The sequence below is a fragment of the Strigops habroptila genome, chromosome 3, assembly GCF_004027225.2.
Source record: "Strigops habroptila isolate Jane chromosome 3, bStrHab1.2.pri, whole genome shotgun sequence".
In the NCBI taxonomy this organism is placed as follows: Eukaryota; Metazoa; Chordata; class Aves; order Psittaciformes; family Psittacidae; genus Strigops; species Strigops habroptila.
In genome coordinates, this window is record NC_044279.2 from 51,485,857 (window position 1) to 51,557,170 (window position 71,314).

The 71,314-nt window shown below is 40.5% G+C and overlaps 3 protein-coding genes across 11 annotated transcripts; 2 read left to right on the top strand and 1 right to left on the bottom strand.

Moving 5' to 3' along the window:
- Positions 1–434: 434 nt before the first annotated feature.
- RAD51AP1 (RAD51 associated protein 1) lies at positions 435–8,901 on the bottom strand. Of its 6 annotated transcripts, XM_030478946.1 has the most exons (9): positions 8,767–8,901; positions 7,929–7,978; positions 6,412–6,553; positions 5,520–5,626; positions 5,046–5,111; positions 4,241–4,393; positions 2,954–3,112; positions 1,932–2,078; positions 472–1,112 (listed from the first exon to the last, which is right to left on the bottom strand). In XM_030478946.1, exons 1-9 carry the CDS (start codon positions 8,784–8,786, stop codon positions 985–987), a joined length of 972 nt encoding a protein of 323 aa, XP_030334806.1. In that variant the 5' UTR covers positions 8,787–8,901; the 3' UTR covers positions 472–984. The 6 variants fall into 6 exon arrangements, with proteins under 6 accessions (XP_030334810.1, XP_030334806.1, XP_030334808.1 ...); XM_030478950.2 differs by lacking the exon at positions 4,241–4,393 and having other exon boundaries at positions 435–1,112; positions 8,767–8,886; XM_030478948.2 differs by lacking the exon at positions 5,046–5,111 and having other exon boundaries at positions 8,767–8,886.
- Positions 8,902–8,943: 42 nt separating this feature from the next.
- C3H12orf4 (chromosome 3 C12orf4 homolog) lies at positions 8,944–30,126 on the top strand. Of its 4 annotated transcripts, none has more exons than XM_030478941.1 (15): positions 8,944–9,061; positions 9,793–9,847; positions 10,674–10,868; positions 11,141–11,286; positions 12,658–12,839; positions 14,494–14,593; positions 14,691–14,812; positions 15,520–15,626; positions 16,365–16,562; positions 19,675–19,803; positions 20,896–20,964; positions 22,451–22,653; positions 27,574–27,631; positions 28,819–28,886; positions 29,876–30,126. In XM_030478941.1, exons 3-15 carry the CDS (start codon positions 10,691–10,693, stop codon positions 29,966–29,968), a joined length of 1,653 nt encoding a protein of 550 aa, XP_030334801.1. In that variant the 5' UTR covers positions 8,944–9,061; positions 9,793–9,847; positions 10,674–10,690; the 3' UTR covers positions 29,969–30,126. The 4 variants fall into 4 exon arrangements, with proteins under 4 accessions (XP_030334801.1, XP_030334803.1, XP_030334802.1 ...); XM_030478943.1 differs by having other exon boundaries at positions 8,948–9,061; positions 19,675–19,782; XM_030478942.1 differs by lacking the exon at positions 9,793–9,847 and having other exon boundaries at positions 8,959–9,061.
- Positions 30,127–55,813: 25,687 nt separating this feature from the next.
- Positions 55,814–59,502, top strand: FGF6 (fibroblast growth factor 6). The gene is made up of 3 exons (XM_030480339.1): positions 55,814–56,153; positions 57,047–57,150; positions 59,326–59,502. The coding sequence occupies exons 1-3, from the start codon at positions 55,814–55,816 to the stop codon at positions 59,500–59,502; spliced, it is 621 nt and encodes a 206-aa protein (XP_030336199.1).
- Positions 59,503–71,314: the final 11,812 nt, after the last annotated feature.

Consider the following 71,314-nt stretch of genomic DNA (forward strand, 5'->3'; position numbering starts at 1 on the left):
GTCATACCATAATTTTACTTTAGGCAACACCATGCTTTTGTCTGTGGAACTACTCTGAATAGGGCTATATATTCCTTTGTTAATGCAATTCATGGAGTCATGACCTTTAGCAACACAGGGGGAAACGCATCTGCTGTGTCATCTGACACAATCATGCTTAGATGGGAAATCATTTACACTGTGAACTAATGAGTTTGAAAGCTCAGTTTCATTACTCAGTTAACTATCACTTTAAAGCTTTACAAAATCTAACTATGCACAGTATCATGGTCTTCAGTGAAAACCAAGGAGCTCAAAGCAAAAGCCTCACTGTCGGAGCCTGGCTAATGCTGTTGACTTCCAGTAAGAGTATGCATAGCCAAAAATATCTGCCAGACTGCAGCAAAAATTTAGAAGTGATTTTCAAAATCAATAAAGTCAATTAAGATGATTAATTTGGTTATATTAAGAATTTTATTTAAAAATACAACATTCTAAGAAAACACCCATTTATATCTATAATACATTAAAAATAATTAACATCCACATATAAGATATGCAAACATTAACAGATTTTGAGAGTGGTGACAAACTTCCTAAGAAGGGGGTGGAAAGTGGTAACTCTTCCAAGAAATATTTTTTAAACTGTGACTTTCACTGTGTTAAGATATCACATTCTATAACTGACATAGTGCTGTGTAGACTATTTTAATGCCAGGAGTTTAGATATCAGAGAATTAAAATTACCACAAACCCACGTCTCAGAATATAATATATGAAAGAGCTGGTGACCCAGATGTCACCTTGATTAAATAATAATATTATTATTATTATTCAGTAGCACTTAAGGATGCCTAGCATTTTGCAGAATAAAAAAAATCATTATAAGACACATACATAAACAACAGTCCTCCAACATAGATGATGCCATGAAGCTTTTGCTTATTTATAAGCAAAACACTTTCCAAAGTCTTTTCTGTCACATGCCACTTTGTCACTGACCACTTAACTGCTGGCAGCACTGGGATGCAGTGGTTTGACTCTTGCTAGTCTGGAGAGACCGAGTCTAAGACACTGAGTAGGTGACTTAAGAGAAACATATCTCATAGAGTTATTACTGCTTCCTGATGCAGCTGAAAAACAAATAAAACAAAAAGAAAGCTGAAGGGATTTGGGAGGGGGGGATATTATATACTGTTGTCTTCTTACAGTTGTCACAGTAGAACAAAAAAGTATTCTAAAGATACTGCAAAAAGGTCTGGGAATCAATCTATTTGGGAGCCAATGCAGCAGGTATGGTGTACAATTTTAATTAACCAGCAGCACACTGGAGCAACACTGGACAAGCAAATACTGTTTCCAGGGTACTATAGATTTTCAGGTGCTCCACAGAGAATCACACAACGGAACACAATTCCAAGTGGGGAAAAAAAAAGACTTGAGAGAAAGGAGCCAAACAGAAAGAAACATGTACAGGAAAGAAGGGCAAATATGAAGGAAAATCAAAGTAAGAGGCATGAGTCAGCAGAAGCATGCTCAAACACCTTAATAAAGCATTCGCTTTACTACAGCAGTTGAAACACTCCAACGTTTTTGTGGTATTTGTTTAGAATAGATAAGAATGCAGCACATACCGGAGATAAAGAAAGCTCTTATTAAGAGAGAAATGGCCACAAAACAATTCTTGATTAAGATTTGACCCACACTCTGGATAACATTTAATTAACCTCCCCACATAAAGGAGTTAAGAATAATCCTGTAAGAGGAAAAAGCAGCACAGAGATAGCCTTTTTTTCTTTTTCTTTTAAATCTAAGGTCAAAAGAATAACTTTCATTGTAAGAAGTCAGTCATTTTTCTGAAATACTGTTTGTTTGCTTGCTTGCTTTTAGGAGAGATTGCTAAAAACTTAAGTCAACTAACCTATCTGTTTATAGTTACAATCTTTAAGTACCTGGGGGTATCCATTTAGGCTTCTTATCTGTAACAGGACTCGATGTATGTAGAGGCCTTCCAACTGGGCCTGAAGAACTCGACATCATCTTTTGTGTTGGCTCAGATTTTTGTTCCATTTTCCCAAAAGGAGAAACTACAGGTGATACTTAGTTGGAAATAAAAAAAAAAACCTTAGAACAACACTCTTTAGCAGAGAAATCATCACACTGCATAAGACGATTGCTCATTGTGCAGCACAAGCTCTCTGTATTGAGCGAAATAATGTTACTAGATTGTCACATCTTTATCAGTATATATTTATAAATTCAGTCCTGTTATACTCTAGAATTTCAAACCTGGTTTGAAAACAAGCAGTATAACAACTTCTTCTTGAAGACCTGCCAAATATTGGATTTCTAAGAGGGAAGGTTCTTCTGTCAGCTACACAAAACAAACCATTCCTTGTTATAACTAAACCTAATTTTAAACTAAATTACATGTTTTAAATTTAGGCCTGAAACTAAAACACATTACCAAGTCAGACACAAAATTAACACCATGATAAGTATTTTCTTAAGCTATTTAAAATAAATTGCATTAGTGATACAGTGAACAATTAACTCTGAAAGGCATGAGTATCTACTGGTTTTCGCCAAGTGGACAGTACAACTAGCTTTGTTTAGCTATCCTTAAATTAAAAATTCATAAATGCAACTGCAAGAGGAGGATCTGAGATTATAATTGAAAAAAATTATAATCTTCAGATCACTCATTACTTAACCTTTTCTTAAAAGCTAGATATAGTTACATAAATAGAAATGAACTGCCTATTCACTTTTGTCTGCTTTTCTTTGTAAGAAGCGTTAGTTTACTATAGTGTTCTTTCTTTCAGGATTTTTTTCTACTCTCTTCCTTTTACTATGCATATAGTCCTTCATTTTGATCATAACCCTGCACAGTCTATCCATCTATTCCTTCAGTGAAAATAAAAGGGACGTTCATTATAAAAAAGTCTATTTCAAATTCATCGTACAAACTTACCTGTAGTATTAATCTTGGATTTGGGAGTTTTCTTCTCTCTTTCAGCTGGCATCTTTTGTCTGGTTTTCTTTTTATTTCCTCTGGCTTTCTTTTTTTCCATAGCAAAGTCTTCATCATCACCTTCACTATAATCTGAATCCTCTTCTGACTCCTCCTCACCTACAGCAAGGAAAAGGGATGTCATTTCTTTACATGAAATACGATCTACTATTACTCCAGGGCCTTCTAATCACACTCTGGACATAAGAACTCAGGGTACCTTAAAAATACAGTAAATCAAATTTGCACATATGTATATGCTGGACTGAGAAAGAAATAGCCTCCATAAAACATCATGTATTTACAGAATTTTTGGCCTGTACTTTAATAATGGAACACCCTGGTATAAACTGCATACAATAACGATTTAACAGCAGAATTACCAATATTCCATGTGCAAGATGAAAATGTTAAAATTATTTGGCAGGGCTTCTGATTTTTACATATTCTTAGTCATGACTAAAGTGGAAAAACACTATGTCTAATTTCAGCTGCAAGAAAGATTTTATAGATTCATAATTAAAAAAAGATACATTAGCAAATCTTAAAAATAGTTCTTTATCAACAGGAGTATCTGGATGATTTCCCTGATCTTTTATTTCACTGGCAATTCCGGAAATACTCTGCAATAAACCTTGCAGTAAGAAATAAAAGAATGGATAGACACATTAAACATTGGGGAATGAGAGGTGATTAACATACTCTTCAGGTATTCAATACTAGGCTGCTACCAGAAGCCGAGCATGATGCTACCCTGACCTCCAGTCAGATGCAGCATTGTCTTCCAAGAGTTGAGAACTGAAGCAAGGAAAGAAGGAAGGCTACTTACTTCTTTCGATAAGTTTAAACAAAGCAAATACTAGGAGCACTAACACCAGATACTACCCCAGAGTCACCATTCTGATGCAAACCCCGGACAACAACAGGAAAAATGAACACAGGCTCTTTAAAGAGATGAAACCATCCTGGACAAAGATGACAGAAGAAATTTGTTCTGACATACTTCAGTAAATGCAGAGAAGTAGTATAACTTATGCCAGTTTGGCGAATGTGTATGAACAAGCTCCAATGTTTAGATTTAATGCCAAAGTGCAATTGAGATGTCACTGGTATTAAAAGACGATGCTTCAGTTAGGGGTCGAGGGGGAAGATACAATAGAAGCAGCATGCATTTCACTGAAAATGTTAACTACATTTAAGGCACCAAATTCAAAACACATCTAAGGGTTTTTATAGAGGAGACCTTACTGGGTACACACTCTGGCTCAGAGTCAGTAGCGTGCTCTCTGTCATCACTGTCAACGGTCAATAACTTCTTTGGACGTGCAGGAATTTTAGATGCTGCTGTCCTTTGCATACCATCAACCCTAGGTACATCATCATCCATAACTTGATTGAGGCCTAGAAAGCAGAACTTAGTCTAATTAATTCAAATTCACAGGAAAACTATTATTCTTCTCAAAAAGAGGCAGGCATTTGAGCCCCCAGAATTTATTTTTGAGATTTTGAAGTATACTATACAGAAGTGTATCACTGGCACTTGTTTTCATGTGATTTTCATTTTACTCTCTCGACTGACCAAACTGTAAATTCTGGTTGTGAAAGTTATCTGTAATCCAACTACCAAAAGGACAGGCGACCAAAAACAAAACTGAAAAAATTAAAAAGTTTCCAATGGCACAGCAAATGTTTTGGTTATGTTTAGCTGATGCTTAGCTATTATGGACCCATTCAGGAGCTGAGGCAAATGCAGCTTCTTGAAGAAGCAAATAAACTCAGCATCTGAAACCATCAAACGTCTGTTTCTTTTTCCAACAAACTTTTAATGATCTGCAACAATCTCATTCAGCAGTCCACAGGTTTTCCCATTTTAAGATTGGGATCAAATTTTTAATGAAAAAGTTGCTGCATCCTTCAGTCTCTATTTAAGACAAAGACTATTTTTTTCCATGTAAGTGAAAAACAGAAACCAGTGGAAACAAGAAGAGATTAAAATACTTAAATATATCTTGAAATTTTGTATCTGAAAAGACAGAGTATGAGAACAGCTTACCTAAAAGTTCACTGTCTACACTGCAGTTGGAAAAAAGGGGTCTCCTTTCTGATTCAAAATCCTTACCTGTTTTAGGATCCAGAAAACAAACAAAAAAGAATATAAAACATAAGTACACAAAAAACACATTGTAAAAGGTTAAGATATTAAGAAATAAAATAGCTAACATTTTTATCTGTCTCTAATCAAACTATATGTTTGGAAGATCTTACAGAAAAGTTATTTTCACCCAGAAAAAAAAAACCAAAAACCAATAAACAAAACCAAACAAACCCATTAAAAAACCAAAAACCAACTAACCCAAACAAAAAACCAAACCCCAAAACATAAGAAGAGAGACTACCTAGAAATTCTCATTTCCTAATCATGATATCTTGAAATAAAACATGACTTTCAACCTTCTTCACTGTACAAAAAATTGTCATGTTCAAGTTCACTACACATAAATAATGTTGCATTGAACTGTAAAATAACCTTGTTCTGAATTTTGCACCTCAGGGATATTTGCAGACTTTTCTTTGACGGATAAGGCTAAGGCAACTTCCAGATCTCTCTGATAAAGTTTGTCATCCAAAGATATCCTGAAACAAAAAACCAAACCCCCAAACATGCTAAATAATAAAACAATGGCATGAGTGTTATAGATCTATTTCTGATTCACTGAACTTTGTAAAATTCAAATACTTGCAAAGATATTAATATTTCAATATGTACAACATATTATAAATATTACTTCCTTAAATGATTTAGACAAAGTACACACTAATATTTAAAGCACACTATACATAAAGGTATTATGAATTGCAAAACATTGTAAGTGTATATATGTATATATATAAACTAATAACTGGTATTATCAGAGAAAGTTATGTTTGCTTGAAATACCACACCGAAATGTAATATTTATATACAACTTTACCACCAAAATACTCAGATTTCTTTTTTCATTGACACTGACTTACTATTTTGTATCAAGCTTTAAGTACATTCTCTTTTAAAGAGTCATTTTTTAAGTGTCTTTATATTTCTCGGTTTTAGGAGTCCTTAAGTAACTCAGAAATGTTACATGCACTGTAGAGATATCTAAACAAGATCAAGACATGCAAACCTGTTTCTGCACCTACGCAGGCTGCTCACTGGAGCTTTTTAGAGCTGTAACAAAACAGACACAGCTCACTACTGAACTCGGGCAACTTTTCCCAACTCTATGCATAATTACATTATCCCTGATTTGCAACTATGCCAATAAAGCTGAAAATCTTTATTATGCTAATATGCTATTGTGTGTTTTCAGCTGCTTAAAACTTGGGGGGCTGAGAGGGGAGTGGGATGTGATGTGACACCAAACTGTCACAACGTTTCTTACCTTTTACTAGGTGTCTGCTTTGGCGGTGGAGTCAATTCTTTCTGTGGCTTTTTTTGCTTCTCTTTTTTCTCCTTCTTTGGCTCCTTGAGCTGTGTTCTGGATTTTTTACTTGAAGGTGCAGCTATACATGCAAAGTCTTCATCTGTTTGGGAAACAGCAACAAGCTTTAATGAGTTTTCTTATATACTTCTGTATGGCCAGAAGTTGCCCAACTTAATTTCATCACAGACTGAAAATATACTAAAGGTGACCTTTTTGAAATTAATTCTATTTTTAAAGGATACAAGTGTAACTGTAGTACTCTTACTTAAATGAATTTTAAATGAAAATTTAACAAGACCTCTTTGCACAAGCTTGTATTCAAGAGGTAATGATTTCAGTTTTTACTACCAATAAGGCAATAAAGCTTAAATGTCCAATGTGTTACCAGATTGCCAGTAACTAGAAGTTCACCTTTTGATATGCTGAACAGTTATCAATTATAACAGTTATCACTGTCATTAAACAGTTTTGGTTTCTCAGTGTTTTAGGAATTGTTCCCCTTTATGATTCCCATTCTTAAAAAAAACCATAGGCTGCTCCCCTTTTTCTACCATTTTCATATTGCCTCTTTCCAAATCTAATGCATTTCTCCAATTCCAATGAAAATTAGAAGGCATGAAAACATATCACAGTGAAAAATAAGGGAAAAAAATAATAATCTTCAGTATTGTCTAAATGATGGTGAACCTTAGATTAAATCACTGATGTTTCTGACAATTTATACTTTTCTTGAACAAGTTGTCGCTTATAAACTGTCATGCACCAAATAGAAACTAAGAACCCACATTAATTCATATGATTCACATGACATCTTGAACATTATTTCCTTTTGCCCTCCCCTTCTCACCAATTCAAACTGTTCCCCAGATTCTGCAAAAAGGATGGAAAAACCAAACCACCACCAAAACCCCAACCCCAAACCAATCATGAAGACAAACAAATTCTGTGAAAAAAAAAAGTGTAATACCTATTAGGTATTCCATTAGAAGGTATTACATTTACTATTAGGACAGTTTTGAAAACAAATAACCTGCAATCTGTTTTTCTTATCAATGTAACTCAAAATTTGACTGCTATGTCCTTACCCAAAACCCATCAAGACAGAGAGCTGCATCTTAGATCTACATACAGATGATTCATACCTCCTTTATATTTTCATTTAAACCCCTTTGAACAGGTAATCAGGACATGGAGCAACCAACTACCACTGTAAACTGGGTCAGGGAGAGAAACAGACTTTCCTGCAACAAAACACAGTGTATTCACCAGTTTCCTGACATACTGCTGTTATACTCTGGCTTACAGCCATTATATTCTTGTTGAATTATGGTATTTAGCAGTGTGCCCAGATTACTTCCAGTGAAAACAGTAACAGCCTTCTCAATGAACGAATTCATTAAGGGCACTCTGATGATATTCTGGGTGGTTACATTAATGTTTGGCATTTTTGTTACATACAAGAACACGCTACTTACCGTCATCTTCCAAATCCCCAAACTGAGAATAACTAACAATTTTCTTGTTCCTGTGGCAAAAAAACCAAACCATACACTTTTAAACCTTTCACATTGAGTATCTTGACTTGTTAACACTTGATTTTTGGGCAGATCACGTTTTACAAGAAAAAAGCAACACACGTTCAAATGGATGCATAATCATCCAGTGCTAGTATATACAATATGGTTATTGGGAACAGCTTCTAAACAAATCTTAAAATAACAGTGCTTTTCCTTCTTCTTGTTGCGGGAGCATTGCATTCTCCTTTTGCCCACACCATCTCAGAGCTGCTACCGTACAGCGGAAACTACTTATCTCCCGGCTCACTTTTTAGGCATTTGAAATGTGTTCTCCGCGCACCTTCCAGGCCGTTTCCCGTGTGGCCCTGCCGTCGCTACAGTGAGGCACTATCCTCCCCAGCGGGAGGCAAAGGCGGCGCTGCCAAGCCCACCCCTCAGCCCGGGCTCCGCTGCTCTTCGCGGGTCACGGACACTCCCACTGCCCACCCCAGGGAGAAGCCCCGCGCTTCCCTCCATCTGGAAAGGAAAACGGCGCAGGCCTGTCCTCAAGCCCCAGCGCTAGAACGGGCCACGGAGCGGCTCGGTGTGGGGGGTCGATGTGGAGGCTCGATGTGGAGGCGCCGGGCTCCGGCGGGGCTGAGGGGACCCGCTCCGCTCCTCTCCTCTCCCTCAGCGAGAAAAGGCCGCGCGCGCGCCTCACGCTTTCGAGGAAGCGTGAGGAAGCGAAACGCAGCGCCCCGCGCGTCTCCTGGCGGCCGGTCCTCGGAGCCCCCTGCTCCGCCGCCACCGCCCTCACCTCCTCACCGGCCGCGCCATCCCCGCTCCGGCCGGCGCGGAACACCCGCCAGTAACGACGCTGCTGCCCCGGCCCCTCCCTCTCTCCCTCGCCCTCAACGGCGCGGGAGCGGGCGGTCGTTCGGCACATTCGCTACAATGCGGGAGGCGAATGTGCGGCTCCGGACGCGAAGGCTCCATGGGGAGGCGGGAACCGCCCGTCACCGCTTTCGGTAGGGGCGCAACCTCCTAGCTGCGCTCCGCCGCCCCGGTGCCGCTGCGCGCCGCGCTGCCTCACCTGCCCGCCCGGCACCCAGGTGAGCGCACAGGGAGGAGGGCTCGGTCCTGCCCTCGGCGGTGGGGAAGCGGCTGCAGTCCCCGCGGGCGCTGCCCCATCCGAGTTGAGGGGCTGTTTACCCTGGGGTGTTGAGCTTTACCGGCGGGGTAAAGGTGGATGGGGTTCTCCAGGTGTTTTCCTCCCGCCGCCGGCTTTGGTTGTGGCTTTTCAGTGACGGAAGCTGATGTCGCCTCCCTCGGCGTGAGCCGCCGGTCTGGCGCCTCAGAGCCTGTGGTGGGGCTGTGAGGGAACAAGCGCCGGGCTCGGGCCTCTCTGCTGGGGCAGACCGGCTGCTCAGCTGCACTTTTCCTCCCCACTAAACCTTGTTTTGCCGGGGAGTCGCAGAAAGAAGTTCGTCAGTTTTGCATTTTTAAGCGATGCTGTGTAAATCCCTCTCAGTGATGGGCCAGGACACAGTCTTGGGTTACCTTGGGTTGCTCAGAGATTTTTTGTGATATAGTGAAGCGATTTGTAACTCATTTGTTTAAACCCGTTTCCACTATGTAGGTTTGTTCACGCACACGTACACACACACACACACACAAAAACCCCAAACAAGCAAACAAGAAACCCCAACAAACCCAAACACAAAAAATGTGAACTGGTCCTATTAATCTTGTCGTGGGAAATAGACTTTCTTTTGTTTTGTGTTTGGAGCATGGTTTTTAGCACCGTGCGGTTTCAGCTGGAGTGATGTGTCCTGTTTTGCAGATGATGTTCAAGAAAGAGGAATGTAAATGAGTGGAGGGAAGAATTGGTGACACAGGTATGTGATCCCATCCTGTATTTTCATCCCATAGGCAGTTCTCTTGCTTTTCTCCTTGCTTATTTTCGATGGTATTATTTAGAAATAATGTAAAGTAGGTTATGAAATAAGCTTTTTCTAAAAACTATTGCAAACTTCCACAGCCTCTCCCCTGCCGACTCAAGTCTACCAGCTGCAGAAAGGAGGAAATAAAATCCTAATGTACTGTGAAGGATTTCAGATTTTGAGATGTGCATGGCAGCAGTTATAGTGTCTTGGTTAAAGTTTGCTATTTATTCCTTTTGTCCTGGTTCTGCCTTTAAGTCCAGATGCTTATACTGTAATTTGTAAGAATAATTACCCAAATTATAGAATCATAGAACATAGAATGGTTTGGGTTGGAAAGGACCTTGAGATCATCTAGTTCCAACCCCTCTGTCATGTGCAGGGCCACCGCACGCTAGACCATGTTGCCCAAGACTCCATCCAACCTGGCCTTGAACACTGCCAGGGATGTAGTGTTCACCAGTTCTTTGGGCAACCTGTTCCAGTGCCTCACCACCCTCACAGGGAAGAACTTCTTCCTTGTATCTAACTTATATCTTCTTTATATGTAATTCATAAAATGGTACACTCAGTTACAGTTTAGAAGCATTCAATGTTTTGGAAACTGCTATTTATGTTACAGTTCCAACCCATGTATTTGGAAGTCGAGAATGAAAAATTTGGGAGTTTATGTTTTCTTGCCAGAAGCTGTTAATAATTAACAAAGCCATGGTTTTAGTTAGCATTTTTTACTTACATTTTCACAAGAATTTAGCTCATGTTATTTTTGTTTCTAATGCAGGAAATCAACTTAAGAAGATGAAGCCTAATAAAGGAAAGACCTGCACTAGGGAGAGAGACTATGTGTACAAATTCAATGCTGGAAATCAACATTTAGTGCTTACTGTGCCTCTCAAATTCCCTGTGCAAGAGAATATTAGTCATTTGCATGGACGTCTAATGCTTCTGCACAATCTGCCATGCTTTATAGAAGACGGTAAGAATTGATTTCTTAAATTAGTGTCATGTGTCCATGTCCACAAGTGTCTTACAACATGCTTTAAGAAACCCAAAGAAGGGTGTTTGCTAGCACAGTCTTAAAAAATTTGTTTTTAAAACAACAGAACATTAAACTACCGTCAGCAGTAGCAAGTAAGGTGCCCAAGTAAAAGGTTTTCAGAAAAACTTTATTTGTATGTTTCCCAGATAATTACTGATACTTCTGCTGACATGTTTTGTTGATGGAGCATTCTTTTCTTGTTATAATAGACCTGAAGCAATCTCTTAATAAGTTTGTAGAAGAGGAAACTATAAAAGATTATGATAGAGAAGCTGAAATGGCTCTGGAAGCAGTGAAATCAGGAAAAGTAGACATAAACCAGCTGGCAGATACTTGGGCTAAAGCTTATAAAGAGGTAAGATTAAGGCTGAAAAGTTAATATACAGAACTTGCTTTGTGAGACTGTGTGTGTATGTACAGACAATCACATCTGTGAAGATGCGAAGTTACACTGAAATTCACTTTTACTGATCAATTCTCACAACTTTCTTTTTTATCTGAAAGTGATCATTTGGTCTTCATCCTGTAAGTCATCCATTAGTTTTTTCTTGAATTTAGTAGTCAAAAGACAAAAAATTGAGAGGTAAATAGCTAGCGATAATAAAACAAAAATAGACATAATGGCTATAATGCATTAGAATCGAAGCAAGAGATAGTAAATTAGTACTCCTATCCTAGATCTTAGTAATAGCAATGAAGTCTCCAAAGAGGTAGTATATACTTGCGGGAGACTCTTCAGTTCATTGTCTGTGTTCATGTGACTATTTTACATTTTAGCTGGAGTAATGCATCCACTTTTGCATGTGATCTTCAAAACAGAAGAATACAAAAGAACTGGAGGAGTTCTAGCAAAGAGGAAAAAACCCCAAAAGAATGACAAACTGCGGCATTAGGAAAAGTTTATGGGAACTATATTTGCTTATGCAGTGTAGAAGAATGTTGTGAAAAATTCCAAAACATTCTTATGTTATAAAGATATTTGGAAGCAAATCATCTGCCTTACAGGACATCAATATAAGTAAATTAGCTTAACAAAAATTTGTATTGGGTGAGCATGGGAATGTGATAAAACATTGAAAGAGTTTACAGTCTTCTGTGCTAGTGGTCTCTATGAATAGGTTGGCCTGAGTGCAAGGGTTAGGATTAGATCATTTCTTGACATTTCTAATTTACACATCAATGATATAATCTCAATTCATCATCTGAACTGGTGGGAATGATTACAAATGTAAGGAGTGTTCAGTAAAAAGGATCTTGAAAAATGGAATCTTTGGGCCATTCTTTGTTCAATAAAAACCAGCTTTTCGTAAATCAGTGTTGCTAATCAAATTCTAGTGGCATCAGAGGTTAGTCAGCCTTTCTAGCAAAACATTTTTGTTTGCACAGCTGGTATTTTGGACCCTATCTAAAATTCATCAACTGCAAATATTGTTATAGATATTGTTCTTTCTAAGTTGGGGATGGCTGAAAATTGGTAATTCCTTATTGTAGTCAAAAGCTTAATGTTTCCGCTGTTAGTTGCTTTGAAAGAGAAAGACTATAGGAAGTGAAAAAGCACTAGAGCGAAAGCAGAATATAGAAAGCTCAAATTAGGAAAGATAATTTTTGCATGTTTAAGGTTGAGCAACAGTGCGAATGCCCGGTTGGTTTTGCCCTGACATTGTGAGGGCTCCTTATATGTCCTGAAAGGTACCATATGCTTTAAAATGTCTTTTATCATTTTTAGACAACGCTAGAATATGCAAAACCTGAAGAAACCAGCTGGGATGAAGATTTTGCAGATGTCTATCATGATCTGATACATTCTCCAGCTTCTGAAATGCTGTTAAACCTGGAACACAATTATTTCGTTAGCATCTCAGAATTAATAAGTGAAAGAGATGTGGAATTGAAAAAACTTCGGGAAAGGTATTCCTTCTTTTTTTTTTTTTTTTTCTCCTACCTTAGTAAATAGGGGTGCATGCCACTGGGTGTATACAACTTGTGGGACAATGCGTGTCAACTTGTGTTTGTCTGTGTAAGCCCTATTTAGTTTTAGGTTTCCCTCTTAAAAGTCGTATAATACTTAGCCTTATATTGTTAGGGTCCACTATATTACTTTCTCCTCAGACACTGAAAACAATAAAAGTTAAGGCCATCAAAGTAATAGAAAGTTTGATGTCCATTGTTCTATCCATGTTTTAAGTGGTATAGCAACATGAAGTGCTTAGGATACCTAGAAAATCAAGCCCAGGGTGGATCGAGCCTTGGGGACATGGTCTAGCGTGAGGCGGCCCATGGCAGAGTGTTGGAACTAGATGGTCTTGGAGTCCTTCCCAACCTTAACCACTCTATGATTCTGTGAAAATAAGGGCTATGAAAAGATGAGCAAAGACTTGAACCAACTTTAAATCAGAAACTTTTGAATTTGAATTTTAGGAAAGTCCTCTGTAGGATCCCATGTTTCCAAATAAGCTTTCATAAGCTGCAGGTGGTGCTTTGTCCACAAGAGGGAACACGCACAATACTGTAGATACTAAATACTGTAGATGCTTGCGAAGTGCCAGAGTATTCTAAGTAGGTCTGTCTTAGCATTCAAAGTGGCAGTATTCCTCTTAAATTGTGTGTATTTAAGCTCACATTATACAATGTATATCTGTTTATATAATTTCTTATAGACCGAATTGTACATATTTCTAATTTGGGTATAAATGCTGCCAATAACATGCTAGCAAACTATTTTGACTCTTCTCAAGTAGTATATAGAAGAAAGAGCACTTAATCCTAAAAGCAGTAATGTTGTAGAGCTCTGGCATGATATAGCTGTGCATTGACTGGTGGAATTTGTCCTATCTATTTGTCATAAAGAAGGAACTCATATGTTGGTGGCAGCTGAGACTACCCCAGATAAGCGTGGGTGTGTTGTTGACACAGGAGCTGACTTGGAATCCCTGACCCTCAACTCAAATTTATTTTGGGGTTATTCATTACTAAATTAGTGCTAGCGTAATTCAATTCCTTGCTGAAGAAAGAGCTGAATGTGAAAGACAAAGTGAAGCCAGGGATTAAGAAGACTAAGGAGGGATGAGGTATTGGATGAATCGATGATAGCAGGGCAGCCCTTTAACTCCAGATCCTCATGTTGAATGTAGTTTGAGCTGGAAGCTCATCTGACTATTACAAATGGTTATGTTTAGCCTACTTCCTGGTGTTTGCCTGTCTGCATCAACTGTGCTGTGGTTGGGCAGGAGGAAAGCAAGGGACTGAGTAGGTCCATTTCAAAACCTCTTCTAATGATAAGGATGGTGAATTAGATGCTGTATTAGAGTATCAGGAGATACTGTTATACCCTCTTTAGAATATCTATGAGGGCAGACTTTAAATATATGAATTCCAAAATGAGCAGATGGACAAAGTACTGCATGACATAGCTTTCAGCTGTGTAGTTGGTTGTATCTCTGCTTGTGATGAGCATTGACCAGCTGACTGATACAACTGATCATTGCATTAGTGATTTTACAAGAGGTGTTGTTTTGCCATTTTTTTGTTTTTAGTTGCAAATCTATGTTTGCCTCTCTTTCAGACAAGGAGCTGAAATGGATAAAGTGATGCAGGAGCTAGGGAAATCACTAACAGACCAAGATGTAAATTCATTAGCGGCTCAGCATTTTGAATCTCAGCAGGTAAACTAAGTTCAGTGAACTAGAATATGCATGTCAAGCAAATATTTGTTTAAAAAGAAAACACAAAACACTCAAATTATCGCTGTTGTCTTGTTAGGATTTGGAGAACAAGTGGACCAATGAATTAAAACAGTCTACTGCCATCCAGAAGCAGGAATATCAGGAATGGGTCATAAAGCTTCATCAGGACCTAAAGAATCCCAACAACAGCTCAGTCAGGTATTTAACTTCTCTGTGATGCTTACTTCCATCTGTAATAGCTCAAAGGACTTGTTTTTATATAATCTTTATTTCAGGTTAGCCATTTAAATAGGACAGTTGAAGCAAAAGGACTGCTAAAGGTCCAGGACCTCTAAGAGAGAGTGAGGATGTTTTGGTGTCATAATCTTGGATGCTTATAATAGATGTGAAGTGATAGTGTTTTAATCATTGTACCTGGTGTCTATTTCCAGCTAGTTTGAACACAATGGAGTGTTTAATTTGGCTTTCTCTCTCTCTTTCCCTTTTTTTTTTTTTTTTTTGCATTCTATTTTGTGTGTTAGGAAAAAAGAAATGTTTTGTCTTGCAACTTCATGAATAAGGTTTCAGCTATGATAAATAAGCTGAGAAGAATGTTTTGGGGTTTTTTTTTTCCTTCCTGTGTTCTTGTTATCTTATAACTAGGTATTGTGATTTATTTTTATTTCTCGGTCTCAGAATGCTTTATAATTGTAGATCTAACAGTGGAGTCAGCTCTTTCTGCTAGTATGCACCTAGAATATTGTGTGCCAGAAAGGCAAAAGCTCAGATTAGTGGAGTTCATGCAGGTAGGTTAGCCTCTTGGCTTCCACAAACTAGCCAAGAAAACTTTGGATAGCTTTCACAAGATATTGTTGGGTTGAACGAAAATTACAGTAAACTTTTCAGTGCATTTTTCATTATTTTAGTGATGAAATTAAGATTCAGCCCAGCCAACTAAGAGAATCTGTAGAAGGAAATGGAAGAATTTATGAAGAACAAAGGCTGTTAGAAGAAAGTTTTACTATTCACTTGGGTAAGTAAACTGACACCAAAATGAAACATCATAACAGATGTTAATAAATAATGTATCTAAAGCATGATTATTTACAGTATTACATGTATTATTAACTGTCAATATGTATAATATATACAGTTTGGTTTGTATTTGTTCTTTACATAAGTAAGAGAAGTACAGTGTAGTGTAAACTGTATCAAACAGTGTCTAGCTACCTAAAACATACTTAATGGCAAACTTTCTAGAAACAAGTTTTTATCCACCATAGCAAAGTACACTAACATCAAAACATATAGTAGTTGTATTTTATTGTCCTTATGTTGTTCTTATAATCAAAAAATTGTATTTTAACTGTTCTTATGTTTGGTAAGAAAATGTTGGTATTAGGTTCAATTCCCACGATCAATTAACAGAAAAATAGATAAAGTTTTTACTTTTTGTTTATGCATAGAGACTTCTTATTCTGTCTGTTTTGACTCCATTAATATTTTATCCATAGCCTTATAATAGGGAACAAGGTCTTGCTCTGTGACAGCATGTGAAAATACTGCATTTTTACTCCTACTTTGTAAGTTGCTGGTATGCATGCAAAACTGAATATATGGTTGAAAGCTTTCTTTGAGTATTGCTGATTATATTTCCCTATAGATCTTTTTCAGGAAAACTTAGAGAAGCACTTTTATCCCTTGCATTTTAATAACAATCCCAAGTTTCCTCTTTCACTGTATGTATTCAAATCATTGATATTCCCTACAGGAGCCCAGTTGAAGACCATGCATAACTTAAGATTACTGAGAGCCGATATGCTAGATTTTTGTAAACATAAGCGCAATCATCGAAGTGGAGTAAAACTTCACAGACTTCAAACTGCAATGTCTCTCTATTCAACTTCTCTCTGTGGCCTGGTTTTACTGGTAGATAACCGTATAAGTTCATACAGCGGCATCAAAAGAGGTGAGTCTTCTAATGGGGTATATCATGTCAGTGAAAACAAATGTCTCTCAAACTTGCTGTCACAAAAAATATTTCCTGTAAAATTAAAGTTTAATGGAGACCTATATGTTTTGGACACGGTATTGCAAAAGGGTGACAAATGCAAAAAGAGATATGGGTAATGATGGGGGACAGAGTTGTGCTTTTATATGTTGTTATCTCTCTCACCTCTTTTCCAGGGTTTGTGTTTGAGTAAGGAACATGTTAGAATGAATACTTCAGGGTTGATTTCCCTGCCTTAGACTGACTTATTGTAGGGGCTTCTAACGCTCTAATGTCAGATTAGCATGCTGAAACCCATTTGCAAAGATGAAACTGAAATATGCTAAGATTTTAAATTGATAATTAAATGTATAAAAATACCATGTGCTTTAGATATCTGCAGCACTGTGAATTCCATTAAAAATGAACAATAAGAATATTACTTGCCTACTCCTGGAAAGCTTTATTAGAAGCCATTTTAAGTGTATGTGTGTCTTTTGAGTAACTGGACATTATGTTCACTCCTGTTCTAATTTTGGTCACTGAGGCTTTCTCTGAACCACATTATTGAGTTACCCACCTTCTTCTTGAATACCAAAATACTTACATTTTGGCTGGAGCCACTATTACTTGTCATTATTTTAGTGTGCCATAAAAAACTCCAGACTTTGGTGGTTGGTATTCTCTGAAAACAGTGTGGCATAAGTTGTAGCAAGAAAGAAACGGAAGCATACCAGTAAAAGTTGCAGTTGTGTTTTTGCTGTTTATGGATTCCAAGTTGCTTAATTCTGACAGTATTATTCCATACTTGTACTCATTTTCAGTTTCCTTTTTTTTTTTACTGCTTAAATATTTAAATTAGAAACAAATAGAGAAGATTTGGGTTTATGATAAATCTTAGGTGCTAAGAGAAGATGGACATCTAAATAATACCATTAAACATGAAATTGCATCTTCTAGCCACCAGTTAGATCTTGCAGCCACAGCGGGGGGGGAAATAAGGACTGTATCAGAATATGTGAAATATAATCCTCAATACATTTTTATTTCCTTGAGTTCTGAAGGCACTTTGGCAGACTTAACTGTAGGCACATTCCACAGCTGTGTGCACCACCATTCTTCTTAAAATGTTGCGTCTCATGCCTCAGCTCCTCTGACCTAGCTGCATATATTACTTTAAACCACCAGTGAACATGGGGTTGTACTGAGACCCCAAACCACTATTGGTGGCAACTGAGGTTTGGGCATGTGTCTTTAAACCCACTCTGTGGTGATAGTGGTAGCTTCTGGCAGGACAACAGTAATAGACTTACCTTTGAGAGGAGACTTTGCTCTTAAACTGTTAAAGCTGTTTGTTGCAAGAGCACTAGCCACAAACAATTCCCCTTCCTAAAAGACTCTTTAAGAAATAAATACATTAGGGGGTTCAGAGGTTCATAAAATTGCTATATAGAAGACCTTTAAATGATACATTAATGCTATTGTTTAAATAGAGAGGCCATGGCTTGTGCAGTCTAAATTTCTGAGTTGCAAAAGTGTAGAAACAATTTCTTGTTTCTGTTTTAAAGCTGGGGAAAAATACAAACCTAGTAGCCTTTATTTTGTGGTGGGCTACAAGCTCCCTCAAATCTCTATGAGATTTTCAAAGGTCTGGCAAACATTTTTGATGCTGCATCTTAGGTAAATCTGTTATCAAAAATGGTTCCATTTGTATACCATGTGAGGCAAGACTGAAAACCATGACTGCAATGTTTTCCGTTTTTCTTACAATGTGTAAATGGCAACTAGCAAAATACACCTTTGAAACCGGATTTGTACACATCTCTAGAAGACAGCCTTGAACAGAAACTTGAACTTAGGTGTGAACTTTCAACATGCTGATTTCATTCAGACTATTTTTTCTAAGCTAGATGAATAGTTTCTTCATAGACTTCATGCATTACCTCACTCAAGTTCTTATATTAGGTCTTTGTAGGGCTACTGTCACTTGGGTTTTGAGTAGGTGTAGCGCACGCAGACAAACCATAAACTAAAATGAAAGTTAATTTAAATACAAGAGAGATTTCTTTGTTTAAAATAAAATGTCTCGTGACCTTGTTTTATCTCGATACACACAGAAAACACAATCTTTTGGAATATGAGCTTCTTTCTCCCTTCGTTTTGGACACCAGAATTTAATAAATCTATTTTGTAAATAGATTTTGTGGTGGAGATTTCATGTAAAAAGATAAAATACATTAGGAACTTCAAGGAGGATTAGAACAGGTATCTCAAAATGTGAAGTACCAATTGCTTAGTGCCGTCTAGCTCCTTGCTAATAGCTTGTTTTAGCTCCATTGACTTGGTTGGAGAGACAGCTGGACATTAGGGTAAGGAGCTTAGAATACTAGTTACAGAGGCAGTATGTTATGATCCTAGTTATCAGTATAATATTTTCAAGTCTGACATAATACTTATAAGGAAAAGGAACTTGCAGCTCTTTTTGGCTGACAATGCTTTTCTTCAGCTTTCAGATCAGCATTTTGAGAACTAAAATGAAAGAACTGTAATTTCAGCTTTCCAGATACACTGTTCATGAACTTCATTAGTAGCTCTCACTTTTCAAAACACCTGGAATGCTGCTGTTGCTGTTGGAAGTATCTATTATGTATCTTTTAATAAACTACCACAGATTGAAGGACTGCTAGTAATAAGGCATCATTTTTAAAGCACAGTTACATTTAATGCACATAATAAGTATGTATTATTGCTGGTTTTTTGGGGTTGGGTTTTTTTGGTCTGGGTGGTTTTGTTTCAATAGCAATAAAACACTCATGCAGCTGTTCTTGGGTTTTTGTTGTGTGTGTGTTTGGTGTGGAGTTGTTTTGCTTGGTTGGTTTTGTTTGTTTGCTTCCCAAAGCAATTAGTTTCCTTCCAAAAGTGTTTTGTCTCTGCCATAAACTTTTTAGAATTTAAAGAGGAGTGTAGCAGGGCTTTGTCTAGTTTTGGGGGGGTTGTCTTTAACTGTCTCTGCTTGAGCAGGAGGACAAAGTTATGTAATGTTACTAAGCACAGCCTTATGACGTGGATTTTAATCTTATTTTTTTCCTAGATTTTGCAACTGTTTGCCAAGAATGCACGGATTTCCATTTTCCTGGAATTCAAGAACAGCTTGAAATTGTCCAGAAGGTTGTACTTAAAGCAAGAGCACAGCGTAGCAGTAAGTCAAAAAGACATCATGGTTAGTAACAACCAAAATTACTTTCCTTGAAATAGACTAGTGGTTAGCTGAATGTTTATGTTCTGGGCGAGCTGATTTCCCTCCTTTTCAGTTACCTTATCTGTAAAATGGAATGTTCAAGTTTATTGATAAACTCTGAGAAGTCTGCATGAAATTGTCTTCACAGACACCATGTTCACTTGGTGTCTTTTGCTGCCATAACAAATACCCTACCAAAAAAACAAGTGTAAGTCCTTGGGTTCTGGTCATACTCTAACAGCATGGGAAGTGATAGGGCCATTGTGCTTTCATCTGCAGTTTAAACTGCCTGCAGCAACAGCTGCTTTATCTGACTTTACATTTAAATGGAAATAAAATTGCAGAAGAGATTTATGACTTCTTCCATTCCTTAAAAGTGAATGCTAAAAACTGAATAATAATTTGACTAAATGTGTATAATTTTTTAGTGCTGACCAAATCCTTGTGAACAGGTTACTTTGCAGTTACATTTAAAAATGTCGGTGAAATTTTCTGACCACGGTACTTGTACATCATAAAACTTTGTTTTTTCTTGCAGAGAACTGCTTTTGTGATTTAAATACATCAGTTATATGAATAGATTTGTAAGAGTACATAGAGAAAAGCAAGTTTTCTTTGGAATCTGCATATTGCTGTAGTCTTGAGGAAAATACTGGAAGCTGGTTTTATATTGCGAATTTATGTAAATATCTTTAAAGGTATTTCTGGTAATACTAGGAACAAGCTTACTTTAAATAGTTATATTATTTAAAAAGCAATAGTAAGGTACTATGCACTTGTGGGGACAATTTGGAAAGTTTTGTATTATGTCTGAGAATACTGTGTTTTCTTTTGTCCAAATGAAGAGGTATTGTAGGATTATTAAGAAAGCTAATGATTTGAGATAAGATTCAATGCAGTGCCTACTGAAGACAGCAAAAACACTTCCTGTCCTTCTTCGTTCTTTTGAGGGACTTTATGGTAACTTTATAGCAAAAATTCAAGCCAGATATCATCTTAGTACATCAAACTTTCATGGCAAAGTGTAATTAATAGATGATATGTTTAATATTTGTGCTATGTATTTATATACAGAAAACAAAAGTAGTGGAAGTGAAGATAAATTAAAGAACATAGAACGGAACCAGTCAAACATTTTGCCAGGTGAGTTCTGTTGCATTTCCTCCCTCTTCGTAAAGCAAATTGTGTTTTACAGATGCACATTTTTAGCTCTAAAGTCAGAACATAAATTATAAACTAAACCCAAGTTGATCTCAATTAGAGGAGAAGGATGTTCTTGTGGCTAAGGAAGAGAACTGGGTGTCAGGACATCTGGTTTCTATTCCCAGCTTTGCCACTGCATCATGTGACTTGGGGCAAATCACTTCTGTATGGGAAAAGGTAAAACTTAAATACTTGCAGCTAATTTTTTTTTTTTAAATAATTATATATATGTCACTGTTGTGATAGAGCAAAACATTTTAGAATGTATTTTTTGAACCTGGAGAAGTACGAATCCATTCCTCTCAGACAAAGTGTCTTCTGTATATACTGTGATTTTTATTAAGGAAAGTTTCTGTGGCATTTGAAGATGAATACACAGTTGGGAGGGGGGGAGGAATTAAATCCATACAAGTCATGGTTGAGTAAGAGGGCTTCAAATTGCTTTCATGATTGTTTTGGATCTTCCTTGTATAAGTGGATTATAAATCAACTTGGGTCCTTAACAGATAAACTAGGGCAAATACTGCTGCAGTGGCTTGTGTATTGCTACTTTTAGGTGGGTCATTGCTGGGGATTACTACCTCCTTAGCTGTTGTCAGAAAGGAGTACATACCCATTCTTCAGCTGTCCCAGTACAAAGGTAGTATCTTAATTTAAATGACCAGTGAGAATAGGTTTGAAGAAAGACGTTTGTATTTTGACTGAAACAGTAGGGGTATCGTATACCTGCTTTTTTGATCTGTAGCAGAAAGGTAAGATGGACACCTGCATTTCACTGCCCCTTACTCTTTCTCTACTTGTGGTAAATGAATACCAAGTGTAAAAATACCCCAGTGAGATGTCTTGGTAACCTTTTCCAAATAACAACTCCATAACTAATCTTCCCATTCCTATGAATTATTTAAAATTCTAATGGTCAGTGATCCCTTTGCCTTCCAGGACATATCTCAGATGTTACGTAACCTGCTATCTTTTTCCACAGACTTTTTGCATCCTTTATTTTAACCCATCCTTTTTTGGTGTTTCCGCCTCCCACATCTGTCTGCAATTCAGTACTTACATTATGTATTTTGAGTATTACACCTCCTCTGTGTTTGTTTTTCTGTTTCATGCTATATATAGATCATATCCGCCTGTACTGGCACTGTTACGTCTTATTACACCAGGTGTCCATGATGCCAGTGAAACCCATCAAAGCAGGGAAGTGAGTGTAGGATATTTGTAGAACAATGATATTCCAAGAGATTTTTAGATCAGTTGGTTTCTAACTTTTTTTAATCTCCTTACTTGTGTGTTCTGATCTCTGTTGCATATTTATATTTGCCTTTTGTCCTAACTGACCCTATCGTTACATTGTCTAACAATTGTATTTCAGTATAGATCACTACCATAACATCTTGCGTTCTTGGTTTATATTATTCTGCAGGAGAATTCTACATCACACGCCATTCAAACCTTTCTGAAATTCATGTTGCTTTTCACCTCTGTGTGGATGATAATGTAAGATCCGGTAATGTAACTGCTCGGGATCCTGCAATCATGGGACTCAGAAACATTCTCAAAGTCTGCTGCACGCACGACATTACTACCATTAGTATTCCTCTCCTATTGGTGCATGATATGTCAGAAGTAAGTAACTATAAAGATTTAACTTGGTTTTATCTTGTAGGATGCAAGAAAAGTAATTTTTGAAAAGGGTATGTTTCATGCTGGTTTAAGCCAAGTGGGAGAGTTTATGCCAGTCACGTGCTCTTGCCACATCATTGCACTGGCTTCTGCCGCATCATTGTGCTGACACTCGTATCTATACGGTGACCCAAATTAAGGAACTGAAGCAGTTAAAAGCATTTCAGCCAGCTGAATGACTTTGGGTTTTTATTCCCACCCCTCATTTTGGACACTTTGCTTTCTTGATTCAGCTCATTGCACGGTTGTACTAGTACTATTGAAGGATGGGACTACTGGAAGTCTTCTGGCAACATCTCTTGCTTAGAAACTGTACCTCCAGAGTCACTGATGCAGTAGTGATACCAGGTCCCCAGTTTTAATTGTTGCTAGCTAGAAACCCTTAAAACTAAGTTTTATGAGCAGCAGAACTAGCAAAGCTGGGCTTAAGTTCTGTATCCCTAAACAGCACTCTTTACCATTTCAGCCTTACGCAGCAGCAGTCAAATTTCACCTTTGCTCTGAACTGTTGTCTTCACTGCCTAACCACTTGCATCCTTAATTTCTGGCCCTGTTTTCTCTTTAGGTCCCCCAAAATATCAGCTGGGCAAGAAGCAGCATATTGCTGAGGCTCTTTGTAGATACAAGCGTGCTTCCTTATTGTGCTGAGCTTTTGTATTCTCTTCTTCTGTGGACACTAATGTATAGCTTGTCTCTTACTCAGCTGTAACTTTGCACAGTGCATATTAATTTAATACCATTGATAGTCCCTCCTCTGCCACTTGTGGCTGACAAGATGCTAGCAGAGACGAAAAGGAGGTGGAGAGGCAGGACAAGAAGCAGTAGACAGGGACTACAGCCATATGCCTCACCTCCTTAGGAGATGGAAAGTCTATAAACTTAAAAAATGAGAAAAATAAGATAATGCTGCCATTACTGATAACCTTGCATGGGTAATTATAGTCTGTTGTGGGGCTTTTTTTAGTAACCCTTTGATTTTTCACTTGTAAATTTCAATACTGCCTTGCCTTCTTTGAAAGTGCCTGGCTCACAGCAAGAATAAAGGATCACCAGAGGATTATGCTCAACAGTGACTTTATTTACAGGGGAATTTGATTGGAGCACAGTGTACAAGCGGCCCCCTTTTTCAAGATCAGGATCTATTATTGTGACAGTGCAAGCAGTGCAAAAGTTAAAAATGTCCAATAATGCAGCTTCTGAAGGATATGCTTCCATATATTAAAGTAGACTTTCAGAAACTGATGATATTATTTCTGAAATTTTTCATCTCTAGTATAAAGACTTTTTGGGGCGCCACAAATGCAAATAATCAACTTTCAGGACAGCAGCCTTGGTTACTCATGGGACTCAGTTACTGTGTTTCATAAATATATTCACCTTTTTGCTTAATCAAGTTGCCATCTGGCTAAATTCTTTTTCTCTTTTTCTTTAAACCTTGTTAGTTTTAGCTTTCATTTGCATAGCATTATTTTAAAATACAAATAAAGCACCAGACCATGTTCAATGTGCTTTGAGAGTGTTTTGTTACTTGGATGTGTGAAACTGAGGAATTATCTTCTTGACTAGCGCTGGATTCTTAAAGGGTCCTGGTAAAACAATTTACCTTTCATATTAAGTCTTTGCAGAGTAAGCAGAAAGTGACCTGTATGATAAGTGTATGTTTAGCCAAAACTGCACTGTGTGAATTGTATTAGCAGCACTGCTTATTACAGTGCTTTGCAGCTGGCTGACCTAATTTGAAACACACACATATGTAACTTGTTGTTGAGGGAAAAGTGAATAATAACAGATTTCTGAAAGTTAACCTGAACTTGATGCCTTCAGCAGCCCCGGTTTTGAATCTGTGTTTACCACCTACATAAAAACATTTTTATAAAGTGGTTAACCAGGAGCACAGCTGCAGAGATGTTTGCATGCTTCACTGTGACAGGCATTCATCATGATTTTTCTTTGTGCTTTTCCCAGAGGTTTTCTTCTTTTATGGATGGAACCGCGGTGTTTATAACCTCACAGAAGTAATGAAGTCATTACATTTCATTATAATTTCTATGAAGAAAGAAAAAGGAATTCTGCTTTCTTTAGTTTTTCTTATGATAACAAAACCAAATTCATCTATTCTGATCATTAAGTTAGATGAAGGAAAGAAACTGGGTTTGATACTTGACAAAGGCAAAAGCAGACAAGTTCAAATTCAGGAAAATGAGATGTTACTGTCTGATCACTGTTCTGAACCTGATATAAACTGATACATAAACTGGAAATGAAATGGCTCTAATAACATTTTTAGCAGTGCCGTGCTGGAGCTGCTGTGCTGCTTTGGTAGTTTCAACATGCGAGCTGTTGCTGCTGTCCTCACAGCAACACTGTGGGAAACGTGTCTCTATTACCATAAGTTAAGACAAAAATGTTTGGGGGAAAAAAAGTAGAAATTAAAGAAGTATAACTGTTCAGTATTTATGAACATGGTTTATGTATATAAAGAGATTATTGATGGGTGTATTAACCCCAGATATTTCTTGTCTGAGTTTCCTGCCTTTAAATGTATAGCTGCTCATATAGGATTTGCATGGATGTACTTTGAATAAACATCTTGCTAATTCTTAACTTACTAAAATTAACCATTGAAATTTGGTTTGAAATCTTCATCCCACAAGGCATTTATGAACTTCAGCATTTTCATTACCTGGTTATGATGTGATTCTGCAAAGGCGTGAAGCCCTTAGCTTCATAAAAGTGGCAGCCCCATGTAGCGAGTCTGTCAATTTGTTTGAATAAAAAGGTTTGCAGCATATCTTTCTACTTGGTGAAGCTTTCCCTCTTCCCCCTTCCCCCCTCCTTTTTTTTTTTTAGTAAGTAAAAGAAATCTGACAGCAGATCATTGCATGCTAAGGAGTGATGTGGTTTCTGCTAGTGAACAAACCCAAAAGTCCCAGGTGCTTTTTTTACTCACTTGAATGTTATTAACTAAAACTCACTGTAGGAGATGGGGTGTTCACTTTTTTTTTTCCCCTTATCTCATCTTCTGCACTGTATTTTGAATTGGTACTTAATCAACTCTTTATCGTTTCCACAACTGTTACTTAGTTTGCATCTGGGAAAAAATCCTGACAGCATGGCAAAACCCTGAGAACTTATGTTTTTAAAGATGGATTAGAATTGAATCACTACTGCGTCATTTTCAGTTCTTGTGGCTTGCATGGAGTGGCATTCTGGATTCAACCTGTTATTTCCGTGAGTGCCCACAAGACTTATGTTCCTCTGAAATAGTCCAAGGGATAATGTCATATCCTGCTGTTTGAATCAGTCCTTTAAAGGCTTAATTCCCTTTATTGATTATGCAAGGTACTTCTGAGTTGCCTTCAGAGCAACAGGACCTTTCTTTTTAGACACTGGGTTTTTACCTAAGCCAAAACAGTGATCAAAACTAACAATGAATGCCTATGTTACTTGTGACACATAGGCACATAAGTTATAGCAAAGACAAGGACCAAGTATTTCTTCAGAAAGCTTAGGAATGACGGGGAAAAAAAATGTTGTCCAACAACATTTGTATGATTACTATATTGTATACCCTAAAAGCAGCATCTATTGATGCAGTGATTTACATAATGAAAGCAAGATTTCTGGAAAGATATTTCTAGCTTATACTAGTTTTAACATATTATGTAGTTTGAGGATGACAGGAGGTACTCCCATCTAAGTAGGAACTTTGTCTTTCAGAGTTGTTTAGTACAGCCATGTTCAGTGTACTGTTTTGGTGTTATCAGTTGGCATTCTTGGATAACCTTGCTTCTCGAATAACTTTTTTTAATCTGAAATTAACCTCTTTGATAATGACAGATTGCACAGTATTTGGCATTGCAAAATAAAGGCTGGCTCTACTGAATAGAAAATTATGTAAAGCTTAAATTTGAAAATGTGCATAGAATGATACTTTTGTTTCCACATCTATATGCCTGTATTCAGAGTAGCAAGTGCTCCTTTTCATGTTGGAGAGTACATCAGAACAAACAGAAGCATCCTTTCTTTGAGAAGCATTTACTCTGACAGTCATTCTGTCTCTGGTTAGGAATAGTCATCTTAATGTAATTCCCTTTGTAATGTTCAGCCAAAGAATGTTTTAATATACTAAAGCATTAAATTATTATTTAAATTATTTAGACCAGTGCTTGTAGCCGTATCTTAAGGTGTCTTAAACTGTGGTTTTCATATCTCACTGTGGTTTTCATATCTCATCTTGGTATTTAACTTTAGGTAAGGATTTGCTGTCTGTTTATATTTGAAACTCCACCGTGAGATGAAGATGAATTCTGTTTGGTTTAAGTCTTCACATAAATGTTTCTATAGGGGAGAGGGGCTTCTTCCAGTTCCACTATTAGGAGGTTTTTGCTGAAGGTGGCAGATATGCCAAGTAAACCTTAAACAGAATCATCAAGAGGAGCTAGGAATTATCAGTTACTGCTGTTAAGATGTGGTCAGGGGTCTGTCTTTGGCTAGCTGAAGCATAAATCTGACAGCTATCCATTGGATGTTACACGGTTTTCTGAAGCTCCATAGGGGAATTAAATAGCTGTATTTCCAATTACATCAATAGGATTATCAACAGTATTTTTCTTCAACATCTCAGCTTAAAAAACATATAGATTGTTCTGACACTGGGTTCTCCTACCAGTAGGCAGCAGCAGTGCTTTTACGGTCACCTATAAGGTATATAGGCCTCTTCATGGCTTGTGATGGTGCTTGAATACCTGCTGGGAAAACAGAGTTCTATGGCAAAAATGTATTATTTTGTTATCATGTTCCCTGCTACTCTTGTTGGTTAGATCCATTGAGCATTGAGGCTTTTCATTTATTAATTTTTAGGAAATGACTATTCCATGGTGCTTGAAGAGGGCAGAGCTTGTGTTCAAGTGTGTAAAAGGTATGTTAGTGAATGCTTCAAGCTGGTTTTTTTGTCTGTGTTGCATTTGGTGACATCCAGCCTTAGCTGAGGCTGTGTATTTTCATAGAAAAGTGATTTTCAATAATTGATTGATTATTAAAACATACACTTATATTTTTTTCTTAAAATTATTGACTGTCATATGAGGAAATAGTCTCAGACACTTAGAGACTAAAAATATTTTGGCAATATCTTTACAATTTAAACATAGACAGTACAAGAAAAAGCCCTTACTGCTGCTTTGAGCAATCTCTGAAGGAGGGTAAAAGCTGGTGATTCTCTGCAATATAATTTCCAGTGTCTTTTGTGTTTTGATTGCCTCAAAACAATGAGGACTCCGTGCATTTTTCCAAGACTAGTTTATACACTAATTCATCTCAGTGCCGCAAAGTCCTCATGACTTAACTTGGTTTTTTGTCTTTACAAGTGGTCTTACTACTTGCTGCATTCTGTGTGCTGCACTTAAATACTTGAGTCATTTAGAGTATGTTAATAGTGTTAATAGTGTTAATGTTCCTACTTGAGGAACCTCTTCCTATTGTGACCTATAGTAATTCACAATGGAATATCATCCATGTAACCGTTTTCATTAAACAAGTATTTTTCTGAGTATATTTATTTGCCACAAGTGTGTGCCTGTGGACTTTGTAATTCATTTGTAAGAAAATGCTAGCGCAAAAATGCCGTATTGTAACTTGAGCAATAAGTGAGTGCTGAGCTTTTTCCATATAAGTAGGTCCAGGTAGTTTCTGTTGCTGCCAGATTGCCAGTGTACTTTTGGCAACAGGCTTGTATTTATTAATGTGGCTATGGTCACATCAGAGCTAAAGGAAAGTGCTATTTCTCAATGACAGCAAGTCATTGAAAGAACTCATAACACATGTATTTGGAGAAACCTCTCACTTCTTCTGGCTAGTACTGTGCTATACAGTAGGACTGGTTATTCTGGTCTTCAAGGGTATATTGATTTTCTCCATAACTCCTCATTAGATTTTCCAGTTAAAACAGATTTCAGTCAGGAGATTGGCCAAGTCTGATTTAAATGCGATAACGACATCCTCAGTTAAGGCAGTTAAAATCCTAATTATATGTGAAAAATCCCTCATGGCTTGATAATGGTGTAATTGATGGGGAAGATTGCACATAATATGAATGCTGTTTTATAGGTTTCATGATGGAAATGGCCTCATGGGATGGAGGAATTTCTCGGACTGTACAGTTCTTGGTACCACAGGTAGGTTAAACCAAGTTCATATCCAACCTCGGAGATTGTTGGCAGAAGTTGTTAAGTTTCAGGAGATCTAGTTTTGATTTCTTTGTTATCCCCTGCTCTTTTTGTGTGAGTTTAAAATTAACCACTATGGGTTTGGTTCCTAGCCTATAAAACAGGAATAAGAGGGATTTATATTTTTGGATATCCTGTAGTATCTTCTGAGGATGCTAAGTTTTCAAAGTGGGAAGTTCACCTTTACAAATAGCGAATATATCACCTTTGAAAGAGATACCTTTTTTGCTATTATTTACTCTGAAGAGATGGGCTAACCTTGCATTAGGTAGGTTTAGGTGTTTTTTCATCCTATTGCCTAGCAACTTGGAAAGCTGCAATGCACTGAGTTCAGTCAGGCTTCCCCAGAGTCACTAATGACTCCAGGTTTTTGAAGGTAATTGAAATTAAGATTCTGAAATTATTTAATTTGGTGTGCTGGCTGATCTTTAGAAACAAGAAGTTTTCCAAAGGTGCCCAGCACCAAGTTGTATTTGTTCTAAAAGGTGGTACTGGAATATAAAAATCAGTTATATTAGGAAAGACATAACATGTATTTCTTGATGAAGCAGTAAACTGCTGAGCAACGAGGAAGCCAAGAATAAACTTAAGTATTGAAGTTGAATCTAATCCTGGAATTCAGAGAGCAGGAGTCCTGTAGATAATAAACAGCACTGTCCTGCTTATGCTGGGCAGAAATAATCAATTACTGGAACAAGAAATCTACTGGAAACAGGTATGTCCCAGAAATACTTGAACAGTATTTGTAGGTCAGTGTTTTCCTTTTGATTGAATTAAATGGAATTGCAACACATAGCTTCAAAATGATCTTCATAGTCTTCTGAAAAACAGCAATTCTCTTAAGTGTCAAAAAACAAAGATGAGAGAGACTTAAGTCTTCCAAACTACAGCAAAAATGCCAAAGCTTACTGATGTATTTTTTTAATATTATTTTCCAGACAATTTCTGAGGAAATGTTTTACCAACTGAGTAATATGCTTCCACAAATCTTCAGAGTATCCTCTACATTGACTCTGACCTCTAAGCACTGAATGTTGTGCAGCAGTAAGATGTATCATGTTGCCAAAGGATGAGATTGCAGAGATTCTGGACTGGAATGTCTCTCTTCTGAGGGATGATGACCCTGAAGTGGTATTTGTTGCAATGTCAAAAATCATGACGTTGTAATAAAAGATAAATACTGTCTGTACTTGGGTGATATCAGTTGATTTTCGCCTCTTGCTTTGTTTCAGCACAGTGTTAATGCTGAATTCCTCACCTCTATCTGAAAGACATTCAATGTAACTTCTTGTATGTAATCAACAGAAATACATAGATGATGCTCATACTTAAGTAGTAGGAATAAGAGCTTATGGTAGGAACAGGATCTTTTGGATGGGCTTCAGGTGGTTGAATTTTAAAAACATTTTCTGAATTTGCTCAGTGACATTTAAGAAAATAGGAATGATGTCAGGTGTCTCCTTAGGATAACTTTGACATAATTTGTCACCGTTGTCTTTCCAGCATCACAGTGACCACAAAATAAAATCTATTACAGCCTCATTTTACTGTTACAAAATGAAAGACATGAAACGAGCATTTAACCTGTGTTTTGTAAACCACAGAAGTGTTTAAAAAAAAAAAAATTCAAAATAATACACCTGTGACAATAATTAGATTTTTAAATTATTTACTTTTCTTAGTATGTTAACTTTTTGCTTCATTTCAAGATTTCACATTGACAAATCTGTCTCATGAACAGATTAATAAGAACACTATTGTGTTCTGGACTCTGGAGCTGGGAGGCTGTAAGCAATCCTTCAGTGCAGAGGCTGGCCACCCAGAAAGTCCTGTCTGAAACTGAGTCAGGCTCACAGTGAAGCAACTGTGGTGTGAAGGTCCCAGGTAGCTTTCTGAAGTCCACAGTTCTGTTATGTAGGAAGCACGGGGACCCTGGCAGAGCTGCCTTTGAATCTGGAATCTCTTTCCATGTATTGCTGAAATTCAGCACTTGAAAACTGGAGATCCTGGAAGCCAACTAAAAAGCTAATTATTTTCTTGGGCCACGACAATCACATGCAATGCTTCAGGCTGAACACGAGCCAGCTTGTGCCCAGGCAGCCAAGAAGGCCAATGGCAGCCTGGCCTGTATCAGCACCAGTGTGGCCAGCAGGGCCAGGGCAGTGATCATCCCCCTGTGCTCAGCACTGGTGAGGCTGCACCTTGAACACTGTGTTCAGTTCTGGGCCCCTCACTGCAAGAGAGACATTGAGGTGCTGGAGCGGGGCCAGAGATGGGCAACAAAGCTGGTGAAGGGCCTGGAGCACGAGTCTGATGAGGAATGGCTGGGGGACCTGGGGTTGTTTAGTCTGGAGAAGAGAAGGCTCAGGGGGGACCTTATTGCTCTCTACAACTACCTGAAAGGAGGTTGTAGTGAGGTGGGGTTGGTCTCTTCTCACAAGTAACAAGCTATAGGACAAGAGGAAATGGCCTCAAGCTGCACCAGAGGAGGTTTAGATTGGATATTAGGAAAAATTTCTTCACAGAGGGGGTGCTCAGGTATTGGAACAGGCTGCCCAGGGCAGTGGTGGAATCACCATCTCTGGAAGTGTTCACAAAGCGTATAGATGAGGTCCTCAGTGGTATGGTTTAGTGGTGGGCTTGGCAGTCCTGGGGTAATGGCTGGACTTTATGATCTTAAAGGTCTTTTCCAACCTCGTTGGTTCTGTGATTCCATGGTTCTATGATTCTGTTCTATTTTCATTGTGACTTTTTCTTTTTTCCCCAATTCTTCTTATAATTTAGTTTGATAAATGTGAAGATGGCAAAGCGCTGTTCTGGGGAAGCTATGTGACTTAAAATTCTCACAGAGAATCAAACGAATATTAATCAGTTCATGATGTTTATAAAGGCACTATGTAATGAGCAAACTCTTTAGTATTTTTATCTAGTCCTGCATGCTGTACAGAAGCCATGTAAGTGACCCAGCAAACATCCATGGCTGAACTGCCAAGTGCTTTTTTTTTCCTTCTGCCAACAACTTCTAAAGAAGAATCATGCAAGTAATGTGACCTAATTTGGTGTTCTAGAAAAGAAGGATGTAAATTCATCTAGAAGGAGCTGGATTAATCCTGCTAGAGCTCATTTTACATTGCTCGCCTTAAGCTGAAATCGAACTCTGGTACGAAAAAAGCAAGTGCTCTAACCACTCTTCTGTTTGTGAAAGGTGTGGTGGCAGAAGTATTCCTTTTTTTAAGTTGTAAGACTTATCTGAGTTGCAGAAAAGGTCTGTGTTGCATACTTGGTACTTTTATTATTTGTTCTTCAGTCAGTACATCTACCAACAAGTAGCCTGTGGAACACCAAAAATGCTTGAGCAAATCATCTTGCTTATACAGACTCTTTGTTGATAAAAATTATGCCCAAATTCTCTTATTTTGCCAAAACAAAGACTCCATGTAGTTTAGTACCACTTCTGTAAAACTGATGCTGATTTCTAAGACAATAACTAAGCTTTTTGCCTTTCATTTTTTGAATCTGTATGTTTTCAATCCTCAGTGGACTACATACATACAAACTTTTCAGTGTAATAACCAATTGGTCTTTGATTCTAAAAAGAACAAGCAAGCTTTAGTGGTGAGGTTTGGGGAAATCAGAGTGGCAGGAATGGCACAGGAAAACTATTAATTCTACTTAAAATTGTACTGAAGCCTGACCCTTGTGAATGCTGAATTGGCCCACCAAACTGAATCTTTGCCTACAGGGTTTTTGATACAACATCTATTATTCCCATTTTTCTTATCTATTACCAAGGAAATAGTGCTAACAGCAGATTTTTAGCTGTCTGTGTATAAAAACAGAATATAGAGAGGGAATGACCTAAACTGTACTTTCCGTTTGATCCGTACTTGGCAACCATACAGAACAGTAGCATGGAGACTGCAATTTATGGAGTAAAGCCACTTGAGAAATCCTGTTTGGGTCATGAGAAGCTATTTGAGATTAAGAGGAAAATGACTCAATAGGCATGAGGTTTTCTATTTGTATACGTAGTGCAGCAGTCCTTGGAAGAGTGACAGTATTTAATGCCTTGAAAATGTTGCAGGAAATTGTATGTGTGGCTTGTATTGAATAAATGGTTCTTCCCATCAAGAGAAATGAGGAGCAAATACCATTGTTTAACTTCTTTAACCTGCTCATGGTGACCAGTATAAAATGCAGTTGCCCTTTGCAGAATCCAGACTGAGGTTATTACAAGAAAAAAAATAATTTTAGAGAGTCTCGATTTGTCAAAGCCATCACGAACTGACCTTCAGTCTTCAGCTGTAGGATCTGTGTCCATTTGCTTACATGGTGACTGATGACAAACAGGAGGAGAAGAATGCAGACAGTTGAAAGCCAGGTTTACAGACCTTGTCCTGACCAGACTGCTTTTACCCTGTTGCAATTCCAGAAATTTCACTTTTAGTAGATGTCACTGCCTGGAGAAGAAAGAATTGCATCTGAGCTCTTTCTTTTGCAATAGCTCACTCTGGATAACAGATTCTAAGTTAATGAAGCACACCTGAAAGATGTTGTTTTCTCATTTCCCATTGTATGAGATAAGTGAAGCTACAGAAGGAGATTATGGAGAGGGGATATAATGTAAGGGAGGAAATTGTGAATAAAGTTGTGTTTTAACCAAGTTCTGTTATTTCTGTGAGCTTAGAAGTTAATCCCTTTTTTTTTATCTGTACCTCATTTTCCCCTCATTACAGCAAAGTTTCATTTATGCTTATGTAGTATTTTGAGCATTAATTTTACATGCCACATTTACTCTTCTTTCTTGTCTGTACTATATCCAAAAGTACAGTACTGTTCCCTGGTATTCATACAAGGTCAGAAGGATAAAGAGATGCTTATGCTCTTTTTGTATCTTTACCTCATAGAGTATCAGGACAGACCATCAGTGCTGCATAAAAATAAATTTATTACTTCATGCTTGTATACAGGATGTGGTAGAAGCTAGTAGCAACCACAGAATTATGGGACCACAGAATTAGAATAATGTATTATTATGCACAAGTACAAACAACCTTATTTCTGGTTGTGTAAGTTGAAGGGCTTGACTTTATGCTATAATCACATTTAAACACCAAGTTGTAATCTTACCCCAACATTTAGAAGCAAGTGGAACAAAGCAAACATGCATCACAAGGAACAGCTCTTGGAGACCAGCCAAAGGAGTCATCAGAAGCAAGATGGCAATGAACTGGGGTAAAACTCATTAGGCTTCAGAGAAAGAAGGCATTGCCTCCAGCAACAGGGTGGTGGTCTGTACGTGGTACAGGCTGTCTTGGTGATTTTAGGCTATAAAGGAGCCCATAAGAAACCTTTAAACATCTTTTTAAGATTATTTCTTAGAGATCAGGCCAGATTCTGGATAAAGAAAGGTGGTTCATAATTAGAATCATAGAATCATAGAATAGTTAGGGTTGGAAAGGACCTTAAGATCATCTAGTTCCAACCCCCGTGCCATGGGCAGGGACACCTCGCACTAAACTATGTCGCCCAAGGCTCTGTCCAACCTGGCCTTGAACACCGCCAGGGATGGAGCATTCACAACTTCCTTGGGCAACCCATTCCAGTGCCTCACCACCCTCACAGTAAAGAACTTCTTCCTTATATCTAATCTCAACTTCCCCTGTTTAGGTTTGAACCCGTTACCCCTTGTCCTACCACTACAGTTCCTAATGAACAGTCCCTCCCCAGCATCCTTATAGGCCCCCTTCAGATACTGGAAGGCTGCTATGAGGTCTCCATGCAGCCTTCTCTTCTCCAGGCTGAACAGCCCCAACTTTCTTTTAGCCTGTCTTCACATGGGAGGTGCTCCAGCCCCCTTATCATCCTTGTGGCCTTCCTCTAGACTTGCTCCAACAGCTCTATGTCCTTTTTATGTTGAGGACACCAGAACTGTACACAAATTCTTCATTTCCATTCCCCCATCTGTCAGAGTAAGCTGCAAAAGGAGAAGAGCAGCGTTCACCCTTTCTAATAAAGGGTCCAAAAGAGAAAAGTCATTGAAACCAGCCAACATAAGATGTGAAGTAACTCTTGCGAGCTCTGCCTTGCTATATAAACTGTCCCGTACAAAGTGTCATCTCCAAAGTCCATTGCTTACGAGGACCTACCAAGAATATTATTACAGAGGAGTAGAAAAGTACAGCAGAAGTGACCCACCCCTCAGCTCAGGCAGATATATCCGTGTACCCTGGGTAAGGAAAAAGATGTTGAGTGTGTTGCCTGTGTCCCATTGAATGAGTATGAGGAAGGTGACTACTGTCTGTCGAGGAGGAGAGAACCTCTACCAGGCAATCCCCGTCATGAAGCCCATAGCAAGGCTGGGAAAGTGGATAACCTGCAGAGGTGATGGCAATTCATACAGTGACAAACATTATACCTGAAATAGCTGGGCTGAGTGGTCAAGAAATGGAGGGCACACACAAATCCTATCTATTACTGGTATTAAGGAGCAAAGCATAAGGAAAGTAAACTGAATGGAAGAGCGTGGTGTAAAACAGCCCAGCGAAACTCCTGTCAGTGACTAGCCAGCTCTTTTGCTAAGTTTAATAATGCCTTTCAACAAGGAAAGACATGACTGCATTAACAGTCTTTAATGTGGCTGTAACAGAAGAGTGACAGTACAAGGAAGTCAGCTGGAATAGCAACAATTTAGACAAGGCCAAAGGACATGGCTGGGAAATAACTGATGTAATTTTGAAGATCATGAAACATTCATTAGATGTTCAGTAGAATATAGCAGAATGGACTGAGCAGGCCAGAGAAAGGCTGCAGAGGTGGTAGAAGATGGTGTAGAGTGGGGTGGCAATTGCAGCTTGGGGGAAATAGCTTTAGCAAGCGAAGCTTTTTTGGGGCTCTTTCTTCCCACATGAAATTTTTTTTCATTGGAAAATGCACTATAGACTTAAGCACATGACACATCGTTCCTGTCTCACTGACCAATTTCTCTGCTGTCAGAACTGACATGGACAGTGCTTTCAACCAGCCCTATGCAGGGCCAAGAAGAGGCAGAGAAATTTTCACAAGTGGGGTCACAGAACAAAACAATGTTCCTGTGTCATGTTTTTAATAGACATATAAATATGAAGTATCTAGTATCAAATATTCTATGTTACATACAAAAAAACTCCGAAAGCTAGCAGTGTTAAATCAGAAAAGAGCTCAGCACGGAGTGCTCTATCTGCACTTCGCAGAAGAGTCATGGTAGATACTGGCTTAGAGTTGGTAGATACATGTTTCAGATGGTTGTTGCAGTTCACAATGTCTTGTAAATCTTCAGTCACTCTGAATGCAGCAAAAGATACCCTGATAGAAAATTCACCAACTTTGTGCAGTCCAGGGCCTGCAGGATGTGATGTTAGTTGCGACTGTCTTCCTAGTTTTATTTGGCATTCACCTTTATTTAGGATCTTTCTTTGATCTACATTTTGCTGGTGTAAATTGAAGTCTACTAAAGTTCTCTGACTTACTCCAAAATTACATAGATGTACCTGAGAGCATAATTTGGCCTCATGTGCCCTTCTAAGGGTGCTAAGTTTGAAGAGATACAAAGTAACACCGGCTAAATGACAACTGAAGGGGAATATGAAAACCATCTGTAAATATTGAACCACCTGCAAAGATTGAGGAGGAGGTGGGTTTGTACTGCATGTTCCAAGGAGGGTTTCAACTTAACAAGGATAAAGGTAAGCAAAGAAAAATACGTAAGAATTAGAGAAGCAGTATTTCTAAAAACTTAGAAATCATATCATAACGAACAAAATTTCTCTGAGAATGGAGAGATATCCACTCTGTAATTTACAAAATGACAGCAGGATACAGCTCTGCCTGTGTTATAAAGTACTCTTAAGCTGCCTGGGAGATGGCAAGACAGGGCTTCATGTCTGCCTTCCCGATTGCTCAGTGGAAATGGATTGATTTCTCTCTCCTGTTCTGTCTTTGGGAAGCACATGCATGACCATCTGGGTCCAGACAGGCATGGTTTGTCCCTGATTGACTTAATATGTTGATTGGTTTTAAACATGCACACAGGAGCATACCATGGAGAAAACCCCTCTGTTCCTTCAAGGCATACTTTTTGTGAAAGACAAAAACCTTTGGGAAAAAAATCCTTTCATTGAATTAATTCAGTTTTGGATAAGGGGTATAATAGAACCATATCCTACGTGACAATGCCAGTGCTTTCCTAATGGGTATTGGTTCATTCGTAACAGTGCCAAATATCTGAGCATCTTTGAGACCTAGTGGTTTCAATAGGAGTTCAAATCCCTTGGCACGTATATACAAACAAACCCTGTCCCTACAAATTCAGGAGCGTCTTGAACTGTGAAGTTATCAGAGTTGAAGCTGGTTTGATTGTGTCCCAAAAGTCTTATTTTAAGCTGCCTTAAACTGAACCATAGCAGCTCCTGCCCGGCATAAATTATAATCCTCCAGAATGCTCTGTACTCACTCATGCAAGTCGTTTATAGTGACTGTTTCAACTTTGTTCCAAACAACACTTTTAAATCCCAGCAGAAATAGCATCACTCCACAAACAGGGGCCTGCTTCCTTCCGCCACTCCTCATGTGCAGCATTCACCATATCAGTCTTGTGTGTGCCTATTTCCGCAGCGGAAATCCAACCAGCACAAGGCAGCCAAGCCTCCTTTTTTGAGAAATGAATCTTTCCTTGCTCACCAATAAAAGGTGGAAATTGCAGTGGGTCAGTGGCAGGAGCTTGGCCTCAAGCTTGACCAGCTACACAAGAGGATGTGAGTGCTTCTGTTGAGTAGTTGTTTGGAAACCGCGGCCTGACCACCAGTTGTTATCTTGGATATGTTTTTATCCATTTTGGGCAATTCTCCCTTCCCATGGAAGTGGTTCTTTCTTTAAAGCAGTACATAAATTATGGGCAAGTCTTACAAGCTGATGTTACTACATGCAAAATGGTACACACCTTCTCAGCTCTCTTTATGGAGTCTTCCTGTTAAAAAATATGAACTGCAGATAAAAATACACTGTTGGCATCTTTCTGAGGTTTGCTTGATTTCTAAACCTTCAGAATAATTCAGGGAACCTGCCTAACTGTGAGGGATATTGTGCTTTCCTTGGTGCAGATGCTTTTACTAGCACCAGTTTATGCTGTTTCAGTAGAATTTGATGTGCAGATTGGGACACTGCTTCTTCAGTTCTGCCTTTGATAACAGATGCACTCTGGAGTCCTCAAGGAAGGCAGAGTTTTCCCATAACACATTTCCTATTTGTGTTTCTGAATCACTGTCCTGGGTTCAGCTGTAGCAGTCATTTTTCTCCTTCTTAGTAGCTGGTGCAAGTGCTGTGTTTTCAGCTTTACCCTGGGAACAGCACTGATAACACACCGATGTTTTTAGTTGTTGCTAAGTATTTCTTACTCTGATCAAGGACTTTTCAGTCTCATGCTCTGCCAGGGAGGAGGGGCACAGGAAGCCGGGAGGAAGCAGAGACAGGACACCTGACCCAAACTAGCCGAAGCGGTATTCCATACCACAGCACGTCACGCCCAGTATATAAACAGGTGGGAGTTACCCAGAAGGCCCAGATCGCTGCTCGAGTCGGGCTGGGTATCGGTTGGCAGGTGGTGAGCAATTGCATTGTACATCACTTGTGTTTATTGTTTTCTTTTCCTTTTCCCCTTTCAGTTTTATATTCTCTTCCCTTGTTATTTCCCTTATCATTATTATTATTGATATTATTGGTAGCAGTAGTAGTTTTGTATTATACCTTAGATACTGGGCTGTTCTTATCTTAACCTGTGGGGTTTACAGTCTTTCGATTCTCCTCCCCATCCCTCTGGGAGCAGGGCGGGAGAAGTGGGGGAGTGAGTGAGCGGCTGCATCGTTTTGAGTTACCGGCTGGGCTATCACTTGGTAACTAACAGTTCCAATGAGCCCCAACAGAGATGATGGTGCACAGGCAAAACTAAGTGATGGATGTAGCATTCAACATGAGTAGCATAAAAACACTTTACATCCAGTCCGTGGCACGCAGACCATGGCAAAGCTTTGCATTCTGGTTATCATAGCCTTAATGGGAATTAGCCGCCTCACTCTGAAGTACCCAATAGCCAGCAAAGTCAAACTTCCCTATGTTTCAAATTATCTAGTCCTTTTAAAATGCCTGTCATAGCATCGAACAATTTATTCTACTAAGTTGATTTAAAAATGGAAAGGCTCAAGTGATTGAATGATACATAGTTGGCAGTTGCACAGAAGACAGGCAGCAGACTTGGAGAGTTTTTGTTGTTATCACTGAAGGGAGACCTTATTGCTCTCTACAATTACCTGAAAGTAGGTTGTGACATGACTGGTGTCGGTCTCTTCTGCCAAGTAGCAAGTGATAGGACAAGAGGAAACAGCCTCAAGCTCTGCCAGGGGATGTTTAGATTGGATATTAGGAAGAATTTCTTCACTGAGAGGGCTGTCAAGCATCGGAACAGGCTGCCCAGGGAAATGACGGAGTCATCATCCTTGAAGGTATTTAGAAGAAATGTAGATGTGGCACCTAGGGACATGGTTTAGTGGTGGACTTGGCCGTGCTAGGTTAATGGTTGGACTGGATGATCTTAGAAGTCTTTCCTATCCTAAATGATTGTATGAATCTCTGTTCTATGATTCTATGAAGCTACAAACTGAGCCAGATAATGGTAGGATAAATTACGAAGCAGTAAAATGTAGTTTATCAGGAAAACTTTAGTGACTGGGAATATTATCAGATTATAGAAAAGTTAAAATAACTTAAAATCAGCTGGGCATTAAAAATCACCTGGACAATGGACAGGATGTTCTATCATGCAGAGATGGGAGCAGCTTTCCTCTTTGTGAAATGCAGAGGCCACTCCTCATTCCCATAGCTTTCTTTCCAGCCTTAGGTTCACGTCAACCCCACCACAGGCACCCTGAGTAGAAAGGAAGCTTGCTTGTTGCTTTTGTGTTTGTTGGTTAGTTGTTTTTAACATTTAATTCTCTATTTGTAGGACACAAAGTTTTGTGAGATCAGAGTCCATTACATACTTCAGGACACTGAAGTCCTAACTCAAAGGCTACTGGAATTAGTGACTATAAAAAGCCAGTGACTCAAGAGCACTGGAGATCTCCAGATCAACTCCAAGAGGTTTGATCACTTGGCCTTTTATGCCTCTGTAGCCAAATGCTCCAGCAATCATGGGTGTTCAGAACACTGTGGTCTGCAGTGGGGTAAGTAACATGCCCAAACTCTGAGGCCTCAGAAGAAAATGCCAGCACCCACAGGTCAATTGAAGCTAATTACTTATAATTGCAGTCCCATACCAGAAAAAAGACCATTAAGAGGGTCTTTCAACGAGACTAATGTCCTTAAACAGCCATGTTCTCTTGCCTTGAAAACAGCAGGGTGAGAACTGGAATGGCTCAGTTGTTCTTCCATGACTGTTATCTCTGAGCTATCAGATTAATTACAGTTCAGTTCATGATCCTGTCTTAATTCTCACATACATAAAATACTACCTAGGAGAGGTGAACAGGGGTTTCCCCCTCAAAAAAGTAGAAAAACGTAGTGAAGACAAGAAAATTCTCTGCTGATCAACTGAATAATGCAGGTAAAAATAAAAGACTTGTGTTCAAGATGATGACTCCAACCGACACTAAGAGAAAGCTTTTGAGTAACTTTCAAGTACTCAATGTGAAGCAAGTGAGTGATGAAGCCAGAGATGAATCTTTCCAGACATTTCCCATAAAATCTTTGCCCATCTCTTTAAACTTCTTTGCTCCCTGAAGAGCGCCATCAAGGCTCTTTACACTGAAACTACAAATTTTGATAAGCTAAAGCCCAAAACCTTCATATGATGAATCCTTGCTGGATGCTGTTATATTGGCTGACTTTATAGTCAGTATTCTCCACTCAGTTGCATGCCTAAACCAAATTCAGAGCTTTTTACAACAAAGTAATGTTAACTACTGGCCCTTCTGAACTTTGTAGGAGTGTCATGGTTTGAGCCCAGCCGGTAACTCAGAATCACACAGCCGCTTGCTCACTCCCCCCCTTCTTCCTCCCCTCGCTCCCGGAGGGATGGGGAGGAGAATCGGAAGAATGTAACTCCCACGGGTTGAGATAAGAGCAGTCCCGTAACTAAGGTATAATACAAAACCACTACTGCTACCACCAATGATAATAATGATTAGTGAAATAACAAGGGGAGAGGATACAATTGCTCACCACCCGCCGACCGATACCCAGCCCGACCCGAGCAGTGATCTCGGCCTTCCGGGTAACTCCCCCCGGTTTATATACTGGGCATGACGTGCTGTGGTATGGAATACCCCTTTGGCTAGTTTGGGTCAGGCATCCTGTCTCTGCTTCCTCCCGGCTTCCCCTCCTCCCTGGCAGAGTGTGAGACTGAGAAAGTCCTTGGTTGGAATAAACATTACTTAGCAACAACTAAAAACATCAGTGTTATCAGTGTTGTTCCCAGGCTGAAAGTTAAAAAAACACAGCACTGCACCAGCTACTAAGAAGGAGAAAAATGACTGCTATAGCTGAACCCAGGATAGGGAGTTCTGCTACTGGCCATAGTGGGCCCAAGATTTCATTTCCCAGTTTATTTCTAGCAGTATGTAATGGTTAAATAAGAAGATGAATGTGTGCAAAACATCAAATCTTTCCAACTCCTCTAAATGAAAGATTGCCTGACAGCCAGATCTAAAGGCTCGGAATCCAGACTGGGCATCAGAAGAACAAGACTCTCTTGCTTGGTGTCACCAATGCCTCATGGCACCTTTAGCGAACATATCCCCTTTCCACTTCTTCATTTGAAAACCACTGGTTATGAAACTCACCCTTGCACAGCTGAGATACAGAGTACAAGAGGGCTGTATAAGTGTCATAATATGCATAAACCACCAGTGGGCAGATGGTTTTCTGGTAATAATATATACAGCTCCTCACCATTCAAACATATGAAGCCTCCTTGTAAGCAGTGTATCAGTGTAGGTCATGCATATCTCAGGAAAAAGGAAACCAATTAATAGACCCTTATATGTTTAATTCATATCAGTAATGTTATTCGAGTGTGTCCTGGGTTCAGCTATAGCAGTCATTTTTCTCCTGCTTAGTAACTGGTGCAGTGCTGTGTTTTTTAACTTTCAGCCTGGGAACAACGCTGATAACACCGATGTTTTTAGTTGTTGCTAAGTAATGTTTATTCCAACCAAGGACTTTCTCAGTCTCATGCTTTGCCAGGGAGGAGGGGAAGCCGGGAGGAAGCAGAGACAGGACACCTGACCCAAACTAGCCAAAGGGGTATTCCATACCACAGCACGTCATGCCCAGTATATAAACCGGGGGGAGTTACCCGGAAGGCCCAGATCACTGCTCGGGTCGGGCTGGGTATCGGTCGGCGGGTGGTGAGCAATTGTATCCTCTCCCCTTGTTATTTCACTAATCGTTATTATCACTGGTGGTAGCAGTAGTGGTTCTGTGTTATACCTTAGTTGCGGGACTGCTCTTATCTCAACCCGTGGGAGTTACATTCTTCCGATTCTCCTCCCCATCCCTCCGGGAGCGGGGGGAGGAAGAAGGGGGGGGGGGGGGGGGAGTGAGCGAGCGGCTGTGTGATTCTGAGTTACCGGCTGGGCTCAAACCACGACAGAGTGCTTGTATTTTCACAAGACCTGGTCCCTTGTGAAAGAGAAAGCTCTGAACAATTTACTTGCAGTTAAAGAAAGAGAGAGAGAGAAAATCCATTGCAAAAGGTCTATGCAATAAATGGAATTAGATACCGTGCAATGTATTCAAAAGATCACCCTAGCCACAGAATTATTCTTAGCTCTATAGTAATCATCATATGTTAAGTTAGATGGCTATCTCTCTACGGCTGGAAATACGGCATGAAGGTCAGTCACGGCTTGATCTCTTCTAGAGCTGGCAAGAGTCCCACTTCAAGTGGGAGGTTAGACTAGATGACTTCCAGAAGTCCCTTCCAACCAACATTTCTATGACAGCATGATCTCGCACCCATATTGCAATTAAAGGGACCATGTTAGTATCTAAAAAATCTTCAGCGTGTGCAGAGCTCATCCAGGGTATTCGTACATAAAGAGTTTAGAGGAAGGGGCATTCAGTCTTGTTGATTCTTTATCTGTGTGCACCACACTTCAGACAACAGTGTATATCCTACTTCCACTTACAGTGGGGAGTAATTTGCTGAAAGCAGGTAACATTTCATAGTTTTTCTTCTCCTCACATTTATTTTACAGTCAATAAAGGTATTTCTTGATGAGGATGATCAGCCCCCTTGTCTAGGTTTGAGACCCACCAGGCTCTCTCCACGTCCCTTTACAGGCTGAGGTGGGTTACTGCCTACAGGGGTGTGGGACTCAGTGGGGCATGCTGCGGAAACAGCATTTTGGGATCACAGCAGACATATTATGGGATGTTTAGGGAAAGGACCAAAGGTCGGGAGGGAGGGATCAAGGTAGATTAGGAAAAAGCATGGAAAAACAGATGGGTAAGGGGTGAAAAAGGGACAGTTGCACACAACAGGTTGCTGGTCAGCACACTTGTCTGGCCGTGCCTTGCTCCTGCTCATCACAGTCTCCTCTTTTCTGATTAAACTCTTGTTCCTAACCATTGTTCCTGGGTGAGAAGCCTTCTGTTCTGGGTGCACATGTGCGTATGGAGGTCTGAATGCCAGCCACTGGCAAGGGGCCCATGGGTCAAAATGGGTCAATGAGACTAAGAAGCCAGCAACTGGGGAGACTGGAGAGCATGCCTATTGTGTGAGTGTGGGTGTCAGTGTGTGTACTTGATAGTGAATATCACGCTGAACTACCCACAGGTAGGATAAGAGGCCTGTAAACTTAGTTTCCTGCTTTAAAGAGATTGATTATAGTCTTATGTACTAGAAGAAATACATACAAATGTAGGGCATCCCTACAATGGCAGAAAAGAGCAGGTTGACATTCCTTCCTGTTTGGTACCTAACCTTGAAAAAGGGTTTGGGGCTACAAATACAGACCTCAGAGAAGGGCCTGAATCCACTGGCCTTTGCAGACACCCTTTAGTATTCCCCTATTACCACAGTAGATGGTGCTTCCATAGTGCACTGGCTGTTGTCATTCAGGGTAACTAGTGTTCTCTGTCACTGTCTACGAGCCTGAGGGGGCTCTGGATTCAGCCTGCAGCAAGTGAAGTGCTACAGTGCTGAGCATGTGTATGGGAGCAAACACACCATGACTGGGGAAGGAGCTTCACGAAGGGAGGCTGGAAAACCAGGGGAGCTCTGAATCCTACTTGTTCTCTGGCTGCAGCTCTGCCCATGCAGAGGGTGGCTGCCTGCAGCTGGTCACCCCAGCTGCCCTCCTCTCTGCTGAAGGGTGCCACAGGATGAAACACTCCCCCAAATGCTGCCTGGGCCTCTGCAGGCAAAATGAGGTGGGTCAGAAGAGCTTCTCTGCTGCCCTGTATAAACTGACCCACCAGCGTTTGACTGAAAGGCAGCAGCAATGAGCAGCAGTAGACGATAATCTTTCAGCTGATGTCATGGCAGTGAGAAGAAAACTCGATCAAAGCTAGAATATTTGTTTGAGCAGGGCAGTGGAGAGATCACCCTAATTCCTATGAGAGGATTAAGAAAAAACAAAAAAGGGAGAGCCTTTGGATCTTTCCTGACTGCTCTTCCCATCCACCAGGGTTCTTCAGCTTCCTCACACAAAAAGGGCATCAAGAATGTGGCAGTGCAGGCTGTATACAGTACACACTAGGTCCATGTCATTGTGTATTTTCTGCCTCTTTAAGGGAAAAGATGTATTCATTTATGACTTTGGGAAGCATTTGCATGCACATAAAGGAAAGCTTTCTCCTGTCTGTCCAAATTCCAAGTGATGTCTTAATTTTTGAGTATCCAAAGTAAGTCAGCCTAAGCAAGTTGGCTCTCAGATGAGGGATGCTCAGTGCTTTCTGAAATCCAAGCCCATGTGTCTGAAGTTTAATGCATCTCATAAATAGGGGTACTTGGAATCACAAGCCATCTGGGAAAGCCTTAGTCTGTGCGCAGTGTGATGCCACTGTATAGGGGCACAATCTGGCTGTTGGCCTGTGGTCTGCTCACACTGATGGCAGAGCTTGCAATCAAGAATAGCTCTGTAAAGAACCATTCTGTCCAGTAAGAACTGCCTGCCAGATCACCTACTTGCTGCATAAACCATCTTAATTTTTACAGTGGAGTCGTAACAGGCCAGACCTGCCAGACAAGTACTTAGTAAAACAAAACAAGAACAAAGGTAGCAAACACAAAGCAACCAAAGAGAGGAAAGGATGGGTCAAACTGGTGATGGCAACAAGATTCAGCAGCAGATGGTGAAGAGGCTTTAACCTCCTCTGTTTATGTCATCCAGACAGTAATAAAATACAACAATCTAGGAGCTATTAACATGCACTCCTGTGGCCAGTTCTTAAACTGGTTTCCTAAGGTGGATTTTACTGTGCCATGAGCATAATTAATTTTCACATCATTGTTTTCATGATAGGTTATTACACATTACATTACAGCATTCCCATGCCTCAGGCTTTTTGTAACAGTAGGAGAAATGGTGGGCTGGAGAAGACAGCTGGGTTTGCACGTGGTATATGTCAGTTTACTTAAGCAGAACCATTTTACTGCTGCCGGAGGAATGCAGCAAAAGGTCAGTGCTGAAACTCCACTAAAGTAAGTTGAGCACTCATTCCAGCTGAGAACATATGCTCAATACTTGCTTGATCAAAAAGGAAATTTCAGAGCTCTGCTACATGCTTGCCTTGACCCTGCTCCATACCGCCTGTCTAGTGTGCATCAGACAAACTATTCTTTAATCCTGCATAGAATACGCATTCTGGTTAAAGGATGCTTGGAATAGTTGCATATCATCATTAGTAGTGTAATCTTAAACTGGGCCCGTGCATATGGAAAAGTGCACGATAGTATGGAAAGGGATGTCAAGAGGAGAAGTGTTACATGAATGCATGCAATGTGTGGGTTTATTTCTTCGTCCTGTGCGCCCATCATAACCTGACCCTGTCCAAATGAGACTCATCTTTGCAGGGAAAAAATAAACTCAACATTGTTATTCAGCTCTTGCATTTCCCTTGCCTGTGTCTTCTTCAAATGTTTAATCTTCTAGAGTCTGCCTGATCTGGTCAGTGTCAGGGGAAGAATTCCGTCCTAACAAAATGCACAGAGAAGCCACACTGACTTAATTGGGCTGTTAAAAATTGCAGAAGTGAAGCTGTTATAGCTACAAGAGCTTTTGGCTGATTTGGAACATGCCCTCATAACATCACTTGATAAAAATAAGACTCGGACTTTTTAATAGCACAAATTACTTAGGTTTCATGTTTAACTACAGTCACTGTTAAAGCTATAACTGGTTTTTAGAATATTTTAGGAATCTGATCTTGATCTTCCATATGTTAAAAGCCATCACAACAAATACCTTACACTGTGGTTCCCGACGAAGGAATAACAAAGTGGCTGCAGCCTTAAATACAAAACTTTCATTCTGTGTTCAGATTTGCTACTGTCATAGCAGAGTAAGAATCAGAAATTATCATTTCAAGGCAAGGAAGAAGGCAGTCATGAAATCTGCATGATATTTAGAGAGAGGACACTGATGTTCTAGTTACTTACAGACAGCTTTTCAACAGCTCCCAGACTCCAGTGTGAAAAACGGCACTAGTATTGAGGAGCCCACGGTGCACTGGGAACAGAGGGTGTTTTGACACAGAGAGGTGGGTTCCTTTCTGAAAATGGGACTTGAAGGCTTTAAAAATATTACCCACTGGCCATTGTAATCAATGAGGTTAAAACTGGGTTTACTGGTCTCACCTTGTCTTTGGGTTGTGCCTTGAGGGGAAGAAGCTTCAGTCAGTTTAACTGTATTGTACAGTCAGGGATTAGAAGCAAAACATCTAGAATCATACACAGATTAAAAAGAGGGTGTTAAAAATATGAGGTTAAAGAACAAGATCTTTTCTGGCAGAAACCCAACTACTTCTTTTCATATTGCTTTTTACTATGGGCACTATGTGGGGTGACCACATAGTACAAAATCACATTGAATGACAATTTGGTGAGTGGAAACAACACGATTCATAAATGTAGTAGGCATTTGAGGAAGATTCCATCACTAGCACCAGATTAGTTTATATTCACAGACCCATCAAGTTTGCACCTCACAGCAACAAATTGTAGGAAAAGCTGATACAGTAAGCGTAGGGCTGATATCCAGCTGGACCCTGAAAAGCTGGAGGAATGGGTTGATAGGACTCTCATGCAACCTGGCATTAACAAATGCAAAGCCCTGGACCTGGGAAGACATTACTCCTGGCAACAGTACAGGCTGGGCCCTGACTGGTGGGGGAGCAGCTTTAGTTTTAGAAGAGGCTGGGGATCCTGGTGCAGAGTAAGCCAAACCTAAACCGGTAGCTGTGGTGAGGAAAACCAACCACATACTGAGCTGCATTAGCAAGAATGTGGCCAGGTGGTCAAGGGTTGAAAGAAGTTATTATTTCCCTATACATCTGGTGTGCTATGTCCTATTTAGGGCATCCCAGCACAAAAGAGGTCAACAGATTGGAGAAAGTCGAGTGGAGAGTCACTAGGATGCACGGGAAGTGTGCTGAAGTTGTTCAAAGAGAGGCTGAAGGTGATCTCTGCAACTCATCAAGGATCAAGGTAGCCCTAAGCTGTTTGCAGCATTTTTAATGAAAGGAAGAATGCTTCTATTTGTCTTGGAAAAATGCCTTTTGAACAAGGTCCTGGGTACCATCAGTGAAATCATCCTGTCATCCTTCTGTGGAGAATTCACAACATTCAAACACTGCAAGCATGTCATAGATGTATCCCTTCTTCAAGCACCGAAGATGACAACAGGGTGCATCTCAGCTCTCTGCAAGAACTGTACAGGTCTCATAGAATGAACAGAGCTCATATTATGGTTCAGTTCCACTTTTAAAATGCCATATTTTACCTTTCTCCATGTCTCTTTTTTTAACTTCTTTCCTGTTATACTACTGATGAGATACAGGCCATCTCATCTCCTTTGCCTCTTCTCTAATACTGATACCAAAAAGAGGTTCACTAACTCTGCTTATTTTGCACCCTTTGCCCCTTAATGCTCTGATATTAAAGCACTTCTACCTTGTGCCTATCTTTACTACTGTAAATAAGGCCAGTTCAGCAATCTGCAGCAGCATGTGCCTAATTTTAAGAGTGTGAAAAGTCCCAGATTCCATAGAAGCCAACAACCACAGACTCCAAAAGTGCAACTTGCTAAAAGTTAGGTACTGGTTGATGACAGCCACCTGCCACATATCTTTCGTCCTTGATGATCTAAGCCACAACACTTACTAACTACCTATTCTTCATGTTTTTTACTGTTTGCTCTGCACTTTTCTATTTTCTCCTGTATGGGCCTGCAGATCTGATGTGTTCCTCACAATTCCCAAGATAAATTTCCACACATGAGCCTGAATACCACATCACCACCTTTCTGTCTCAAAATTATGTGGTTTTGGTATTCTTCTCCCTTTTTCTCCATTTCCTAGACAGTCTTCTTTCCTTAATCTTATCAGTTATATCGCCTTAAACAATTCACCTGTCTTGCATTCCTGGTCCCTTGCAAGGTCTATACAAATTTGAAGGTCCTCAGTAAGCTGTGGCATAGCTTGAGCCCCCTTTACTGTATTACTTGTCCCTCTCTTGAGGAGTGAAAAATTACCCTATTCTCTTTCCCCATTCAGAAAAGGAGCTATAGGAACAAAACCTGAATTGCTGTATTTATATATGAAAACTCATCCTGTTTGCTTTAGCCTGCAAACCTGACCAGAATGTAGCTCACTTCTGAAGTGGCTCCATTTCTTCACTTAGCCAACGAACTTTCTTTTTGGGTGAATGTCTGGAGGCTGAACTTTAGCCACCCATCTAGATAACCTTCTGATAGTGCAGCCTGTAACTTTACAAGACCTTTGGTGATGAGAACAGGATACAGTTTTATGCGCACATTTTCAAAGAGGGAATGATATGTCTACTGTTACTCCTATAAATCCAGTTTAACCGCTCACCCTTATGTTGCTGGGAATATGCAAATGTTCCAGCACAAAACAAAGGAACATGGTCTTTGAAACACCCTTGAAAACACCCAGGGTACTGCAGCCAGGATACTGAGGCACCTGCCTGATGCAAACGTGTGAAGGGTCTGTGGGGCTTCAGATTATGGACTTGAGATTGCTTTTCAGACTTTAATTGGTAAACGTGTCTGTGTCATTGGGAGAGAGGTTTCCAAGCAGACATTGTCACTGCAGATGCTGCTGGATCCAATACCAGCTCACATGCCTTTACCTACAGTCTGTTTGCTGCTCCATTCCCAGGCAGGCTGCTGGGTTGCAGGGAAGGGATTCATCTCCAGAGTAAAAAACTTCCCTTGAGGTGTCTCCATGTGCCTCAGCTCCTGTGAAACACAGACCTTGTCAGTGAAGGCAGTAGAGTCCTGGGAGTGCTTCTGCTCGCCCTGAAGAAGACACCTCCTGGGTGGTGAGCTGTGTGAGTTATGGGCTCCTTGACTGTATGAAGTAGATCACGCTGGCTGTACTGCATGTTGAGACCCTCAGTACACATGGACCCACACACCAGGGCCTGAATACAAAGCAGTTTCTCTCCCCAAGCGGCCTAAGCACTCTTCTTCTAGAACCAGGCTCTACTCTGCTCTCCTCCTGTGATGGGAGGCCGTGCATATTGACCCCTTCCTCTCACTCTCCTGTAATTCATTCAGCCTTCCACACAACCACAAGGGTTACACACTTGTCTGCCTTATGGGATTTTGAATGTTTCAGATGCTGCGAGTGCAGCCAAAACATGAAGTAGTGTTGGGTTCCCTCACCTCTATCCACACAGCATCTTCCTACCTTCTCTTCCTGCACCAACACAGCAGGAGCAATGGGAAGAGGGTGAGGGAAAAGGGCAGGAGGAGATGTCAAAGATGGGATCCTTTCCATGGAAATTAAAAAACAAATCATAACTGCTAGTGAAGACGGATTACAAGCTTTAGACCTTCAAGTGTTGCCCACCCTGCAGGAGCAAAGCTTGACAAAACCAGGAAAGAGTTCAGATGACTGCAGAAAAGGTCCAGGACTCAGAACTTTTCTCTGAAATATGAGGAGGGATCCAGACCAACAGATGAAGAATTAACATGCAAAAGAAAGTCTTCATCTGAGGTAACTGTACACAACACGAAGAAGACAGAGTTACCTGGCAAATGGCAGAAATTGCCTTTAAATTTCTATTCTGGATTACAGCATATCGTCTGAATAGCTTCCATGGTCAGGAATCATCCAGTTAGGCTCTTGGACAAAATGTCACCGTCACCACCACAACAAGAACAAGTTACTTTTGCTTTCCTATTAATAATGATACCTAAATGGGACATTTAGCAATGCCTGTTCCTGTAATGTCCCCGTTCCTGCTGTAATGAGAAAACCATACATGTAACAAACTGAAACCAAATTAAACATGTTCTACGTCATTCCACTCTTCTAATAAATAACACCAAGCAGATCCCTGTGGGGGCTGGCGGCTGTCACTTCTTTTCAGCTCACCATTTTGCCCTTGGGCTGCCTGTCCTTGGAGGGTGGGAACAGCTGAGGAGGTGATGAGAGAAGTGGTGTGGGCTGGTGTGCAGAACACCAGCTTGGGAACTCACACATTCACTGTGGGGTCACCACTCTGTCTTATGACAGTCATTTCAACCTCAGTAAGATACGGAGAGGCAGATACTGCCATCTCAGAACTGTTCAGGGTGGGATTTTCTCATGCCCATGGATGGAGAAGGACCAGAAAGCCAGCTACACTGAAATGCACTTCTTGCTGACAGCTCTGCACTACAGAAGGACTTTTCTGCACCTCCAGAGAGCTCCACATCTCCAAGTCTACTTCAACCTGCACTGGAAAGAGCTCCACAGGGGAGTCAATGCAATCACCACCAGCTTCGGCTGTTCCCACTCTGACTCATTGCCAACTGCTTCTCCATGCCGTGGGCTACCTTCTTCACCCACTCTCTAGAATAGAAGAGAAGTTGAAACAATTTTCTTTCATGGAGGGCTTCCTGCCTTTGGGTTTCTATGCCAAGTTTTATACAGACATAAGCCTAGGGACAGATCTGGTGCAGAAAACAGTAAAGATAAAGGATGCAAGTTCTGCTCTGATATATCATGGCACATCAAGAACAACTCTGCTGCAAGAAGGAATTTGTGGTTTTGTCGTAAAGAGTAAGATTTGCCCATAACCCTGTCTGTGTGCAAGCACAGCAAAGTTACTCTGTGTACCTATGAACTACCTTCCGTGGTTCAGAAGAAATGAAAATGGTGGGTATGTTTAACTGTATCTGTGCTTGACATACCCTCTTCACAATATGAATTTAGCATAAATAAGCAGTAAACCAAGATTTTTTTCCAAGCAAGCTAGCAATCTAGTCCTAAATCCTCCATGGTTTCCTTTGGGAGTGGATCCTTTTTCCTTTCTCCCTCACAAAATAGCTGGAAGCTGTTCTGCCATTTGTGCCAGCCTGTAGGAAGTTAGCATGTGAAAACTCAGTGAGAGCCCTTGCTGAGAAATGGGAGGATAATTATTTCTGTACTGTTTAACTTACTCTCTTGCCTAAGTATACACATGCACCAGGATGCATGTGTCCCAGTGGCCTAGCCAGGATTGCTCTGTCTCTGCAATGAAGGGCAAGGTAGATCCCCTGTAAAGTCTTCACTATGTATCTTGAGTTCCTTTTGACTGGTGATGACAGACTGGGTTTGAACAGGTCTTTTATCTGCTTTAGGAGTCAGCACTCTCAATGAGGTAATACTTTTGCTGCAGTAGCTTTGCTTACTTCAGCCTCCAAGAGCCTCAGGCAAGGCTGCTGTCTGTTGTCTTTTTAATTCATTTTGGGTATCTGTATGGCTACAAATCTACCTCTTTGACGAATAACAGAAAGAGAAATAACAAGTGCAGTATGCTGTAACCAGTTTTGTCATCCTTCTACTACAAGAGCTCAGGTCTTCTACTGATTAATCATCTGTGCTGTGGCTCTATCCAATCTAGTCTTGATGCCAACAACACAATCCTCAGTGTTTACCAGTTTTATGGCTATCAGTCAGGTTCTTGGATATCAATACAGCCCAACCCTGCAACCCTTGCTCTTTTATTTTTTTTTTTCTACTGTTTTCATACCGTGATTTGTAGTTCATTCATAATAGTCTGGTATTTGCATTACAAATCTCTACATGATGGCCAACAAACCCTGTTAGCCGAAAGATGGTCCCATGGGGCTCCATGGTCATACTTGGCCTAACAGGGTTTTATGAATGTTATCTAGAGCCTGCAATACTTGCCCTGCCCCAACAGTCAGATTTGTCACCTGGAAATCTCCCTTCTCCTCTGTTCCATCAACAGCCTGTGTCTTCAGCACAAGCAAGGTGAATAATTTTAGTCTGTCCTTATGTGTTTGAATGAGGCATTGCTCTTTCCAGGCCTTAAAATAGGGAGCAACTTTTTAGGGATTTGAAAATGGAACTTGGGACCCTAAGTCATCATGCATTTTTGAAAGATGTGCTCTGAACCCATATCATGTTACTTGCTCAGCTGCATAGCTTTTCCTAGGCTATCTGAAAGTGGATACTGCTGTGTTCCAAAGGAGGGTTATTTTAATATTGTGCTAAAATACTGACAATGAAAACTTGTTACTTTAATTAGGCAGTAAGCACTGTCATTCTGGGTCTTAAGATTTTGAGTAAGCAGAGGTTGATTGCTGAAGTAAATTTTTACCATTTTGGAGTTCACAGGATTTATTTTACTGCAAATGCTATTGGTATCTCCCTTGATGCCTTCCAAATTTCACTGGGTGCATGAGGTCAGGACAACATGCAATCTGAAAATCAAAAGGTAACTGGAACCAGTTACTTCATGGGCCAAGAGGACAAGTTTAACCAGAATGAGATATCTTTTAGAGGAGACACAGCTTGCCTAATTGAATCAGAAGCTCCAGGATTTACATGGCAGTTCATCTTCAGACCACTTTGCGAATACACAGAAACTCAGCAACCTGCTGGCCACAGATCAGACTACAGAATGGTGCAAGACTCATTTCAGCTCCACTGCAGAGTTGCTGAGCAGTTCAAGACTACAGTAGGCACTTCATCTCCCAGCTGCACACCATTTGGTGATAGGCCAGATACCAGGACTCTTAGTCTTATGAGGGCCAGATGTCCCAGTGAAATCACAATTTTTAGCTATTTGTTTTGGTTTCCAGATCAAGCCAGATAAGTCTCGATTTTTGCAAGCAAGCTGTGTGGCCACCTTTTCCATACAAGTATGCCATCATCTCCGCTTTCCAGATGGGCTGACTAAAAGCCAAAGCAATGCATCCCATAGACTTGGCAGAATTTATCCCAGTTTTTTATACCATCATCCAGTATTCATTCTAGGACCAAAGGTCCTGCGGCCAGCAGGATGCGACAGGGTGCGTCCCACCAAGTGTTCTTTTGACTTGGGCCATTCACTGAGAATCTGCAGCACAGGTTAGAGAAACTCTTTTAGCCCATACCTTGGCTTTGCTATGAGGAACTTGAAAAATGAAACATAAAGATAATGTACATCATTGGCTTTGAACAAAAGCCAATAATGGAAAGCCAGCTCTGCACCATCCTCTCTCAACCCAAATGCTCTTTTGCCTGCTGATTGGCAGCTGTATTCTGATTTCCCTCTTAGGACACTGATCATAAGCAAACTGCGAAATTACACTTGAAACAGCCTCTGGGGAAAACCAAAAATCTTTGGAAAGAAAATATTAGAATATATATTTTACAGACAGTGATGGCTGTGACTTTAGGCAATACTTTTCGGAGTCACATGCATTGAGAATGAGCAGGTCTTCAGACTGTAGCATAAGACAGCCTAGGAAATCACCCCTGTAATGGTGACCCTGGGCTTGCTTTCTCCCTGGTGCTGGCCTCTTACAAGGACTGCAGCTATGCCGGGGGTGTGTGTAAAATACTAGCATTATTCCTTGCTAAAAATTATATGCACAGTTTGCATAGCTGAAAAATCACAAAATTAAATAGAAGGCAGGAGGGGAAAGGGTCTGAAGATTTTCACTGCAAGCAAAAAGCAGAAGATATTCCGAGTGCTGCTTCAACAAATGCAGAAAGGCTTTGAAACACTACCTGGCACAAGCCAGGGTCTAGTCCAGTGGTTCCCAATCTTTTTATAGCTGAGCTTCTCCCAGGAGAATAATCAGTATTTCCTACGCCACTGAATCTAACTGCTCACCTGCCTCAGGGCTGCCATCTCCTCCTGTTTGCTCAGGGTGCTCCTGCTTGAGACTCTGCAGTATCCAAGGCCTTGTATTACACCCATGCTAATGTGAAACTGGATGTCATGCCAGGTGTGCTCAGTTCAATCACACTTCCAGGTACTCTCCTTATTAATGTGCAGGGATCTCAAATGACATAGACAATGCAAGGGCTGTGCTGTGAAAAGCTGACAGGCATATTGGAAAAACGTATTTGCATAAATCTCAGCCCTTTTTCTCCCATCAACATCTTAACAAGTCCTGTGAAAATAATGAAGTTGAAAGTCTAATCTGTTCAGCTCCAAAGAGGCTGAGACAGCAAAATGCAAGGAAATAAGAGCAAAAGGAAAGGAAAGGAAAATTTAGATTCTCATACAGCATTGCAAAAAAAGAAGAGATTATTTGAGTTTGTGGAAAAGAGATAGTGAAACAGTGGGGAGATGTGGCCCATTTTATTTTTTCCTCTTCTTTAACACATTACCAAAGCCCTTGTCTTGCAAACACAAATATAATTGCAGTCATGCAAGAGGCACACACCCTCCCAAAAGAAATGTGATCATTTGGAAGGCACCTCAGTGAAAAACATGAACACATCAATGTCCCCAGCTACACGTACCTCAAGATCAATGCTCCAGCCTGTGTGCTCTGCTCAGCAGAATCGCTGCTGCAAGCAGCAGCAATGTGCTTGTATAAGAACAGTAGGAGCAAGCCCGAGGACTTCCCCTCTTTTTAACATAGCTTACCTCTCTGTTAACCAGCCAGAACCACCCCTTTAAGAGGTACAGACCAGGTTTTAGCATGTGGGCTACTACAGTAAAAAGTGCCTTGGATTTGCTGGGTATGCATAAAAGAGCAATGGCCACTTTGAGCCAATGATCCCCAGATATTGAGCTGCCCTGATGTACACCCAGTGACTGTGCCACCGAGGAAGTGAGTGCAAAGTTTTCATTGCTCACTGATGAGGTCCATAACTGTTTTTACACCTTCTTCTCTAAATAAGGAAGCTGCCTGTTTGGCCTCTGACAGCCAAACCAATTTGACTCTGTTGCTTTCACCAGCCAATGAAACCCCACTCCTGCCTCCAGTCTTGGGTGACAGCATTCATCAAACCTCAGCCAGCCTGGAAGGACGGCAGGTTAGTGTTACAGCCATGGCAGGCTTACCTCTGGCAAGCTGTTGATGTCAGAGTGATGATGTGGGGAGGGACAGCCTCTGCACTATAAAGATGGGTCAATCAAATATAACTGAGGCTGCCCACCGGAGAGCAGGATCTACAAAACATGGTCCCCACCAGTTCGAGTCCTGCCGGCCTGTCTCTGCTTCCAACCCAACTGCGATCGGGCTTTAGTTTCATGTCAGCAATCTCTATTTGCTTTCCAAAAATAAGCCTCTGCCACCATGCTGAAGGGAGAAAAACAAGAAGGGCGGTATTTTTAGGGCCATTAATTCTGACCACGTGCCCAGGAGGTGAACCGGATGGCCACTGCACAAAGACTTCTCATCACTATGTCCTGCGAAGCCAGCATTCACCGGACGTTGCCTGCTTTCATTCTCCTAGGTTTTCTAACTGGGATTGCTTCAACACATCCAGTTGTAAGCAGAACTAATGGCACATTGCTGGAAAGAGGATGGCAATCTCTGTTGTCCAGGTCCATTGCTGGGATGTCAGGGGAGAAGTCAGATGGCAACTGGGAGAGTGACTATTTGCTAGGAATCAAGAGGCAGCGGAGGCTTTACTGCAACGTGGGCATCGGGTTTCACCTTCAAATCCTCCCAGACGGAAGGATAAGCGGAGTTCACAATGAAAACCAATACAGTGAGTTGCATCCAGAAATGAAATAGAATAGATGTCACTTAATTGCTGTGAACTCTAGTAATTACCCTTCACAGAATGCAAATGTTATTACCTAATATCATTAATCTGTGCTACATCTGTTGCCTTTTAAAAGTCTCTGGGATCAATAAACATTAGAACCCATAAGGCTGAAACATGTCACAAATGCTTAGACAAATTTAGATACAATTTATTTTTACTCTGCTTTACTGCACAGATGAGAAAAGACAAACCAGGTTGAAAATCTTCTCTCTGCTGCATTTCCTCACTTCTCACCTTCTCATTTGCCTTTTGAATGCGAGAGGTTGTCACTGAGCTCAGAGTGCCAAAGCATGGTTTTGAATCCTAGCCGACTAGTACTTCTGGGGCACTTGGGGCTTACTGTTTCTGGTTGCTTGTTCTTATGAGTGCTCTTCTGCTACTGGAAGACTAAAGAAAAGCATTAGTCCTATGGATTTGAAGTTTCTGTAGAGAGCAGTTGCTAAAATCCTTTGCAGCTAAGATACTATAGGGGACTTCAAAATGCAAGCCACACTTCTCTGAGGCTCAGTAGCTAACAATTTTGTAATTATAGCATATTAGACAGAAATAATTGGCTTACTGGAAAGCCCAAGAGTTTGATCAGATCAAAAGAGTTTCATAGAGCAAAATAATTATACAGCTTGTGAGTACAATACCGAAATAATTATTTTAAAATCCTACGGCATGTAGTAAAAAAGCCAGAAGTTTCTTTGTGTATTTCTGTTTTGCTGGACCAGGAAGATAATTCTAATAACAGAATATGATGAGTTCATTAGGGTTTTTAAATAAACAAATTATATCTGAGTTGCTTTTGTTTAGCTCTAAATTCTGTGATAATACTTCTTTTTTTTTAGGTCTCTTTGAAATATCCACTGTAGAGAGAGGTGTCGTTAGCCTGTTTGGTGTGAAAAGTGCTCTCTTCATTGCAATGAACAACAAGGGGAAGTTGTATGGAACGGTGAGTACAACTGCAAATAGTTTTTCAAGGATTAAACAAAGGCTGCAAAGGTTCTGTATGTTTTTTTCCTTCTGGAAATCCCTGATTACAAGCAGAGAAAATAGCCTTTCAAGTACAGGGAGCCTGCCCAGCCTGGTGTCATCAGTGTTATTTATTCCAACTGGCAGTATGGCTGTTAGAGACCTGTTATTTTAAAGCTTTCCAATAAGATTGTAGAGGGAGCACACTAGGAAAATAAATGTTCTGCAAATAGTATGGATTAATTAGATTGCTCAACAATGAAAGACTGAACCTTGTTGATTCCCTTTGTCTATAAAACAAAAGGGTGTGGTCTGCAACCCCCACCCCCAAGGTCAAGTGTGTGTGTATGCCCAAGATTGTGTGTGTGTTATGCGATTGCATGCATATGTGTGTGCATACAGGCTTGTGTAGGAAAGACACAATTAGAGCCATCTATACTAGCTACCATTAGTAAAATCATGAACACATGCTTCCCCCTACCAAAAACAACCACACCATGAAGAATAAATAGTAAGTCTACCCTACAAAGTCAACATACGCTCTTGGGGTTATTTTAATGACCAGTTTTGTGAGATCAGTCCAAAAGGGTGAGAAAACAATAATAGCTATTAACAATGGTATGCAGGTCATACTGAAATACCATCACCATCATCCTCATCTAGAAAGTGCTAGCTATGACATCTAAATGCAATTTAATCTCCAAGGCATGAGCAAGGCAACTCCAGTCTCAACATTCAGCAGAAAAAACGCTTGTTAGGAAGCAGGTTTGCAAGAGGCTGGCTTTGGGTGATAGGCAAAAGCAGTCCATCTCCAAGTAACGAATGGCACTGACACATTCGTGTCTTTTGCCAAGAAACAACAAAGCCATTTCCTTTGAAACAGCTGTACTTTCAACAAAGCATTTCAGTTCCTTAATAAAACACCAAATGTTGCAAATGACGCATAGCCATTCTTGAACTGACTGTTTCCTGCTCACACGGAGAATGACAATGGGAAGTTCTAGGGTTCCACACTAGGAATATTTTTTTAATCATGTCTGATTTCAAGCACCTAAAAAGCGCCACAAGTCCAACTGCTTAGCTTGGCTAGGCCTTTCTAAAGAAATGCAGTGTCTGTCTTCACAACTCTCTAATTTTTTTTCCCCCCAGTTTCATTCCATCTTGTTTATTTTCCTGGCAGCGTTCAAGGCCAGGTTGGACAGAGCCTTGGGCAGCATGGTCTAGTGTGAAGCATCCCTACCCACGACAGAGGGGTTGGAACTAGGTGTTCTTAAGGTTCTCTTTCCAACCCAAACCATTCTGTGACTCTATGATTTTCAAAGACATTTTTAAAAGCTTTAAGAGATGTGCATTTTCCCTTGCACAATGTAATGCCCTACCTTAAACTCTTACGAGCTTTGTTTGATGTTTTTATGAAGAAGTCTAAATAGAGCATCACTGGTGGTGTCTTGTGTGCCAAACATTTAATGTCAGGCAGTTATTCTGCTTTCTCTTTAAATTTCCTTGGTGCTCTGTGTTTGTCTCCTGCTTGTCCTTGCACCTCCTCTGTCAGATAACTCTCTCTCCTTGGATGTATGTGATGTGACATGAAGAAAAATAAAACTGTTTTCCCGGTTTAGAACCTGCTGCATGTCTCACTAGCAGCTAAATATAGTATCACTAATGATTTAAAGAAAAGATCTAGTGCTGATCTGAGGTCTTATTCAAATGCCTTATTCAAGCAAATACTTCTCCCTGGACAAGAACTGAAGGTTTTGACAGCCAGCATGTCGTTCTTTTATAGATTACAGGACCTCTTGCAGAGGGGAAGCGTGAAATAAAGCTGCGTCATTTGGACAAAAGGGCATGATGCTGACAGAAACTATTGCTTTTATTGCTTGCAAATAAAATGAAGAAATCTTACGATAAATTAACTTGATCTGTCACAGGAAGTGCACAGTCCATTATCCGGACAGGTGGCATCTGGGTTCATCTGACACCAAATTAGCACTGAGGAGGGAGATTTATTGTTGGATGCAGTCACTGCAGCACCACCTGTTGCACACTGCAACAAGCTCTTCTGTACTAACACTAGTAAGAGAAATGACTTGAGTCTTCTTGAGATATTTATTGTACCTGCTTTGTTCTTCCCCCCGCCCCCCGTCCTATTCTTTAGGCTGTTTTCCAAGATGAGTGCAAATTCAAAGAAACCTTGCTGCCTAATAACTACAATGCATATGAATCAAATGCTTACCGTGGTGCTTACATAGCACTCAGCAAACATGGGCGAGTGAAGAGAGGAAACAAGGTTTCTCCTGCTATGACAGTGACCCATTTTTTACCGAGAATATAAACATGGGCAAAACTGAAGATTAAATCCCAGGAAAAACTGTTTCAATTTGCACATGGGAATAATCTCCCAGGTAAAGTATTTATACTGTTCATTGAAAAAAAAAAATCTGTATATCTATGTGTATATTTGGATAAAAATATTTGTACTAGATTCATCACATAGCATATGTAATATAATGCTACTTCTCTTCTACTCTGTGCAAGTTTTACATGGCTGTGTGCCTCCTTTGGTGCTGAACAGAGAAAAATGCAAGCTGAATTGTAAAGGAAGTATTTGGAAGACATAGAATGGCTGTGGGTAATCATCTGATCAATCATAGATTATTTACTAAATAATATGAATTACCTCAGATAATAACCTTTCATAGTGAGCTGTTTACATATCATGGGCCAAATCACTAGAGGACTTTGCTTCATCAGAGCTTCAAGCAGTTCACTCCATCTGAATATTTGCCTGCACGTCCCGTTCTACACACTGTGTCCTGTCTTCTAAAGTCGTCAGTCTATGATACCGATCATTAGGATGCCAATTCCACAACTGTTTCTATACAAGCAAACTGTCTACTCCCAGAGTCCCTCTATCTATGAAGGGATTCTCCAGGATCTCCTCACATGGACTTGTTAGCAAAATGGAGATCTACAATCAGTTTCCCTTAGGAAGGGCCACAGGATAAGTGACAGATGGGCCTCAAATGCAAAATATATTTGGAGTTGGGGATTTTGAATGGCATTTTGTGAGCTTAGTTTAGATTCACCTCAAATACAAAAGTGTACATCTTTAGTATAAATACATATGTATATATATAGACATGGGATATGTGAGTGTGTACCTATGTAATTACATACTTTTAACGAATCAAACATCCCAGTCTTTAGATGCCCAGGTGCCTTTATATGTGTACACACAAGAAAGAACATAAATATTTAAGGACACTGTGTTTCATTTAGGCTGAACCTTGTTAATCTCTAAGAACTAGAACTGGTCTGCAGCATGCATTTTATTAAACATATGAAATTCATGAAAGCTTCCAGCAGAGGGTTATTTTAGAAAACTTCTCTGCTTTGAATTTTCTGCTTTGAATTTACTGCTTTAAGTATATTTGATTCTTCTCTGTCATACCTCACTGAGGTATGAGAAACAGAAGAAGAAGGAGGCTAAATAAGCACGTCTTCCTGTGTTGGGGTAGAGGAATTTGTGCTGTAATTCCAATTTCTGTCACTTGCAAAGCATCCATTTCAAAGACAACACAGCAAGCTGTATGAAATACTCTCCAAAGCTCTCCTAGGAGCCATACAAATGGTGCATAACATTGCCTTACTATTCTGACAACCTTTTTCCAGATCACCAATGAAGCTACATTCTCTGTGCCTTTGAAGGAGTATTTTAAGAGGCCCTAAGTCAATAGCCACTATAAATGTCAGTTACTAGAAGCCTTGGGATTCCTGCACTGATGGCGTGCTCCTAAATTTGAAACTAGATTCAATGCAATGTCAGAGCATGAGCATTTTCAGCATAGATGGACCATGCTGCTGTAGAAGTGAGCATCTGAGTGCAAGATAATCTCCCACATCCAGCCAAAATGTGGCTATGTCCAGCCTTGACATGCCATTCTATTTGCAGGGGGTGTCTATTCATGATGAATTTGAGCCTTCTGACATGCATGACAAACACTGTCAAGGCTAGGTCCTCAGTTGGAATAAACCACCCTTGTAAGACTACAGTTCATAGTTGCAAAAGATTTGGCCCAAAGAGCACACCTACAAGAATGTATCTACAGCCATGCTTTCTGAAAAGTTGTCAAGACAATTGTTTTGTGAACAGGATACAGTTTTCCAGCTCCTTTTGTGTGATTTATACTTGAATTTGTTTTGCTCAAGTGTAAGTGGTGACCACAGTGTAAATGATGAGAAAAGAAAAATGGAATACTGCTTACAGTACATGAATGGGACAGTTTGGATATGGCGAAGGAAAGGAGTTACCCTTCATTTTTTGGTCTTGCAGTATATAGAGAGAAGCTAAGTTGGCACACTTTGTTCATCCACAATGTGTGCAGCAGTTTGCTTTGGAAAGATGTGCATTTTTAAGAGAAAAAGCAGAATGGTTTGGGTGGGGAGAAAAAGTCAGAGGAAAGTTTGGAGGATATCAGATGGTTACATCAAGCTAGAATCTCCAGATAGGAAGACTACAGCTGTGCTCAAGTACATTAGCTGGTAACCTGTACCCTTGTGTTATATTCCTAATTGTCTTTGAAATTAAGTTTGAAGAAGGATTGAAAAGCACATGGATGTAGAAGAAATCATAGTTTGAATGCTGACACACAAGTTTGTTTCTGATTACCAGTGTCCTTAGGATAGGATGAAGTCTGTTCCCTCCTAAACCAGTGCAGTCAAGAGTCATTTATTGTTGCCAGTACTGATAAATAATGGGATAGCTGGCATAAAAGGTGAGAATTAGACTCACTGAGTCCATTTTGCACATACTGGTCAACAGCAAGAACAAACTGTAGACCAGGTGACAAGAAGTCTGTTTGGACACAGCCTGCAAGGCTGAACTTGTTCTTAAGAACTGCAGTCCCTCGTGGATGCAGATTTGGTGGGCATTTGGAAAGCCCCGCCAGTAACTCTGCTGAGTTACTCTTTACACTGCTGCTTTTTCCTTATTGTATATCAGTGCCAGCCAAACCAACATTGAAGTCAACACTGAAATCAAAAAGCGTCTCCCAGTGCCAGGAATCTGACTAATTCACTGAGGGTGAATCACATCATTGTCAGAAGTGACAATGAAAGATGCCATTGCCAGGAGTGATAGCTGTGTCAGGAAACCCCTCCAGCACAAATAGTGCAATACAGAAGTGTTCTGGAGTTTTAGAGTAGTTGGATATGCTACTTTGACAGAGATGAATGCATAGCAACTTTCAGGAGAGGAGTTACGGGAAGTGTTGACACATTAATGCAGATGTGCAAGCAGTCTAGGAGCAGCTCACAGTATCGGAATGCACTGTGGCAGTGTTCAAGAAGTGATGCGACTTGCCTGGAAAATGGCCTGATCCTGTTCTGCCTCAAGCTCTAGTAGCTAAATTCCACTTCCTCCTTCTCAGGCCATAATCACCTGCCTGGGAGAAGGAGGATTTAGGAAGACCACCACTCATTTTACACACCTCAGGATAAATTCATTGAGCTGGCAAAGAGGGAAAAAAAAAAAAACCCAAACAAACAATTTGTAAGCTGAATGTACATGATAAGGAGGCTGTAGAGACAATATGGGCATAGACTGGCAAACTCTCCAGCAAAACTTTATTTGAAAGAATAGTTCCATGGATACGTAACTACGTAAAAGAAAACTTATGAAAGTAAAGGAGCTTCTCAAATCAGAGACAAATTAGGAACCCATTATTGACAGTTCTTGTGTGGTCCCTTTCAAAGCATATATCATCTCAGTGTGCATTAATGTGGAGTCATGAAATGGGATACAAGCTTTGAAAAAATTGCTGTTGAATGCCCCACGCCAGCCTGTCTTGCCCATATTTTGCGCATGGGATTCTCCTGTGGAGCTGATACGTATTTTCAAGGTTTCTTCTTCTTAGGCAAACCCCATAATAATTTAAGACCTAATCCACCTCCATTAGAAAATGGTCTTGGTTGGAACTGAATCATGTTCTTAAATAATGTAATTTTCCCAAAACATGCAGAGATGCAGACACACACAGTGGGAAAGCAGAGTAATTTTTGTATACCTCACGAACTATTTCAATTCCAAGATTTTATTTTGCACAGTAAAATGGTGCCGAAGTTCTCACATTATTTTTTTTTCACTAAAATATACCTCATATTCTGACTCAATATGGACTCATAATTGAGACTGTAAATTTGCAAGAAACACAAAACTGTCTAATCGATTGTGAAATTGCTTCTATTTTTATATGTATGTGCTGCGCACAATAGTTTAATGTATTCATAAAATAAACTTTTATACATTGTTGGTAGTGTTTTGGCTCCAAATGCCTCTTAACATTTGTTTTTCTCCTTGCTTCAGAGTTGCTATATTAAATCCCACACAGAAGCGCACAGAGGTTTTGTTCATCACTAGAATCAGAGGATGTATTGGTACATTCAAAATTACGGTAGACTTTTGTGTTTTTCAGACTCCTTGCCTAGGAAGTCATAGGGGAGTTGTGCTTGTTGTAGTAAACCTGGGAGTTTCACAGAAGAGAAGGAAAACAAAAATGCAATCTGATTAAAGATGAGCTATTGTAGTCACCTGTCTAAATTCCAGTGATTTTACCTGGGGATGTCCTAGTGCTTCTCTCCTGTTGCTAGTGCCCTTCAGTGTGTAGCTGCCCATGCATATCCCTTACTTCATTACATAAGAAAGGCCTTTTTTTCCTAAATGGCATTTCTTCTTGCTAACTTGGGAGAGCAGCTTCCTCCAGCCATGTCTGGAGGTTTTTGCCTCACTATGCCTCAAAGTCAGGTATTTTGGTAACACTGCCACATTTCAGTGATTTGGTAAGTTCTGCTCTCCCTTTCTCCACTCCCAAGTTGTCATTTAATCAGCCCTTCAGTTAGTTATATTATTACAGACCTCTCCCACTCTGGGGACACAGACTAAGGTATTAGAAACCAATAGCTGGGAACCTGCCACGTGCTTTTTGGTTCAAGTGTGCTGTTTAATCCTTACCAGCATGATACCACAGAGTGCACAAGTCTCCAGAGCTCTGATTGCTGGTGGCCCTCCTCAGGAGCACAAGAACATCAGCACCACCACACTGGCTAAACACCATTCTCTGCATTTGTATGGCTTTTGGCTTCCTATGTGTGGGACAGGATGAGAGTAGCCAAATCCTGTCCCACACTATGCTCCCCCATAATGACTCCCTTTGCTTACAAGTTGTCAGAAATTCTTGCATATCGGTGCTCTGTGCATGTGCCACATTTCACGTGAGAGAGGACTACGTTTTGCTGGTGGGTTAAGCAGTGCTTCTGTCTGCTATAGAAGTGCCATATTTACAGATCTGAAGGCTGATTGCTGTAGGTGGAAGTGGGAATAGGAGAAGATACACAGCCCACTTGCAGTGACTGGAAACAACAGGACAAACTGGCAGCTCAGGTAAACCAACCTACCCCCAGCAAAAGAGAAACATCAATGTTCTTGCATGGATTCATCTGCAGAGGCTAGGAAAAGGCTACACGCGGCCAGCTCACAAGAGACACCCTCAGACACAGGCTAGTTTCTTCTCCTTGTATCACAGTTTGCCCTTTGAAAGAGGATGCTGCAGACACACCTAGGCAAGTGCCCAGGTGCCCTGCAAGGCACAGACAGTGCCCATGCTCCCTTCCCACCCAGTGCTTTCAGCTTAGGGCATGAAAAGCCTCCAGAGAATTTGGAGGACAAGGGATGATGGCTAAGGCCACTGCTTGGTTTACATAATTTTCTGCTTCCTCCCAGGTAATTTGAAATTTAATGATGTACCTGTTCCTACAGGTAAACCTGTGACACAGTTACCTTCTTTGTATTTGATTATGGTTTTGATTATGGTTTCTGCCTCAGCAGCTTTGATTATGGTTTCTGCCTCAGCAGCTCTCCACTGCGCATGCTGACAAGCTGTGGGATGCTTATCAGGGAAGGAGAAATTTTAAGGGGGCAAGGGCAAATGTAAGTTAAACAAAAATATTCTCCTAACTTATTGCACTAATCCTGTTCTAGTCTCTTCTTTCCTCCCAAGTCTTTTTGTCTAAACCTGTCACTGAAAACATAACTGCTCCTCTGAAAAGTCTCTCCTTGCACCCAGAGTAGAGTAGGAGTGTCCCAGCATGTCCCTTCTCTCCGTCTTCCTCCAAGTTGTGCTGCCCTCTGTGTTTCCTGGCCTGAAGCCATTGGCAGAGATCCATAATCTGTCCACTTACTCAGGCTCTGGCTTCTCTGGTGATCCACCATCTATATGAGGCAGCAGGTGCTGTTTTCATTAGCGTGATGAGCCTGGGTTGTCAACAGCTCCTGATAGACACGCCAGCCCTGAGCTGGCTGGAGGTGACAGTGTGAGGAGGAACACAGGTGAAAGCAGACAGTACTCCATCTTCCTGAAGACAGCAAAAGCTGCTCAGCAAGGGTAGCAAGGTGAGAATAAACAAATAAGTGTAAATATGTATGAAAGAGCAGTAAACACTTTCTTCTCAAAGAAAGCGAAGGGCTTAGTATATGTTGGGAACATGCTGGTCATGGAATCAGAGATATTTAGATGGGAAAGGTCTGCTGGAGAGCTTGAACCCAGCCTCTAGCTCAATGCAGGATCAATTTCAAAGCTAGGGGAGGTTGTATGAGGAAGAATCCCCCCTACCCTTCTAACAGCCCCTGTGATAGCCTCATGATTCATTAAGGTCTGGATGAAACCCTGGATAGCAACTCAAAAAGGGTCAACACCAACACAAACAGGTGTCTTAGAGGGGTCACCAGCACAGCTTGTGCCTTGCTGGAGGGCAGTCTAAGAGCTGATGGCATCTTCCTATCTGGCCTTGACACAACCCACATCTGCCCTGTGCACTGACCAGAAACTGTCCTTCCTACTGGAACTCACCCCTACCAACACAAATGGCTGCAGAAATCACCTGAAGGATCCACTGCCCTGAAGGGAAAGCAATGAAAGGGCACAGGTAGACAGAGTCTGACCTCCTGAGGCTGATGACTGCAATTTTTTATTGGCCCTTATTATTATTGCCCTCTGGTGGCTATTTTGTTATTTAGCAGCTAGATGTCAGAGTCCAAGTGTGGGTTCTGTACCATGGACTTGGGCACAAGCGGGAAAGGAGACCACCTCGTAGCTGTGATTGGATATAGGATTTGGGTCTCTCAGCTGCACCCTTATGTAGGAAAGTCACAAGTCTAACTGTGAAGCCACAGAACACAGTATTTTGGATGCAGGTATTTTCTTGATGAGCAACTTTTCGTAACACTAGGCATGTAAATTGATCATGAAAACTATTTTGCTTTTGCTCCAAATTTTCTGACCTGAAGATGTGCCAAGTTCTTTGCAAACATAAAGTTTGAGCCTAGGCATCAAAGGCAGTTTCACACAGAATGCCTTAAAGGACATGGACATGTTGGAGACAGTCCAGAGCAGGGCCACAAAAATGATCAGAAGGCTGGAACACTCCTCCTGTGAAGAATGGCTGAGACAGTTGTGGTTGTTCAGCCTGGAGAAGGGAAGGCATCAGGGAGACCTTATTGGGGCCTTTCAGTACTTAGAGGGGGCTTATATGAAAGATGGGGACAGACTTTTTAGTAGGGTCTGTTGTGATAGGACAAGGGGTAATGGTTTTAAAGTAAAAGAGGGGAGATTCAGGCTAGATATAAGGAAGAATTTTTTTTTGTGATGAGGACACTGGAACAAATTGCCCTGGGAGGCAGAAGATACCCCATCCCTGGAAACATTCCAGGTCAGGCTGGATGAGGCTCTGAGCAACCTGACATAGTTGAAGATGTCCCTGTTCACGACAGGGGGAGGTTGGACTAGGTGACCTAAAAGAACTATTCCAAACCAAACTATGATTCTGTAGTTGTATGACATAAAATGACAAGGCTCATTGAATCACCCTGCTATTCCTCATGTCACCTGTGGCAGGAAATCCTGGTTAGCAGCATGGAGCACCGTGAGTGGGAAAGAAGCAGCCTTTTCCAGATTACACTGAAGACAGCAACTTTAAAACATGTTAAGAAATCCCTTTTCCCCTGTTACCTCACCCAGTGCATTATTGCAAATGGTGCTGTGGAACCATTTGTAAGCGACCACAAATGATATAGTCTCTACCGCCCAGCAGAGATGCTCTTGGCAGGACCAGGAGCCCCGGGGAAGATGCTGGTGCTCTGGCTGCCAGGGGGCAGTGTGCCACCTGCAGAAACGTCAGGTCGGGGTGTGGGGTGGCGGGGTGGAAGAAACACAGCAGGGAAAAAAAAACACAGGAGGGGTTGGTCATTCACACTGAGAAAAAAAGCACATGAAGAAATTCGCTGGACAGAGATTTAACTCACCTGGAAAATCTGGAGCATCATACAAAGCTATAGCCACTTCTCCATCAACTACTGGGCTAGCACAGCTTTTCTAGAAGAGTGGCAGGTATTACATTAGTTTCACAAAAAGATGTAGCCAGAGCTTTCTTCAAAGGAAAAAAAAGAAAAAATAGGCTTTCAATTCAGTAAAAACAAAACAAAGTAAAACAAAACACCTTTAGATAAGGTGTTTACATATGCAACTGTAACTCGCATTCTAGAACATGCACACAGGTACATCAGAAAAGTGATGACTGAAAGCATTCAGCATTTTTCATGCATTTCTTTTTTAGAACAGTCCCTGAGGCTGGTCAGCTCCCCAGCCCTAAGTCTTTCCTGTCATGTCCCTTTCCACTTCACTATTCTGGCTCTGCACCCCATAAAATCCCATTAGTGCCCCAAAGCAATGTAGTCCCTCAGCAGCAAGTTCCTCCTGATCCCAGACCAGTGTGAGGATGTGCCTGGCTGGGCAGAGAGGTTGCTGCTGGAGCCCTGAGGGCACTGATTGGCCTTAATGGCCCTGACCAGCCTCACCTGGGACCTCCTAGACTGAGATGCATCATCATAACTCTGGAGATTAACACCACACTTGTCTGGGAACTGGCAATATTAGCATGGATTTTCACTGTTCTGTACAAACTTTCTGATTCTGGAGCTGGAGGAGAAAGACACCTCTGGGACAAATTTCACACTGGGATTCTGTAATTGCAGAGGAAGCAGGGAACAGTTTACATGGTGCTGGACTAGCATTTGGGAGTCCCAGACTCAGTTCCCAGCTCTGCCACAGGATTCGTACATAACCCTGGATGATGAACTGAAGTTCCCTGCACTGTCTCTTGTATGCAGGCAGGGGACGCTGCAAAAGCGACAAGGTAGGAAACTAAATTAGCCATACAGGCTGAATTGAGGCAACTCCGATAAATGGAGAGTGGACAAATGCCTCAGCAATGTATTTTCCGCATGCTGATAATAATCACTCCCCTCTTCTGTATTTTGTCCTTCACGGAGAAAAACTGCAGCCAGATTTGCCCCCTTATCTTCTCCAGCCTCAACAAACCCTGCTCCAACAGCCTTTCCTTGTACATCATGTGCTCCAGTCTGCACACACCTTAGTCCCCCTTCTCTAGGCTTGCTCCAGCTTGTTAACATCTCTCTTGCAATGTGTGCAAAGAGTTCAAAACTAGACACAGTGTCAGATGTGGCCTCACAAAAGGGAAACAAACACTTCCTTCAATCTGTTGGCTATGCTTCTGCTAATGCAACCCAATATGCCATTGTTTTTTTATTGGTTGCATTGATAGTCTTTCTTACACTAGAGTCTCAAAGGGCAAGGAGTGGCAAAGGCAGAGTGTCTATAAAGCCGGGATTCCCCCTCCAGCCTCTCAAGGGAACTGCCAGACATTCATTTAAGACAGTTTTGTGTAAGAGCATGACAATGGGGTGAGGCTGTTGTCTGGATTTCATTAAGTGATTTGCAAACAAATTAAAATGTTGTGAAACAGTCCGGTCCCTATGGAGTTTAGCAATGCTCAGTTCCATTCCCACTGTTGCTAAGGAAAGCAGAGAATAATCAGCATCTTTGACAGACGTTTGCAGGCCATGATTTAAAGGTGTCTCAGTGACATCAGAGTGCTGGTCAGTATTGTCTGTGTAACTTAAGATATGCTCATAAAAGGAAATAACCCCAAATCTCTTTTGAATTCTGTTTTTGGGGTTTTACTTTTGGCATTCACTGAGGCCACCCTGCTCTGCATCAGTTTAAGCAGTGGAGGACAGAATTAGGTCCCAGGTGTTTAACTGCAGATGACTTTATCCCTTGGAAAAATGACCCTACTGCAAGCTCTTGTGCCTCACGTTTGGAATTACAAATGACTCAGCAGAAACCAGGAAGATATTTGATTTCCTTGTCAGAATGCAAGAGTAAAGGAGGAAGTAAGAGTCTCTTCCAACAGTTAGGTAACTGAGGAGGAGACAGAGGCGAAGACAAGCAGTGTGTGGGAATCTCTAGGTTTAATATATATAATGCAAACTTGAATTACAGTAAAGTGCAGTGACCAATCCTGGCTGATGAAATAGCTGTCACTGGAAAAAAGTCCTAAAAACAACCAACCAAGTATGCAGCCACAAGCAGAGATTTCTTTTTTCTCCCCAGCCAAGCTCTGCATCCAGCTCAACCTAAAAGCATGTTTGTTTTGGAAGCTGTAGTCTGCTGAAAAGTGTTTGGCCAAAATCCAAGGGGCCAACAAGTCCAGATGAGCTGAACAAGCTGTGTCCTTGGATCATGAGATGTGAACGTATTATTCAACCCTGGATTGCATGCATGCATGCATGTTACTGTTGGTTATTTTTTATTACAGGGTGTGGACCAAAATGCCTTGATTGGGACTAAATTTCTGTCCCCTAAATTAACTGTTTACAATTCACGATTTTATTGTGTGCTTATGATTTCATGGGCCAGAGCTCACAGCACTGGAATAGCTCCTCCAAGGAAAACACAACCATACCAACTTATGTCAAATGAACAATCACTAGCGATAATGTATAAACCAATGTAGTCATTTGCAATTATATTTGTTTCAGGGCTGTCTGGAGAAGAGCAACTATTTTTTTCTTAAGCATTTGCGATGAGAACCAAGTCATTCCAGGTGATCAGAGCCTGTTTCTTTTCCTGGGGTTACTCCGTCTGTGACCTGGGCTCAGGACTCACTGGGCCAACACAAATCTTCCAGTTTATTGAAGAGGCTACCGAAACATAAGGAAGGTAGCTATGATAACTAGCATAGGTGTCATTCAGTGAGATCATCATCTGTTTTCAACAGCACTTTAACTGTCCCAGTTATCCAGGGAGGGACAAGCCAGCTTAAATTTGCCACAAGGTCAAAACACAAGCAGTTACTGCAAAATAATGGATGCATGACAAATCCTTACCATACCTTGACTCTTGGCAGTGCTTCCATGCAGCCAGGCCTTCAGATTTCAGGCTGAGTTGATGGGAACACGCAGCTTATTTGACTTTAATTTCATGATCTTGCCTGGCTTGATTGACAGTCCCTTGGTGAAATTATGTGAAGTACTTAACCACGTAGCTAACCCTATGCAAAAGCACTAAATTCCAGTGCTAGATTAACAGCAATGATGGGAAATAGGAAACTTAACATAAAACGAAGAGTTTTACCAAAATAAAACAGTCTGTCAGCCTACTTTTAGTCACCTTGCAGTATACGACAACAGGAGATGGATGCATGAACTGGTTTTCTTGTGCAGGCTGTATATCTAGATTATCAGTATTCCCAAGGACGTCGAAGCAAGCATAACAGGAGAAAGAATACACATTTTTAGAGAAGACACACTACCTGGTTAGGCAGGTCGCCAGAACTGGGTATACCACTGATGCACAGGGTAGTTTTCAGAATCTAGACAGATAAGCTGCAGCCCTTCCATGCCAGCTCACCAAAAAGCAACATTTTGCAAAGGAAACTACTAGAGCAATAGAAAATACAGGAATGGGAAGGGAACATGTATGGGGCATGCATGGGTGCCACATTCTGTAAATCTTGAGCATATCTGTAGACATCATGTTGCAGATTTTAGAGAGAAACTTGCAGATTTCAAAAGCAGACAAGGAGAATCTCAAATAGGATTTATTTTCTATACCCCCATAACAATCAACATGCAGGTGTACAGGCCATTTGGGTAACTATGAAATTTCTTCTGTATCGAATTTCTTATGCATGTTTGCTTTCTGAACAACCTCAGTTTATGCTGAGCTGGT

Bases quoted from the DNA above. Each gene is read 5' to 3' on its own strand.
- C3H12orf4 (XM_030478941.1), top strand. From the start codon at position 10,691: ATGAAGCCTAATAAAGGAAAGACCTGCACTAGGGAGAGAGACTATGTG. The intron at 12,840-14,493 runs GTATTCCTTCTT...CCTCTCTTTCAG, and splicing joins TTGAAAAAACTTCGGGAAAG to ACAAGGAGCTGAAATGGATA. The intron at 14,594-14,690 runs GTAAACTAAGTT...TTGTCTTGTTAG, and splicing joins AGCATTTTGAATCTCAGCAG to GATTTGGAGAACAAGTGGAC.
- RAD51AP1 (XM_030478945.1), bottom strand. From the start codon at position 8,001: ATGGTTTGGTTTTTTTGCCACAGGAACAAGAAAATTGTTAGTTATTCT. The intron at 6,554-7,928 runs GTAAGTAGCGTG...TTTCCCAAACAG, and splicing joins TGGGGATTTGGAAGATGACG to ATGAAGACTTTGCATGTATA. The intron at 4,394-5,045 runs GTAAGCTGTTCT...TCTGCTTTCTAG, and splicing joins TGTAGACAGTGAACTTTTAG to GCCTCAATCAAGTTATGGAT.
- FGF6 (XM_030480339.1), top strand. From the start codon at position 55,814: ATGGCCACTGCACAAAGACTTCTCATCACTATGTCCTGCGAAGCCAGC. The intron at 56,154-57,046 runs GTGAGTTGCATC...CTTTTTTTTTAG, and splicing joins TCACAATGAAAACCAATACA to GTCTCTTTGAAATATCCACT. The intron at 57,151-59,325 runs GTGAGTACAACT...CCTATTCTTTAG, and splicing joins AGGGGAAGTTGTATGGAACG to GCTGTTTTCCAAGATGAGTG.